At 38.1% G+C, this 72,089-nt stretch overlaps 1 long non-coding RNA gene across 3 annotated transcripts; it reads left to right on the top strand.

Moving 5' to 3' along the window:
• Nucleotides 1-21,988: 21,988 nt before the first annotated feature.
• Gm33073 lies at nucleotides 21,989-70,784 on the top strand. 3 transcript variants are annotated; one of them, XR_382688.2, is made up of 3 exons: nucleotides 21,989-22,052; nucleotides 63,638-63,896; nucleotides 70,553-70,784. It is a non-coding gene; the product is annotated as a predicted gene, 33073 (long non-coding RNA). The 3 variants fall into 3 exon arrangements; XR_382689.1 differs by lacking the exon at nucleotides 70,553-70,784 and adding an exon at nucleotides 65,475-65,900; XR_382690.3 differs by lacking the exon at nucleotides 21,989-22,052 and adding an exon at nucleotides 46,195-46,280.
• Nucleotides 70,785-72,089: the final 1,305 nt, after the last annotated feature.

Below are 72,089 nucleotides of genomic sequence, written 5' to 3'. Positions count from 1 at the left end.
GAATAAATGATCATTAGCAGTGAACACATGAATTCATAAATCCAGTTAGTGTATTGTGATCACTTATAGCTCTGTTATTGGCAGGGGGAGGAAGGACTGGTTTCTATTACTTATTTATGAGGAGAATATTTTATTATTCTCACTATGTGTAAGGATGGATTCTACACACACATATAAAACGGTTTCTACATGTATGGTATATGTATATTTATATATCTTATGTATATACATATAGTTAGCAGATCTTAGCTTGTATGGTACAAATATAGAGTAAATTAATTATGAATCTGCCTTATTCTCACTCTGAAATTGCTGGCATTGCTATTATAACTCTTTTAACTCTTCTTTTTCTTTTGACAAATGTTTTATTTTACCATGGCTCTTGTATAGTAATAAGATACATAGTCTAGTGTTGTTTCATAAGCAGAACATTTTATAGACTACCTATAAAAATATGAGAAGAAAAGATAAAACAGTGATGTCCAATTGTCATACCTTTCTTATTCCTCTGTCAAAGTGTTATTGGAAATGTTGCTTGGCTATGCTACTGTAGTAAGATATAATGTTGTATTGGGAGTCTTGGGAGAAACATAAAACCTGAAACAATCCATTCATTCTACTAACATGGTTACTTATGCCAAAGCAGTTCACATGTATAATAGTTCCTTCAATAACTGAAGTTGGAATCAATATTTCTCCAACAGTACACCTGGTCTGCGTTGATTAAGTTCTCATTCACGGGTTAAATGTCATATTCTTTTAAAAGCCTGCTTCATTTCCCAGATATTCCAACAGTGCTTGGAAGAAAGCAAAGAACTCAGTAAAGTTTGTACAGAGAGTTTTCAAAAATGTGTGAAGGTTTTAATTCTCCAAGAAAAGCAAAAATAAAGAAAATTGTTCATATTAACTCGTATGAAAAACGATATAGCAAACACGGGTATCTATGAGTAAATCATTATTTCTGGAGCTTAAAATACTTGAAAAATGCTACATGAAAAGAAATTAACAGTTGTGCAGGAACCCAGTTTTAAATGGCTATATGCCAACATGGAACTTTTAAAGCATGTGAAAGACTGAAGTAAACAGACCTGATTTATTCTGCAGTTAAACTCTTGATGAATTATGGACAAACAATTTGATTATGAAGGCAGGAGAACTTAAAACGTATCACTAACATTTCAGAAACATTCCATAGTGATAAGGTGAAAGGAGATTTGAGAGAGAAAAAAACAATTTAAGAGGAAATATATCAGGACAACTGCTTAAATAGCAGGGGAGCTTCTTGGGATGGGCTGAGTTAGTAAAACTGAGATCTATTTATTTCCCGTTAAGGGATCCTAATATTTAATATGGACAAAAAGAATAGACGTTGGAAAGATGGTTAGGTACAATGACAAGATTTCTAGGAATGGGAGTGGGGAATGATAGAAGAGACATACATTTGAGAACAGTTCTGAGGTGAAATTTTAAGAATGTAAATATTTAGAAGACTCTGCCTGCAGATCTATCTTGCTCAAATGCAGAGCCAGATGCATGGAAAGTGATAAATGATAAAATCCAACTTTTAATGAAATATGATAAAAAGTTATATGTGCAAAGGAACTGATACTATTTGAGTCTATATAGCAAGTCAACTAAGGCAGATAAGGAGGAGGATGGGTTCATGAGATGTTCCAAGGACTGTTTCATGTGGAAAAGGACGTATAGAGAAAGGTTCCTGGAGGCAGAAGAATATGATCAAACAGAGGGCCTAAATTTCTCATGTCCAGGGTGAGCTTTGTTTTCTGGGAATGCCATGAAGGAATTTGAAAGGTGACATGGAGTAAAGAATGGTGGGAAGCTTGCTGATACTGAAGTGTTCCTTGGTGGCTATGGAGGCATACAGGGAATTCATTCATAGGATGATAGCATTCAGGGAGATGACAAGCATTCAAGCAAGAGGAAGTGTGTGTGATCTAAGATCTGCTCATTGCTTATGAGCCATCACCTAGAGGCCAGCTATGCCAAACGAAAGGGGCCAGGGGTGGGGGTGAGGGAGGAGGTGGAGATGTGTTGTGAGAAACTGATTCATTTGCTACTATTGATTCTGGGCAAGTATCAGTATTTATATGTATATCAGTATTGGTTTTAAACGTGTGATCCTTTTGCTTGGGTCTCTTAAGTTATGGTCTTACCAGCATACATCATAGTTCCATAGATTTCTATAGAAAACACTGGAGTAGATCAAATTACAAAGAAGACAGGTTTATTAGCCCTCATAATTTGAGTCCATAGTAACTCATATCTGTGAGTTGGAATCTGTGATTGACAGAATAATATGATGTGGAGTATGTGGGAAAACAAAGCTATTTATCTTATAGGGTTGGGAAGCAGAGAAAGGGGATAGGGAGAACTGAAGGACCTGTAACACAATTAGAAATATTGGGGGAAAATGTAATTTAAATTATATTAAGTTCTGAAAGGGCCCTTTTGTGTCTTGTAATGATGATTGAGGTATTAGTATTTGTGCCCTGAGATTAAATTAAAAGGAAGGAGACAAAAGAAAAAAAAGACATATAACTCATCAAAACATTTCCTTGCCTCCTTTTGTGATGTTTTTAATATTTTTGTCCTCAAATGATTGTATTATTCATGGGTTCGATAGATTAAAGCACTAGCTAAGAATCTTGGTTGAGAATTGGGTATTTGGAAGAAGCTGGTCCTTGGGGTCAGGGTTGGTAAACTGCTCACCTTTAAGTTCTTTGTCTCAGGTATTCCATTGTGGTGACTAATACCTCTTAACATCAGACAAACTGTGGCACAATACTCAATTTCATACACTTTTAAGTTACTTTAAAATCGTCCCAGTAGTGTGGTTTCTGACTTTTAGATGGAAGATGACAAGAAAATCAATGGTGTCAGTATGAGGTGGGGTGAGAATATGTTCAGTGTACAATGTACACCCATAAAAAACGTTTGAGGTCAAAACAGTAAATACTTTATATATGCCGTATCATTGTATTAAAGTCTCATAATAAAAGGTAAGAAAAGCCCCAATCTTACAAAAGACCCCAAAAGAATATTTTTACCTTGGAGCTCTTTGACAGTAAGACTGCCAGTGGGGTTGATATCATCTCGACAGGCAAGTTCTCACCCTGAACTCTCCATGTCCTCCAGAAAAATCACAAATGCTTCCTACTGCTGGATAACTAGAAGGAAGGGAATGTGGTGGTAGGAGTTCTTCCCACTCTCTACATACGACTGCAGCCTGGTGTGTGTTTCTGAATCTTGGGGTCCTCCCATATGTCCTTAAAATGTTTCACAGCACAAGGTTGATAGAACAGAGAGTTTGAGAAATTTTTACCTTACTACCAATAGTAATTCTAGGACTGGGAGAAATGGATGTTGTTAACTCACCTAAAATTTAGAAACTTTAGAGCCCAGTAATTTTGGGACTATAGCCTGCCTCTCAGTAGGAAACATGACTAGAAATTGGTTGAAACTTCATACTAGCATGGCTATAAAATGTGAGCAACAGAGATAATTTAGTCAAGAAACAAGAATGACATCTGAGAAATGGCATTGTCTTTATTCTAGATCTAGTTTAAATAAAATTAAGGAGAAAAATATTGCTATAAGCATTGCTTCATCATATATTATAACTAAATTGATGCACTACTTCCCTATAAATTTATATGTGCAATCATCATTTGAATAATCAATTTATGTCAGTATTTGGGAAAACTATATTACTTTGGGGAATATATGACACTCTTTTAAAGAAGGAATTTTGTGTGCTTACTCATTTTTTAAATTCAAAACTCAGAGGTAAGTTTTAAGATAATTCATGAATTTAATTCCAGTAATACATAAATTTAGATTAATAAACAATTGGAGTTTTTGCCTGGCGTGGTGGTGCACACCTTTAATCCTAGCACTCGGGAGGCAGAGGCAGGCAGATTTCTGAGTTCAAGGCCAGCCAGGTCTACAAAAAGTGAGTTCTAGGACAACCAGGGCTATACAGAGAAACCCTGTTCCAAAACACACACACACACACACACACACACACCACCACCACCACACAAAAAAACCCACAAAAAAATTGGATTTTTATTTAAAGAATGTTTGTCAGTTTATCAGAGAGCACACTCTTTTCTAACTTCCAACATGTATAGTTTGAGTATATTTGGAACTAAACATTTCATCAAGATATATAATCAATGACGTCATTATATAGATGTATGGGTTGAATACACACTTACATGTATGTGTAGCCTCTATGACTGGATGGATTGTTAGTGTGTACTTGTACCATTTAAATGTATATTCAAAGAGAACCTAAAAATGTAGTTCTTGATCGCTTTACAATAAGAAGACATACAAGTCTTGTAGTTAGCAGGAGTTCTGATTCCATTCTGGGGCTGTGATGGATGTGTTCTTTAGATCTGAAATACATATTGGGTCCATAAAAAGCTATCCAATCAGCCATCAAGGATGGGTAAAGGAAGCCTGTATTCTGACAATAGTCACCAAGTTATTCATATTGACACGTGAGAGTTTGCAATGCTTATGCGTCTAGGGAGACACGGTGAAAAGCCACAGTTCAAGGTCAGGATGTGACCTAGAGCTTTATTGTGTTACATGCTTATTTGCTCACTTGACCTCAAATTAGAACACATAAACCCTAATATGTGATTATAAACCAAGTACTGATCATTTAAACCAAATCCATGTTACTTACAATTGCAAAATTCTACCCAGTTTGTAGATTTCTTTTGATAAAACAGCACGAGTTCATAAATCAAATTCTTTGCTTTGCTTTCAGTTGATACTTGTGGGGAGCGGGTGTGGCGGCAGTCCCAAAGGCGCCAGGGACTGCAGCTAAGTCATATGACTTGCACCTGACTTCCTCATATAAGACACAAACATCTTGAGTGCTGCGCAGGTGTACCAGGATACAGGTGAATCCAATTTGGTGGAGATTTGCCCCTGCTGCCCTGATTAGCTGAAGCTGCGTGCCTGGTGAGGTGGCGTGGCCTGCTGTGCGTGGATGGGAACTGAGAGTATATAAGAGTGAGAGGCCCGGGTTAGAGGGAGGATTATTATTCGAGAGAGGATTACTATTAGTGGGGGAGATATAAAAACAAGGGAGATATAAAAACAAGGGAGAGATATAAACGAGGGAGAGATACAAACAGGGGAAATATAAACAAGGGAGAGATATAAACAAGGGAGATATAAAAACAAGGGAGATATAAAAACGAGGGCGATATATAAACAAGGGAGATATAAAAACAAGAGAGATATAAAAACAAGGGAGATATAAACAAGGGAGATATAAACAAGGGAGATATAGAGAAAGAAGAAACAGGACTGAATAAACGTGTGCAGAAGGATCCTGCTGTGGCGTCGTTCTTGCTGGCGAGTTGGGGGCGCGCTCGAGAGTTGGTGCCGAAACCCGGGAAAAGAAACATCTTCAGGCAAGAGCGAAGACCCCCTGCTACAGGGAGGATTCAGAACTGCATAACGGGGAAGAAGGGGTTAATGAAGTGTTCCTGTAAAACAGACTGTTGAGAAGGATCCGGCGTGGATTCAGAACTCTTCAGCTGGGGAACGGTACTGATGAAGAGAAAGAAGAAAGATGAAGACAGAATAAACTGCTGTTAGAAGGACTGGTGGTTGCGTCGTTCTTGCTGGTCGAGAGCGGGCGCGACAATTGGTGGCCCGTACGGGGAACCGACTCCCCCACCGAGTTCAGAACTTTCAGCAGTCAGTGGTTGCCGGCAGGGTAAGTTCAAGGTGAGTGAAACTTGTGACCCCAGGAGTTTGGGAAGGACCTCGGATAAAATAGAGGTGAGCATAAAGTTGCCAGGAAGTAGGCACAAAGTAACCCAGGAGTTTGGGAAGGACCTCGGATAAAATAGAGGGGAATATAAAGTTGCCAGGAAGCAGGCACAAAGTAACGAAAGGTTCACGGTTTTGGGATAAGTTAAGGTTCCTGGCTTTGGGACAAGTTAAGGTTCCTGGTTTGGGGACAAGTTAAGGAACTATGATAACCTCAGTGTAGTGATCAATAGATCCTCGCTGTGTAGTTATGCTTTTTTCTCCCATTGACCCTTTGTGGGTAGGTCTGATAGTTTTGGTCTTGTTTGTTCTGATATATGGACTCTGTTACTGTTTGAAACTGTGTGTAGAGGCAGTCAAGACAGGTCAGAAAATCCTTACAGAGCAACAAGAAAGTATGTCGGAAAAGGAGAAGGGCTTAAAAAGAAAAAGGAAAAAGAAAGGAGACACAGTGTTATCAGGTGGACAGAAAGGACAAAATAAAAGAGCCGAGGCGGAGGAGGAAGGCGAATTAGCTTCTGTGCCTCCTCCCTATGCCTCCTCAGCAGCCACCTGTAGGTGGACCTTCTGTCCAGAGATTTGGAGAGGATCGACAGGATCAGGTGTTGACGTGGGCGAGAGGGTCTGTTTGTGTGTTTCCACAGGACCAGACGGAACCTCTTTGGGTGCCGGAGAGATTGGTGAGACACTGCAAGAATGAGGCTCCTGATCCAGTTGCCCCTGTGGATGTGGTGGATGATCCCACAAGCATAAAGGATGGAGCCGAGATGAGAGATCCTTTCGGTGTTCCAGAAGCCGATACCAGCTCGACATGACATTCAAGTTTTTCCACGCTTTTTGATCCCTGAATTCCCCTTAAAGAGATAGTCTCTCTGGCCATCTATCCCTTGCTTCAGGGAAGATGAGCGGGGATGAGAGCCCTGGGATGTATGCTTGTTATAGTGCGTGTGCGTTGTGTGTTTGGCACATGTGTTAGGTGCAGCGTGTGCAGGCCCGCACTTTTGCCATGGTAGCGTAGGCTTTTGCTGCAGTGGAGGCGGGACAATCTCCTCAGATTCGGTTTGCCGCTCTAAAAGAAATTATGCTGCGTTATGCCGTGGGGTGCGAGGCTAAGCACTGCACAGAGGATAGCTTGCTGTTGGCATCCTGTGGAAGGCATGTCTGATTGCATGAAGGTTCAGTGTCCTAGTTCCCTTCCCCCAGGAAAAACGACACGGGAGCTGGCCAAGACCTCTCTGGGTGATGAGCCTAAGGGATGGTTTTGTGTAGGGCCCCTATGCTTGCACACTGGGGATCAGACCACTACCTTCACCCATGAGGCTTGCTTGCAGCAATTAAGATCTGGCCATAGGTTAATTAACATCCTGGCCTTTTGATGCACCTGCCGCAAGCAAAACACAATCTCCCCAGGAGTGGCTTGGCATGATTAAGAGGTAGTCAGTGATAAGACTCCCTGGGCATGTCACCAACCTAAGACAGGGATCAAACCAATGCTGTTTGTCACCCAAGGACGGGTAAGGGGCATGGCTGCGGGGGGCTATCTACAGACATTCTCTCTGCCAAAAAAGAAAAAAGGGGGAATTGTGGGGAGCGGGTGTGGCGGCAGTCCCAAAGGCGCCAGGGACTGCAGCTAAGTCATATGACTTGCACCTGACTTCCTCATATAAGACACAAACATCTTGAGTGCTGCGCAGGTGTACCAGGATACAGGTGAATCCAATTTGGTGGAGATTTGCCCCTGCTGCCCTGATTAGCTGAAGCTGCGTGCCTGGTGAGGTGGCGTGGCCTGGATGGGAACTGAGAGTATATAAGAGTGAGAGGCCCGGGTTAGAGGGAGGATTATTATTCGAGAGAGGATTACTATTAGTGGGGGAGATATAAAAACAAGGGAGATATAAAAACAAGGGAGAGATATAAACGAGGGAGAGATACAAACAGGGGAAATATAAACAAGGGAGAGATATAAACAAGGGAGATATAAAAACAAGGGAGATATAAAAACGAGGGCGATATATAAACAAGGGAGATATAAAAACAAGAGAGATATAAAAACAAGGGAGATATAAACAAGGGAGATATAAACAAGGGAGATATAGAGAAAGAAGAAACAGGACTGAATAAACGTGTGCAGAAGGATCCTGCTGTGGCGTCGTTCTTGCTGGCGAGTTGGGGGCGCGCTCGAGAAAATGTGCTTGGACTGTGATGGTCTTTTACACTCCTAGAGTAATACTTTTCTTCATTTAATATAGATTTTTAAGTTAAGTTGGATTTATAATACAGAAAAAATTTGTTTCTTTTTCTTTTTTTCAAGAAAATATGTGACTAGGTCAACATGAAAGTTTCTGTCACATTTTTTTTTTTTGAAAGTTGTAATCCATTGTCAGTCACTCACTATTCTTCCTAAGAATAGAATACTAATAATTTCTGCCTGCAGAGAATCATGAAGACTTGGTAGTAAATGAAAATGAACTATGGAAAAGAAGTAAATCCAACATTTCCAGCTATCTAATTATCTCAGCATAATTAACTGTTTGCTAGATTTAGTGCCCAAATCCTTTTTTTCAAACTTAAATTTCATAGTCCTTTTGATTGCACAAATATGATAGTCTATCATGTATGTGAACTACAGAGAGCACATGAGGAATAATTAGATTCACCTGGATTTCTTTCTTCCTTTTTAACTTCATCTCCACCCCCTAAGCTTCAAATGCAAATTTAAAGTATTGCTTCTCCACATACAATCACACCGTCATTATTTCTTCCTTCTTACTAAATCACAACCTTGAAAATGTGTCTAAATAAAAACAAAGAAATCACACATTTGAAGATAATTAATGCTTTTGCTTGAGAAAGATGTATCTGTTCTCCAGACATGTTTCCATGTCCACAGCAATCAGTGTTAATCACTTAGGTACCTTCAAATTCTCCATCAGATTTCACAGTTTTCTCACAGAAGTAATAGTTTGTAATTCATTAACTCTTTTCAAAGTTCCAAGAAGGAGAGGAGCAAGTCACCTAGCGAGCTATCTTCTTGACCACTAACACAGGCATATGAGAAGCCGGAGAAATGGCCAGTGAAGGGGGGGAAATGCAAATAGTCATCACCCCCATTGCTGTTTTGACACAGCAATTAGATTTGTGCAGAACAGCTAGATTGTTCCAATTCTATTCTCCCAAACATAAGTCTTAAAAAAAGAGGTTACATTTGTGACTGTAGCTCGTGGAGCATCCAATCTGGCATCCTGAAAATCCATATGTAAGCCACACTTATATCTTAAACCTGTCAAACAAATAAATGTACAGAAGCAGTAAGTTATGTACTTTATAGACTGTTTTGCCCTTTTAGAGCAAAAGCCTAATTTTCAAGTGTTGCTATTTTAACTTCTGGCAGTGCCTGGGAGATAACTGAGGTTCAAAATGTGAATTTTACAAGTAAAATGTGATTCAAAAATTGATTTACCCTGTTCTCACTACATGTGAGACAGAGAGGAGAAAGGCTGGGTGCCTGTGAGCTTCAGGCAAGGGGAAACATATTGCTAAGTACAGAAGCCGCGCAAAACTTTGCGGGTTTTCAGTTTAGACGTGAACTTGAGCCTTTCTCAGTTCAAGTTCTGTTTAGGGCCGGCAAAACATGACTTTCTGATTCAAAGAAAAGGCTTAAAAAGGCTTATAAAACAGACTTGCAGGCTTCTTGTACATCAAATAGCTTTTACACAATGGCATTTAGATGATTTAAGTGTAAATGAATCAAAGACATATGGATTGCATTTCCCTTGAAATACGCATGGGCTTTAAAATGAGGGAAAACACACTTGCCAAAATCTTTTTGGGTTGTGCTGCATCAAAAACATTTGGAAAATGACTTTAAATGTTTGGAAGAACCCCAGACATTGGGTTCAGCCACCCCTGGAGATTAAATCAGTGTCCTTCATCCAATAATAACTAGGCCCCTGTTTTGCAAAGACATTTCTTTAAAAATGTCAAGTTCCAACCCTGACACTCCTGAAAACCAAATTTTTTGAAACTTGAATTGCTAATTCAATGCGAGGGTCTTATTACCAAGTCTTCCCTAGAGACCAGGAATCCATTTTGTGTTAGTCAAACTACCAGAAGCATATTTCAGTTTTTGCCCATTTTTTTTCAAGTGTGGTTAAAAATTTGAGCTCTCTCTGTCCTGGAGGTAAAAATTAATGCTTCTAGGAAGCCAAAGGGAATTGAGGTTTCAAGCTGAATGAAAAGACTGAATGATCAGGAGATAAAAATGGGAAACTTGTTTATTATAAATGTATTCAGGCAGGATTCTGACATCATATGGCTGTTAGCATAATTAAAAAAATAAAATAAAGTAAAATGAAATGAAGGAAGAAAGGGGGGAAAGAAAAGAAGAACAAAGGAAGAAAGTAAGGTGGTAAGATGTTCTTGAAAATGAACAAGATTTTAAATGAAATGCAGAGACAAGTTAGCAGAAGCAGGTGGTTCTTGAAAGCAACTAAACACCAGTGGGGACTAAAGGCAAACTGCATAGAATCTAAGTAGTCCGATGGATGCCCAGGAAGAGACCCTGCTGAATAAATGAAACAGTCTTGGCATAAGTGATTGACAAGGTATTGGAAAGGACTAGAAAAAGAGGAAATGTGCTGATAAAAGAAACCATGCTAGAAGACAAAACCAGGAAAAGACTGAAAACACAGGGAATATCAAAAACTGAGGGAAAAGCTACAAAGACCAAGAAAAGCACAGGAAGACCATAGGGAACGCGTGACGGGCTGTTATTTAAGTCTGTGCTGCTGACTGGCTTCTGATTCTGCATGCAGCTCTGATGAGAGAGGAAACAGCTTTCAAAATTGTTTAATGACCTCCTGATAGGAAGGTTAACAGGATTATCATGCAGTTCACTGGAGAACGGACAGAGGCTCTCAGCAGGCCGCCTAGCCAGTGTGCGATTCCTATATTCTCCTTTACAGAGAACTGTAAAATCATTGTGCCACTCAAAGGAAGGCATTAGTTAGAAAGTTAGGATGCTTTTAATGAGGGAAGTTCAACATGAAAAAGAAATGAGGAAGGGAAGAAATGGGCACTAAGACCCAGGCTCCTTTAACTTCCTTCTGCCCTCCTAATTGTGGGCATATCTGGCTCTGGCAGGCTGATTCCTCCTTTGCTTTGCTCTGGTCCTGTTGCACTTCCCACTGGGCTGCTGACAGCCCAGGTAACCAGGAAGTCCTGTGTAGGTGGCAGGTTACTGCTCCTCTCTTGGGCTCCCAAGCACTTCCCTATTAAGGCTGAATACTTTCCACAGTTCTCTTCTGTGATGCAGCCCTCCCTCTAAGCAACAGTTTTGTGTTGTCAGGACCCTGTGGAGAGTTTAATGGCAAGTGTCTTTGTAATTACCCTGCCCCAAGATTTAGCAGCATTAGCACCAGCTGGACAGGAGAAAGGGACAATGGAAAAGGGAAGGCAGAGGGCGAGGGCAGAGGACCCTCTGATTAAAGCTTATCAATTAGCATCATATGAGCACAAATTTTAACTTCTACTTGATGCCTGGTCACATCAGTTCTCACATTCCCTAAATCATGAAACACCTTACTAGTAGGTATTTGATACCAGTTTATATGAAAGAACGCTCTAAAATCTTGGTGACTTTACTTTTAAAAGATTTGTTATCTTCTGGTTATATCACTATTAGTGTGGTAGGCCAATTCCCATTCTGGAATCCCATTTCTAACATTTTGAAGTCGAATCTTTTAGGACCTCTTTTGGAGTTACTTTCGTGGATTGTTGTTTATATGGATGTTAACCAGAGTATAAATGATAGTGTATTGAACTTGTGTTCATGAGTAGAATCGATATGAATTCCTACAAATGGCTAAAATTGTAACTACAAAGCATGCTGGGAAATGTAGTCTACAGTTAAGCAGTTAGTCATCTGCCACATTCATCAAGACATTTTCACCTCTAAAGTGGATTAACCCTTAGCTGTTCTTCCTTTCCTGAGTTTTCCATGTGTTTAAATGTGACTAGATTCATGAACATTCTTTCATTTGGAAACTGAGACTGAATTTTGAGTATGCTTGGCTAATAGATGACAATACTAGGATTTAACACAAATTTGTCTGAATTTCAAGTTATACTCTCTCTTCAAATTTATTCTTTTGGCATGGCACCAGGAAAAAAAATCAGATAAGAGGGAGACTAACTACTCTTCCTTGTACCACTGTAGACATCAGAGATAGCAGAATCTCAATGGCATCTAACATTTGGTTTAGAAGATCCTGCACTTAAATTGGTGAAATATTTTTCCTGGGTTTATAGAGGAAAACCCAAGTTGGCACTCACACAGCAGGGAGAGGGGGAACACAGAGGAATGTCCCCTTGAACTGTATATATGGCTTGTCAGATGCTCTCAAAAATGTTTGCTTCTCTTTTGACCAGAGTGTTGAAGAAAAGTCAAAGAAAGACCACTAAGAAAGATTCAAACTTTTCTATTAATAAAAGAAAAAAATAACATTTCTTAACAGAACCTTTTAGCAGTAACTATTGGGTAGTGAAACTAAGTTTCTAATATGGCAAGAATATACAAACTTTTAAGACGATGAGAATATTTCATTTGCAGCCATGCTTGCAGTACATACATGCTGATTTTCTTAAACTGTCTATTACAAATTAATAAAAGAATATAATTTAAAATATTCCATTGGTTATATGTATAAAATCATAAAGAATCTAAAATTTCTTATAAATATTATTTCATTAAATTTCCTACTTTTATTCTAATTATGTTATTTGAAGTATTGTATCATCTGGATGGGCTGATGCCCTGACTACTCAGTAGATTAGGTATAGGTAATTTGTTTCTTATAGTTTGGAGGATACAAGCCTGAGGTCAGGTTGTTGGGTTTTGATGAGGACTCATTTACTGGGTCACCTCCTTGCATTCTCCTGTAGTGAAGAGAGGGTTCTGAGTTCTTATGAGGTCCCCGGGTTTATTAGATCAGTGTCTAATCTAATAACCTTATTCAATCTTGATCACCTCCTGAGGGACATTGACTCCCAAACCAGTTTCATGGAAGAGCAGCATTACTGGCTATATCAAGTAATTCTTCAGAGCTATCATAATTAAAATGAACAGGTAGTTAATTCTTATTTGATTTTTATGCATTTAAGCTGACATATATTTAAAATAGACTCCAATTGATTTTTTCCTTAAAGACATGAATATTCTCATAAAATGGAATTTATAAACATTATAATTATTCATTGCTATATTTTTAGAATTCATTCAGGTTTTTATTTTTAAATCTTCCAAACATTTTTACAGCTGTGTGGGTTTTATTTTTCCTTGCAGATAGTAGGTGTTTTTCATATGGTATATTTTAATCATGATTAATAGTATGTTTTTAAAAACTAACAAATGAGCAGCTTTGTAACAGTGAAATAGTCACTGTTTATTGACTAAGGACTGTGTTGGGGCAATCTACAGCTTTTTGGTAAGCCAAAATTGAAGCACCACATCTCCAATTACGTCACAGTGGCAAAAGTGCTGTCTGATCCATATGGAAAGGTTTCAAACTGTTTAGTTCATGTATCATAATAAAAATTACACCCAGTCTTCTCATTAAATTCTCATTGTATTTGTTTTGTTCTTAACCCAAGTATCTTGTAGTATAAAAAGGAAGCTTAGACAGGGTTATGTGTAGGTGTTACATTGTTCCTGTGTGCCCATAGAACCATCCCTCATAGAACCATCCCTAGGAGAAATGTTGACTTTGGAGAAATCACATGTGCTTTTTACCCATGTATTCTGGCATTGTCATGAAACAGCTGGTCGGTGGTAACTTGAGAAGGAAAAAAGAAGTCACAAATGGACCAAGTGAAACTTAAGTGTCATGCAGGAAAGCATAGCTGGACCGAGAAAGTTTTACTTTATATGAACAACAAAATAAACAAGTTTTACAGCTGATGGCAAGATCTCGGTAGAGTATACTGTTTGAAAAACAAAATGAAGGCAGAGTTTCAGCTTCCATGTGTCTAAGTTGACAACTACCTGCAATGATCTTGGGCAGGCCTCTGTTAGGATAACATCCAAAACATCTATGAGTAGCTAACTTGTAAATTTTTTCTATTGAATAAAACAAATGATAATTTTACAAACAGAGCACAAATCAATGTTATTTAGCAAATTTGTATTGGGGGCTTCATACATCTTTATGTGAAAGAGAATTATGTATTCCCTTTCTGAAATTAGACCAACAAGTCTTAGTGCAATGGTTCCAGAGCAAAGATTAGTATGAAGTCAAACCCAAAGCTAAGATCACACATACTACCTTCTTCTTGCCAATAGACATCTTCAACCTCTGCAAGGTCTGTTGTAATGTATGCCCAAAGGACACTGCAATGAATTTTCTCTTCAGATCCAAGACCAGCCCCTGATTTGCAGAAAAGCACCTGGGGCCAGACATGGTAGGAAACTCAATTTACCCTTCTCAGAAGTTGCTATCTAAGGATGAAATTACTCTTGTTGAAAGGGTAATTCTGCACAATTCATAGCCTCTATTGGTACAGTGTCAGTATCTGGCACCAGTCTAAGCAAGAGGCTCTGTTACCCAAGGAACCAGACATCCACCTATCTTTTCCTCTTGCTGCCATCAAGGCAGCTATAGCTACATTTAAGCTTATTCTAGAGGAATTTGAAAAGTTTTCACTTTGGCTTTAGATAATATCATTTTAACCATTCCAGAAGAGGCATATGAGCTATATAAGCAGAGATGCTGCCTAAGAGGAAAACACAGCAATCTTGTGTAGGAATTGTTACACAACAGTAAGCTCTGATGGTTTTTAAGTTGATGGTAGGGATGGCTTGACATTTTTAGAATGCCATCTCTTCGTTCAGAAAGCATGCTTAAATGTTGGCTAGGTCTCAGGCCAAGTGCTAAATGATATTATAATATAATACATATTATAATATATAATATATCATAATATACTATAATATATATTATAGTATATAAATGATATTGAACAAATTCAGATGTACTCTGGATGTTCTATGGATTTATCTGCTAATGAAGAAATGATGGTCTCTGAAGGTAATCTATAGTCAAGGGTTCTCTGGCAGCAAGAGACTAAGTTGTAAACATCTTTCTTTGTCATGTTCAAGTCTCACTAATTTTATTCCTGTATTTAAATTATTTCTTACCAGACAATTTATTTACTATTTTTTGGCTAGATATTTCTAATGCTAAGGAATATAAAATTTAAAACTTGTTTTAATACTTCATTCCATTCTTTATTAGTAGTGATAACGAGAGCAGGAATGTGTTACTGAGGACATGTTCTCCAAGACATCAGTTGTACTTGCTTAATTGGAATTGGAAGCTTATTACTCACTATTTAACCTTGCTCCTAGCCCAGGCATATATTCAGTCCATAGGAACCTATAGAGTAGGTCCCATCTAATACAACAACTACATGACAAAATGTTTCTTTGGAGTGACTCACTCAAAAAAATTCTGGGAAATTAAAAATTATTGACTTACTAGAAATAATCTTTGTATTGTATTTTGGTCACTTCCTATCACGTCCCAGGCCCATTCTATACAGTGAAGAATTGGAGCTAAGATTCATCCCATGGTGGGGAGGATGGATCCAAGTCTGGTTTTGACAGTCTCCATAACTGTAACCAGGGTAACGTTTGCATCATGTTTCTCTTTCTATGAATTTGGACCTGTATAGCATTTTTCCCCGGTGTTATTGGGAAGCTGGGTGGGATCATACAAAGCCTTTCATGTCTAACATATAGTCTGTGCTCAGTGTTGGGGTGGTAGATGAATGCGGAGAATTGTTATTAGAGAGCAGTTCTCGGCTTTAGGTGCAGGATTTAAGTCAGTCAGAGGCAGGACCGACCACACAACCCTTGTGAAATCTAAAGCAAAAAAAAAAAAAAAAAAGAAAGAAAGAAAAAGCTGTCTTTTTGAGAGTCTTCTTTAGCCATCTTGGATGGGTATGTGTGGCCCTAAGTCTGGCAGGGACTGAGCTGAGCAGAGCTGTTTGCAGCAAATCTGTGATGAGGATCTTCTGTCTTCTAAGCTGTGGGCGGCTCCTTCTTTGGGAAACAAGTTATAATCAGAACTTGGAACAAGCTACTCTCCAAACAATGCTCTCATTGCTTCTCCTGCCATTTAATTAATGCCAGTCTAATTATGTAGCAAGTATAGAAATAGGATTTATTCATATTTGCACCTATATTTGCCATGAGACTTGCCATGAGGTGTATAGTCATGCAAATTATATTCTTCTGATAATAACCATTGACCTGAATATCTGACCTTATTGTGATAGCTCCATTTCAGGGACACAGCAAACACATTGGTAAGACAATACTTACCCTAATCTTCATGTTCTCATTGAGGACTACTAAGGCTCGAACCACCTGTCTAGTCAAGATTGTGTTTTGCTGGAGGACTTAAATAGATTTTATCAGATAAGATTCAAAGGGCTTTTCCTGGTATTCCCATGCTTATCAATTTAACTAAAGAAGCTCTATGACCTATAGACTGTCACGTAAAAGTTATGCCAGCATGTGCTGAACATTCTGGTTTTGTTTTTATGTTTGTAAAATGAAATCAGGTCATGATTTAAGTGTACTCAAGTCCTGATTGGGTTGCTTTACAGGACCATTCGGATGCAGTAAGAAGGACCTGTTGTTTTCCAACATCATTTATGTTATGTCTGTGAGCATACCTGTCAACAAGCAGATTTTATTAGTAGAAACTTTGAAGAAAAGCCTGTTCTTTTGTTCTTTTACCAAAGATAGGCCTAAAAAAAAATACAAGGAAATTAACGCTGTCAAGGCACACAGAGTGCAATGCTAAGCGGGAGGTTGGAAACCCGGTTTTTGCTTCAGTCCTTTATCTGATTTAATAAACAATAGCAGTACATTGTTCTCCAAAACCTTTTTTGATTCCTTCGCAGCAGTGCTATTACAAGAGCCCAGACTACAGCATATTCCTATTTTTCCATTTGGGATCACATTTCCATAGGCTTCCCAGGTCAGCCAGAATCATGTTTATAAGGGCAGAGACAAAGAAAGGATCCATTTCTAGAGCCCAATTTTTGGATTATTAAGAAGTGATTATAATACAGACATTCACTTTTATTTTTTAAAATATTCTACAGAAATTACAGAATCTTAGACATTAACATGCAAAATTATAATCTTTAGCACATTTAACCCTAACATTCCTGTTGTTTCCTTCCTGGAAATTTCAGATAGATTTCTGTTTTTACCCTCGCTCTACTTTCACTCCAAATTTTAGCACTAAATGGTACCTAAAATGTGATACTCAGTAGGAATATAATGGTAATTGCAGGACCAGGAGTGAATGGGTATGCCTTGGGCTAAAATTTCTCTGTAAGAATAATTACTGAATGGCTGTGAATAGACTTGTATTTTTCTCCCTTATGTTACCATGTTACATAGGTGCAAGGCCTTTTTGATTCTTCATTATTTTGTCAAAGTTTTCCCCTAGAAGACATGACTTTAAATGTTTTTCAGATCTTTTATTTAACTAATTTAAATTCACAGTTAGAATCAGAATATATACTGTTTTAAAAATAACATTTTATGATTATTTTAAAAGTCATCTAAATAGTCAAGATAAGTGTACCAGTGGTAGTCTGTGCTGACATGGAAACACAGTAAGTCAAATGGCTTGCCCATACTTATATAATCAGTGCCACAGCATCAGGGATTCTGGTCTCCTGGTTGCTATGCACAAGACACTCTTTCCTACCCTGCACAAAAAGTAAACTGTTGAATGAGACAGAGCTCTAAGTAGGTGGTTGGCTGAAGTGATGAGGCAGCTATAGGGAGCAGACGATCCTCATGCTCTGCAGTTTATTATGGTGTTCCTGGACATCATGCTCCCTGGACACTCTCTGGAATTAGTCTGAAGTTATAATGGTGATTTCAAGCATGCTGGAATATAGCATCGGAGACCTGGGGAGGTCCAAGTAGTAGACTGGAATAGCTGCAGCTATTAAATATCTAGGTCATCCTTTATATAGGGTTGTAATTTATACTCTAGCTTCTGATTTCCGTGCTGACATAAGGAAAAAAAAATCCATCCTGCTAAAATGTAGTCAGATGGCTGTTTGTCTTTCCAAAACATTATTAGGTATTATTACAGAATGTGAACACCTTTCATTCCTGACAAACAGGAAATGTATGATGAACCATTGGTATGTCAATCAGAGTGATAGCATCAATTTTATGGTTTTTAATTCATCCCCACCTCCTGTGGAGCCTTTTGCTCATCCTAAATTATGAATCTTAAAAGGTACATGATTAAGAAGAAAAAAATACCTCTGCTTGTGTGAACTCCTGTGCAAACAGCTGAGCGGTAGATACTTAAGAAATTTGAAAGCATTCCCTAGGTGCTGAGATGCAAGTGAGTGTCCTGTAGTCAGGATTACCTCTATCTGCCTTCTCCATGATCTTTTGCTAATAACTTAAGTGTATATTTGTAATATATTGCCACTTTTGTATATTAAAAAATAATTAAACAAGACACAAGTAATGTAACAATTGTTATATTTTTCAGTTCAAAAAGCTTCTGAAATCTGTTTTAATTTATGTATTCTATGACTATTTCTTGAACTGGGATGTTTTCTTGCTTTTTGATATATTAAATGATGGGAATTTAGGCATTAATTAGATTGATAGTTCATGTAATCTTTTCTCTCCTTCTTTTAATCTTTTCTTTAAAGTATAATATTTAAGAACATTGTCAATTCAACATGAAGTGAAGCTTTGCAAAAATAAATAGTGTACACACACACACACACACACACACACAACTTCACAACAGGAGATTTGGGAGCCTGGGGCTTCTGAATCTGTCCTCTCCTGTTCCTCTCTTGTTTCTGGTGAGGAGCCATTTTTCTTGTTTTTCCTATGTAGCTCCACCTGGTCTCCATTTGTTGCCATGGACTCTGCAAATACAACCCACTTTTATGAGATCTGGGAGTGTGGCCTGATCATCCCTTGTTGGAAGGTGAAGCAGTAATTGGCAGTCATTGGAGGTCAGTTTTTGTCAGTGCTGACAAAAAACTGAAGGCTTCCTGGTTGGCAGACAAGTCTATTTGCTGATAGTACATGATAAGCTATTTTGGAGATATTTTATAAGAACTCTCACTATATAGTAGACTTTATGTTCAAATCACACTTGGTCATTTCCATCTGAGCTTTCCCAGTTTTGATGCTCAGCGTGGCAGCGTGAGTGCAGGAAGCCTTCAAGCAACCCATGTGCTATTCACTTGTACACAATTTCTCACTCTGCATTTGCTACAACTTCGTTATGATTCAGAATTGAACTATGCTGATTTTCATGAAGTCAGCGTTTCCTGGTGGAGACCCAGCATAAAACACCAGTGTGAAATAGTTGTGATAAATAGGTATGCAAAACTGCTTAATGCACTAAGGCTTCCCTTATAGGGAGGAAATGCTCTAGAGAAAAGTTGTCTTTTCTAGTGGGGAAGAAATAAAGGATTTTGGACTTGTCAGAGGAGTTTTATGAAAGGGCTCTTCCTCACCCATCGTTGTGTTTGTGGTGTTACCATATCCAAAGTATCCTCTCTTATCTTCTTTAACTCTTCTGTTATTTATAGCACAGTGCCTTGGCATATGAAGCCAAAAAGTTAGAGTGTTGAACAACTTGCCTTATCTTCACATAGATGGTGCATGGTAGAAGCCAATTTTGAACCTGTTTTCTGGTTCCTCCCTACCACTAGAACCTCTTATTTGATCCATTTTATTTGAATTTCTATGAAGCATATTTTATTATGAAATCCTTAAAGAAATGAATGTACTTATATAATAGGGACGTGCACATGGTACACTCTACCTGAGTAATTTTGATAATTGGAATTAATCTATTTTCTTCATCCAGTTCTCCTTCATGTGCAATTTAAGAATATGAATGTTTGTAATTATTTCAGACTTAACACAGGCAATGGGAACACTAGTTTATTAATATGGATGAAATTATAATATTCCCTCAAAATTCAAGTTTTGAAACCCCAAACTCTGGTGTGGCTGCATTTGAGATGGGGAATTTAAGGAAGTAATTAAGTTAATAAAATCCTTGTTTTGATAGGGCCATATCTTTGTAAAATGTGACATCACAGAAGGAGAAAGGGGTTTTGCCCAGTATGCAAACTCATGCAAGGATAAAGAGAAGACAAACCTTTACAAAACAACATTTTTATTGAAACTAAATATTTATAATCAAGAAACGTGAAATTAAATGATTCTTCAAATATATGGATTTTCATTGCTAAAACAGAAATTATGTTGTTTGTTTCTTAAGTTCTGTCCTTTACTTCAGTAAGCCAGAAATGCCAGCCTCACCTAATACAGTATTATGTGGAATCTTGAGGATGGATTCTCAGCCCTCTAGATGTGTAACAAAATATGTTCTCTGTTTTATGTGTGCATTCTAAGGTATTTTGTTACAGCAGGTTTGACAACTAAGTACCATAAATATGTATACTTTTGGAGTATGCATTGGTGTACCTTAGTCCCTTTGAGAATAAATTTCAGGGCTATTATATCAGTGAGATCAAAACACTGTCAACATAAAACAGCAAAATAAAGAAAATGATTGAATAGAATATAGGTTCTGTAATTTCAAGTAGCTGTAACTGTGTCTGCATACACAGACTTCAGAGAGATGAGCCCAAGTCTTGAAGAATAGACCGCAACTTTCTTGCAAGTATGGTACAAATATATGGCCCTTCTGCAGAGAGTGCAGTGACATGAGAAATGTGATAGAACCTGTATTCTGGAGACTGTCCAAACTGCTGAACTAAAGTCAATGCCCATAGAAGGACTGGGAAGATCAGGCTGGGAAAATAGGAGCCACTCTAAATTCTGAGCTTATAAATCAGACTTTGATCTAGAAGCAACAAGGAGGACATCCTCGGACACCCGAGTATCACCTGTGACTCAAGCTTTAGGGAATCCAATACCTTCTCATGAACTCCAAAGAGACAGCACTCAACTTTCACAATCTCTCTGTCTTTGTCTCTCTGTCTCTGCCCATCTCTCCCTCACACACACACATGTACACATATACATAGAATTAAAAAAATTAAAACATTTTATCTTTATAGTTATAGGATCTGGTTTACAATTTTGAAATTTAGTTTTGGTTCATGAGAAATTGTAGTAGAATCAGCCACAGGCACAGGTCTTCAGATGGTCCTTTAATGATGTTGAACTATAAATACCTTGCAAATGGTTACTGAACACTGCCTTTACTGTTACTATCTTACCTAAAAGATTCAGATCAAAATTCCACCTGCTTCAGAGTTCAATTAAGCCTCTTTTCTTCATTACAGTATTTCCCTTGTTTTTAAAAATAAATAAATGAGCACCCCATCTATATCCATGTTCTACTTTTGTGTGTTGATTTTACATCACATAAATAGTATCCACAGTCTGAATGTTATTAAAATTAGAGTGATCCCACATAGGTAAGCTAGTGGCCTGGTGGCAAGTCTAACACTGCCTACCATTTTTTAACATTTTGCCATGTTTTTAGCTAAACCTACTTGAATTTCCTTAGATTAATGTTTCAGAGGGCAGAGAACGGAACAAGTAAGTATATTCTCTGGCTAGTTATGAGTGCCAGTGTGAATTCAGTGTGATTACTAGCACATACAAAATCATCCTTTTCTGGCCAAAAGGTTTTAGATTGCAAATAATCAAACAATGGAAGAAAAGCTTATGTTTGTGCCGTATGCACTGGTTCTCGATTTTTGTTACGTGTGTGCCTAAAGTAACTTAAAACTACCCGAGACCATTAGCCATAAACTCTCCTGAGAATAATTCATGTTCAGAAAAGACAGAGAGTTTTGTCTTATAATCAGTGTGGCTTTCTCTATGATCTGTTCTTTCTTTCATGTTCAAGCAAAAGAAAATATAAGTACCGTGGAAAGGCCCTTTTGTGTAACGCGTGGAGCCCTGAAAGGGACTTTACGATGATGTGGTTATCATGACACCAGCAAGAGTCCTGAGTCTTGTGCACATATTATCAATCTGGGAATCTTGTTACCCTAGTTACCCCAGAATGTTTCCTTCTGACTGCATTCTTTCTATCTGTAAGTAACTCTTTTACTCAACAGGGAACAAGGGGCCAGATGGCAAGCAGACATGTGCTTAAGGCTGGGTGAGTCTCATTTGTTCTCTATTTCTTGATACTTTCTGTCACTCCATAACTAACCACACATAAGGGATGCACCCTGTGGGCTGCTGTTTGCTTTTTATCTGACATATGATTATACCAATGTGTATTTGTTAAAATTATTGTTATTATGAGTTTCTCTTTTGTTATACTTGTTGTTTTAATATGCTTGAATTTTCTGAAAGGTGAGATAAAAATAAGTTCAACAATATAAACAGGTCAGCCAGAAGACAGACGTGTAAATACAATGAATGTTGCCACTTCTAATTAAGAACCTTGAGCTTGTTCCAAGAGCAGCATTACAGTTCAAAAATAATTTTATTTAGGAAATTTGTTCTGGAAAGTTTCCTTTGAGCCCCTGCCTATCAATCATGGCAATCATCATCCTTAAAGGTTGGGTCAGAACTTTTTTAAACAACTCATTGAACAAATAATTGTTAGATGCTTAATAAGTGGCAGCCAATATACCAGAAACAAGGAGCAAGACAGACATGGTTTCTGCCTTCTTAGACATTTAAGATCAAATCTGAAATGTGTGTCTGAGAGTTGGATAACGCCTCTTCTGATAAGTGTAAGATGTGACTATACAGTGACAACCTTAACTACCTCAAATGACAATTTTAAAGAAGAGATTTTAAAACATTTTGAGTAATGTAAGCATCTCTGGAGTAACTCTCAAACCTACTACCCAGTAAGAAAATCCTAATTTTTTTCACATACTGTATGGTAATATACAGATCATACATTTATGTGCACTAATATAATTCTTCTCAGACCATAAAAATGGGACTGTTAAGAAATTGTGATGGCTATTCTTGATTGTTAACTTGACTAAATCTGGAATTAATTAAGAGCCAGTTGTCTGGATAGACTTGTGAGGATTTTTCTAAATCATTTCAAATGGGAATATCTACTTTTAATACTTACGTTTTGAGGTGGGAAGATATGCCTTTCACTCAGATGTTTTCTACTGGAAAGATCTACCATTAATCTGGGCCACACCTTCTGCTAGCACCCTATATAAGTGACACAGAAGAAGGAAGCTCCGTCTTTGTCTGCTTGTTCTCCCCTTGCTAGCAAATACATTGTCCATTTGTAGTTTTAGAAATCTGGCATATACAGATTTATGGACTGAACAATTACTAGGTTATTGGGCTTTCTATTGGTAGATATTGGATTAGCTGGACCATACCTGCAAGACATTTTAATAAATTTTATTTATATAAATGTGCACAGCAAAAGAATCTTCTTTCTAGCAGCCACAGAGCACAAGTTGCAGGAAATCAAGTCAAATCCCTCATTTTAAATTTGACTGAATTACAGCAAAAATTCAAGTCCCATCCTCATTCTTGTAGGTTGAGTCAATGGCCAAAATAGGGGCATTAATGGTAAAGAACTGATCCTGTAGCTTAGGATGTGTAGGAGGACTGTATCAAAGCTGAGAACTTTGAACCTGCAGATTCTCAAGGGTTTACCTCACCTGCTGATATAGTCTCTCCATCCTTAGTGTAAGATTTCTTTTATCCTCACTCTCTGAAATATTGCCTTTTCTGCTTTTTACTTTGGAAAATAATCCTTCATTGGCTGCTAAATCAGCAATGACTTTCTCTAGAAAATAGGTGACAATAGGCAAGATAATACTGATGTCCCTTAGTGCCCACCAATAGTTGCCTTTAGACTTATAACCAGACATAAGGCAAAGAAGGTTTCTACAGAGGACACGGAAAGGTCTATGAGGAGGTGTACCACACTACTAAAGACATTAATGACTTTGCTAATTCATTCACCAGAAATTTGGGTTACATGTGTGAGAATACATTTTATGAGTATGGGCTAGTGGTGGAAGGAACATAAAACTGGATCAGGCTCATTCTATTGATATAGGCCCTCTGAGTGGAGATTCTATATTTAATAAACAAATTTACACAGTTAAGAAAGGTGTCAACAGAATCAACTATGAGGTGTGGCAGAGGGGCTTCAGAGAGACTGAAACAACAATCAGGGAGCTTGTAAGTGTCTGATCTAGGTTGGCTGCATATATGTAGTGGTTGTATAGCTTGGTAATCTTGTGGGATTCCCAACAGTGGGAGTGAATGCTGTTTCTGACTCTTTTGCCTGCTTTTGGGACTCTTCTTCTCCTGCTAGGTTGTCGTGAACAGCCCTGATATGAGATATATTCCTAGGCTTATTGTAACTTGTGTCATGTTTGGTTGATGTATCAGGTGTCCAGGGGTGGTCTTTCTGAAGAGCAATGGAAGAAGAGTGGGTCTGGGGGAGAGGGGAAGTGAGAGGAAGGGATGGGAGAAGAGGGATGAAAAACTGTGGTAGGGATGTAATATAGGAGAGAAGAATAAATACATACATACATCCATCCATACATACATACATACATATGTCAAAAGCTTGTTTGAATGGTTGGGAGAAGTTTTCTTTATTTGTGTGGGTTTTGTGTGTGTGTGTGTGTGTGTGTGTGTGTGTGTGTGTGTGTGTAAAAGAGGTCTCTTGCTTTTTATTCACACAAGAAAACATTATTTTTCCAGAACCAACTGCCCTACTCCCAAGTCATGTTCTGTAATTTAGTCCTTTGTTCTTTTATGAAGTCTGTGAAGGTCAACTGAGGAATGGGCTTGCTTCAATCTTTTGAAGAGAGCCTTGATATTGCTTCAATAGGAATGCATCTTCCATTAAAAAGGGATAGTGAAGAGGTGCTCACAGGAGTCAGCTAGTACTATATGTGTATTTTTTATTAGATATTTTATTTATTTATATTTCAAATGTTATCCCCTTTCCCAGTTTCCCCTCCACAAACTCTCTATTCCCTCTCCCTCCCCTGCTTCTATGAAGGTGCTCCCCCACCTGTCCACACACTCCCGCCTCACTGCCCTAGCATTCCCTTACACTGGGGCACCAATCCTTCATATGTCCAAGGGGCTCCACTCCCATTGATGCTAGATAAGGCCATCCTCTGCTACATAAGCAGGTAGAGCCATGGTTTGCTCCATGTGTACTCTTTGATTGGAGGTTTAGTCCTTGGCAGCTGAGGGGACTGGTTAGTTAGTTCATGTTGTTGTTCTTCTGATGGGGTTGCAAACCCTTTCGACTCCTACAGTCCTTCCCCTAACTGCTCCAATGGGGTCTCCATGCTTAATCCGATGTTTGGCGGCAAGCATCTGTATCTGTATTGGTCAGGTTCTGACAGAGCCTCTCAGGAGATGGCTATATCAGGCTTCTATCAGCAAGCACTTCTTAGCATCAGTAGTATCAAAATTATTAGCATAACATCATCTGCTTTTGGTGGCTGCATATGGGATTGATCCCCAGGTGAGGCAGTCTCTGGATGGTCTTTCCTTAAGTCTCTGCTCTACTCTTTGTCCCTGTATTTTCTTTAGACAGGAGCAATTCTGGGTTAAAATTTTGGAGATGTGTTATTGGCCCCATCCATCAATCTGGGGTTGTGTATATGGTCTCTCCAGGTTTTCTCTCCCCTTTGTTGGGTATTTGAGCTAATATCATCCCTTTTGAGTCCTGGGAGCCTCTTGTCTTCCTGGCTTCTGGGACTTTCTGGTGGCTATCCCCAGCTTCCCATCCCCAATTACTACACAACTTTGTTCTCATTTGAATTAGGAAGACCCATTTTTAATCTGGCTCTTTTGAGGTAGGAAATGCTACCCTTAGACTGGGTCATACCTTCTTCTGGCATCCTATGTAAAGGACATAGAAGAAGGAAGCTTGCTCTTCTCCTGCTTACTCTTGGCTACAACTCCATTTCTTCACTGGTATTAAAGACTACTTCTTTGGGATTCTGATGTATACTGAAGACTAGCTGAGACATTCAGCCTTGTGAACAGCTCACCTACTGCACTCTTGGACCTTGTATTGGTAGACAGCTATTGTTGGACTAGCTGGGCCACAGCATGCATGCCATTCTTATAAATCCCTCTCTCTCTCTCTCTCTCTCTCTCTCTCTCTCTCTCTCTCTCTCTCTCTCTCTGTGTGTGTGTGTGTGTGTGTGTGTGTCTTTCTCATCTATCTATCTAATCTACCTATAAATCATGTATGTAGTATCTACCTATTATTGTCTATCTTATATTCATTGATATTTCATCTATAGATAGATGCTAGATTCAGTTTACAAGTTGTGTTCCTTTAGAGAACTTTGATTAATACAGTGGGTTTAAGTGTAACTTTTTTCCCCTAATAATGAATTATTTCTAGACATTTTTGTTACCTTTATGTTCATGATTCCATGCATTCACAGTGTAACATGACTTTCTCATTTTATAAAAGTTCCCTATGGCCTGAGTTCAATGTCATTTCCCCAGAGACATGTAGAGTAGAGGATCATGAGAAGGGATACACTGGAATCTTTCAATGTCTAACTGAGGAGCAGGGGAAACAGGGCGAGGTTATCCATGTTAAGAATGAGGGAGATTCTGAAATATCGAGTTAAATAAATCAAAAGAAAGGAGTGAGACCCATAGCAAAGGGTTGGTTAGGCAGAGGGATGGGTTAAGTGGCAGAACTTAAAAAGTTGCCTTAAAGAAATGTGGTTTCTTTTCATGGGGTGAGGGGTGAGTCAGAGACCAAAAACCACTAGACTGGTAAGCCTAAAGGGAATCTTTAAAAAACTGGCTTTCCCCTAATCTCATCAGTTAAACAACTGAAATAAAAATAAAGTCTAGCTTCACTTGAAAATTTTATGTTCTTTCCTTTTTCATCCTTGAGATTTCTTTTAAATGAAAATGTTGAATGTCCATCAAATGGAACATCTTGATAATCAGCCAACAGAAAATTATTGAGAAACTGAGGGTGACTTTCCTTTACAGCCCCACCCCCTGAGCTTTCTTTGTTTATATCCAAAATAGATATGATTCTAAGTCCAATATAAAAGTAGATTTACAAATCATTTTTCTGTCAAAATGTATACTCAGTAAAGATTCACAAGGAACCTGTATCAAGACTCTCTCAGCCAATACAAATAAGCACAGTACGGGATTATGACATTTTAACTCTCAGCTTGCTCTCCAGCACCATGTCTTTTTGTGTGGCACCAAGCTTCCTTCCATAACTATAATTGGCTGAACTCCTGAAACTATAAGACAGGACCAATTAAATATTTTCCTGTGTAAGAGTTGCTATGTTCATAGTCTCTTAATGTAGTAAAGAAGTAGAAACATAGACGCCAGTGGTGCTGAGGGTAATTTGAACTCTAGAAGCTTGGATCAAGAGGTTTCAGGGAAGAATAATATTAGTATATGTCCTAGAGACCAATCTTGTGTTATTTTAGCAAAGAATGGGGCTGCTTTTTTGCTCTTGTCCAAAAAAAAAATCTGTCTGGTGCTAAATTAAAGAGTTTTACATTAAGGACATTGACAGAGGAGATTTCAAAACAGCCTAATATTGACCACATCGCCTGGTTATTAGTGGCCAGTCTCAGTCAGATCTATAATGAAAGGAGCAAACTGATCAAAAAGCAATACAAAATGTACAAAGGTGACATAAGAAAGTGTACTAGAGCTAAGTCCTGAGCTCAAAGAGATAAACAGACTAAAGAAAACCTGGATATTAAATGGAATAAAGGGAGTAGTAACCTCAGAGCAAGTCTTCAACCAGCTAAGCTTCCAATCTATGAAAAAGAATCAGGGCAAGTTTAGGGCTTTCACACACATTTAGTCACAGCATTCAACACTTTGGGGGCAGAGGAAGGCAGATTTCATAATTCATGGCCAACCTGGTATAGCAGAACAAGTTTCAGGACAACCAACTTTAGGCGGTAAAGGAAAAAATCAAAAGCAGAAAGCTGGTGAGAATGTATTTGAATGAGGGGCCATGTTGCAACCTCAGTAAGCAGCAGAACTTTGCAACTTCACTGATACAAGAAAAGGGTTACAAAATGCCCCTCTGTGACTAAGGAAAGTTGCTGACGTCAGGAGTGTGGCAGAAATGTTTCTGCATGGAGATCAAGAAGAGCTACTTCATGAAGCTACAAAAGTGAAGTCTGGACTGCCTTGGAGATGTCCATGAAGCCAGAGCCATGGAGAACCTGTTGAAAGAAGCTGTTAAAAGGGAGTAGAAACAACTAAAGAGGAAGATGTATTTTGTAGTCAACAAAGCTAAAAGGACTTCGAGATCTGAAACATACTTTGAAGATGTAGAGCTTGGAGTTTTCTCAGCTGTTTTTAGCCATGGTCCAGTGTTTCTTCATGGTGTTCCCTTTTCTCCCTTTGGGACTTGCAATGTCTATTCTATACCACTGTTTGTTGGAAAGTATGGTGAATCTTTTAAATTAAATTTCTTTTAATTTTGATTTTATAGAAAATTAGGGTAAAAAGAATGCCACCAGTCCTCAAAAGGAGTGTGAACTTTATGCTTTTAAACAATGTTGAGACTGTGCTAAACTATGGGGATATTCTAAGTTGAACTGAATACATATTTGCATTATGATATGGCTATAAGCCTATGGAGGCCAGGGAGTGGAATGTGGAGGTTTAAATAAGAATGACCTCAAATATATAAGCTTATATATTTAACTGTTTGTTAGCCAAGGAGTGGCACTTGTAGCCTTGTTGAAGAAAGTGTGTCACTGTGGGTTAGGTATGAGGTTTCAAATATTCAAGCCTGCTCCAGTGATTGTCTCTTTCTGCAGCCTGCTGATCCTGACGAAGCATCTGCCTGCATGTCAACATGCTTCTACATGACAAGTGACTAAACCTCTGAAAGTACAAGGTGGCTCCAACTTAATGTGTTCCTTTATAAGAATTGCCATGCTCATAGTGCGTCTTCACGGCAACAGAATACAGACTAAGACACAAAGTGTGCATTGATTGCTTAAACACACACACACACACACACACACACACACACACACACACACACACACACACGAGACAGAGACACTTGAAAAAGCACTTCTATTTGTTGAAGATGTGGCAGACCGCTTGCAATGTTTTGCTTCAGGCCTAGTGTTTTCTGGGATTTCATCTCCAGGTTCTACATTTATGGCTTTGCCCTCTCACAGATGACAGGTTTGCTCAAGTGAGAGGAAAATAACTTAGGTGAATCCATATATTAATGAAGGGTAAAGGGATAAAGCTAGTAGTCTATGTTCAAAGTACTATGGTTTTAATTTTAAGTGTCTTTGCTCTCAGACACAGGCATAATTAATCCAAAAATTGATGCCCCTGAACTCCTTTGGAAAGTTTTCTCTGTATCTAGGCATTTTTTCAGTCAGCAAATTTCTGGAAGTTTGACATCAGTGAGTTCTCACAGGCCTTCCATACTTTGTTGTTGTTTATTCCACTTGACGAATTTATAACATGAGGTCACACTCTATCCATGAAGCTTTGCTTTCCATCTGTTCTCCATCTTTACTCTATTATTAGTCCAGGCTTCTGGGATTTTGATCCTGCTTCATTTCCAGGACCCTTGTTGACGTCAGTGAGCACCCTAGGCAGAGGACTGCATGGTAATCAGCATGGCTCCACAGACTGTCTACAGAAGAACGCTTGGTCTCTGTGATACTGTGCGTTCGTTGGATGAACTCCTGCTTACTTCCTATGAGCAGTGGAGCTCACACCGAATGTTTAATGCAACCTCCAGTACAGGATGATATACTTGCTTCACCACCTATGTGTATTGACTTTCTGCTAAAAGGCTTTTATCATAAATTTAAAGAATTACCCAAATACATCTCAGGCTGTTGCTGAGAATGCAAGGTTTTTAACTATGTTTCTCCTACATTGATTTCAGTTAATATATTTTAACCACCCCCTTATTTTACTATGCCTTTTAATTTGTTATTCATTTGTTTCAAACCAGAACTTTACAGAAGCACTCTAGACCCACAGGAACTGAAATAGTTTGCTTTCATTATCTGGTAGACCTTCTCGAGTCAGTAGCCCTGGCAGAAACCACAAAACTGTACAAACTGGCAACTGTGGGTTTGTCTGTTCTCTATTGATTCTATTTCTAGAAACACACACACACACACACACACACATCAATGAATAAGCTATGTGATGGTACTCTTTAAGCTACCATCAGAAGGGGAATAGGGACATTTTGCAAGCAGGTCAGGATGGGACCTAAGGTTTTTAATTTGCATTTATGCATGGATTTTGATAGCAGTTCTACAACCTGATTTGCCGAAGTCTATTATTTCTAAATATGCTATTAAAATTGTGGAGCACCATGAATCAAATTGTTTAAAATCTAATAAGCTTCATAATAAAATGCTCATATTGACTAGTTTGAATACTTACTTTTTTTTTTCTTCTGAGAACTGCAAAGCAACTCCACCATAATTTTTTAAGGGAAAAATGCACTTATATATTTTTAAAGACTGAGAAGCTGTGACCCTTGAATTGTTCTCCTCTGTGATCTATCACTATGTAGAGTGTTATTTACTTAATAATTTTATTAATTAATTTTGTTATATTGCATGCCCTAGTGAAAAAATTCTGAGTTTGGCTTTAATAGCTGTGTGCCCTTGGACCTTTCTTTTCTCATCCATTAAATACTAAATGATCAAAAAACCTCTAGTGACTGTCCTAATATGCAAATTCAAAACCAGTCTTTGACAGCACAGGAGAAATATCTATAGTGGAAAAGATCATAGGTAGTGGAGAACAGAATACTGTGAAGTACACACATGCCTTCATACACATATACACGTTCAACAGAAAAACCAAAATAGCTCCTCTCTCCTCCTCCCCCAACAATGACAATGCAGCCATCTGTTGGATGTTCCACTTCACTTAGCAGCTGCTCTCAGATACAGAAATCTGCATTCCTGCAGCTTGTGTGGTATGCGGGCAGCATGTGTGGGTACTAGAATTTGACACTCCCACCCAAAGGAATGGCTTTCATTGAATAAAAATGATCACAGGGGCTTCTTATTCTCCCACCTCACAAATGCCTGTTTCCTGACCATTGGTATTTGGGCTATCTCTACTCTTTTGTCTATTAAAATGACTGTCTTAGACATTTCACATCAAGCAAGGATCTAAAATTGAAGAGGGCACTAGGGAAGGGGTTTAGTAAAACTCGTGGCCTGCCAGAAACTCACTCATGAAGAAGAGGGAGCACAGCAGCTGGAACATAAACTTCCATATGACTTTTATTTTGCCCATACCCCCAGCAATGTACTTAAGTACTGAAGAATAACCATTGTTGAAGTGGAATGTAGGAGGCTTGAAAAGCAGCATTAATCTTAACATCAAACTTGGAGAAAATATACACAATGAACCTAAAATAAAGCATAAAATGAACTTTTCTGAATAGTCCCCTCCACAGACCATCTTTCCCATGCTGACATTTGTCTTATGCATATATGTTATATAAAGGCATGTCGTTTTATTTTTTTGTACTTATAGAGGTTGTGAGGAACAGCAGTTACAATCACAAACAAGAAAGTGTTCTGCAGTCTCTCGAAGAGAACCTTGTATAAAATTGGATCCTCTTTTGAGTGCATAATTTAGGACATTTGTTACAAGATTACTGTGGTTTTCTATAAATGTTAGTTTGCTGTATTATTTTCCATGAACTAGTTTTCCAAAACGCAGAATATTTTGCCCCCAAAACATGGAAGCACTAAAGCTCGATGAGACTCTGATTCATGGGGTGTCACCCAGAAACAGCTGGTCAGCCATCTGCAGCCCCAGAGTCCTCTTATTCTTACTATATTCAGCTAATTCTTTATGGAGAGGGGAGGAAGACACATAAATCCTGGGAGAAAAGGCATGGCTTGTGTGAGAAATGAGGACTGACTTGTGCCAACGAAGGGCTGGTGGCCTGATGTGCTAATTGGGAAGGCCTCCTCTCATGCACACTAGACTCACAACTCTTCACTACGTTTGCACTATTTTCTTTGCATCCTTTTCTTTGGAGAAGGGAAAGAAATGATGATATGCCATTGATTGTTTTGTGGGAATTGGTCCAGATGAAACCTCCCTCTGGAGACATAACCAAACATTTCAAAGCAGTCCTGAGTGTGCAAGACCAAGGACAAGCCTGGTATTCTGACCTGTGTGCTTGTCCTCTCATCTCTCAAGTGCACTAAACTAGACCTTTTTAAAGCAATAGATCTTGTGGTAAAGCATGTTGGGCATAACAAATAATACAAGATTAGGAGTTGTTTTTTTTTTTTTTATTTTTGTCAGAAACATTATGGTAAAAAAGTAAAATTTTAGGCAACATTCCTTTACTTTAAAATTGGTAATCCTGTATTAAAGTTGTGTGCACCCAGAATTACCTTTTTGTTTTGCTTTATTATTATTATTATTATTGAATTGGCAAGGGACCCTATTGGCAGAGGAAAGGATGGCTGCTGATGTTATCCTCTTCAGCCAGATGAGTATCCTTGAAGCAACTCATTCAGATATCCAAGACAGATGACGGTTGACTGTGTGGAATGGAAGCTGTTGGTAGGTGCCCTGGTGTGTGCTGCTCTCAGATGAGTGTAATGATAGTTTAACCTGATCCTGTGTGTCTCTGGAGAACATTTTGGCCATGGGGATATTTTTTCTTGAATCATCAAGCCCTTTACCCATTCTTCCTATAAGCATGGATATGCAATATTTCTCTCACACACACACACACACACACACACACACACACACACACACACAAACACACACACACACATACACGGACTATTCTTACTGGACTGAGGAGGAACCTTACAGTAGTTTTAATTTTTATTTCTCTGATAGCTAAGAAGGTTGAACTTTTTCTATTGAGAAATGTCTCTTCAATTCATTTGACCAATTACTATTTTTTGAATAATATTTATTTATGGATTTGTTTCTTTCTTCAGTTGTTTATATATCTTAGGTATTAACTACCTGGCGAGATTGTTTTCCCCATTCTTTTGTGTTCATTTTGCTGATTCTTTTCTTTTTTTCTGCAAAAGTGTGTGTGTGTGTGTATGTGTGTGTGTGTGTGTGTGTGTGTGTGTGTGTGTGTGTGTGTGTGTGTGAGTGATACATGTGTTCCTGAATGTGTGCATGAGTGTGGTTATGTGAGTTCCACAGAACATGAATGGAGGACAGAGTCCAATATTATGGGTAAGTCTTCACCTTTCAGCTTTTCTGAGACAGGATCTCTTTGTTGCTTGATAGTGCTTACTCCAGGCATATTGCCATCTCTCTCATTTGTAGACTCTATCTTGAATTCCCACCTCACTGAAGGACCACTAGCATTACAGAAGTAGTCTATCACACCTGACTTCACATAGGTTCTCTAGATTCAAACTCAGGTTCTTACCCTTGCATCTCACCCATTGTGTCACCTCTGCAAACTCACTGAGAAGCTTTTTAATTTCACGTGGTCTCATCTATGCATATGTGGCATTGCATTCGCTTCTAGACATTTCTTCACTGTTCCTATCACAGAAAGTATTTTAGTTATGATTTATCCTAGTAATTTCAGAGGTCTGTGCAAGTAAGTCATGAAAGGGTAACATATTTAACCTCTGTCCTTTGTGTGTGACATCCCCACAGACTTTTTGTTTCCAGGCTTTTGGCAATATTTTGGAACAGTGTAGGCACTTTAGAGGATGAAGTTCATTTGGTAGTAGCCATCACTAAGAGCAAGTCTTTGTGGATTATAACCCACAATTCTGTGCACCTGACCAACTGTGGCATGAGACTATAACATTCTGTTCTAATGTGAACACTATACCTTCTGGCTCATGATGGACAGACACTTCTAAATATGAACCAACATGAGCCCTCCTATCTAAGCTGTTTCTCTTAGGTATTATTGCCATAGCAACACAAAAGTGACTGATAAACCCAGTTGCTTGTCCTGTGTTTTACCCATGTACCACACAGCTGACACTCAGCTTCAGGAAGGTACAGACCTCCCACATCTGAATGCTTATATTTGCTCATATGCCAGGTTCCCAGCCTAAAAGATAGAGATGGGCAGAGAAGACTTTCCTATGTCTGCTTGTGCCAATGGCTCAGGGTAGAGCAAGAGGAGTAGATTTGGAGTAAAACTGCATGCACACTGAGAGTTGGGTCCCATGTCTCCACCAGCTGCCTGCATAAAATTCAGTCATGTGCCACAAGAATGTGTAAAGATTCGGATTCAGACTTAGAGCCTACAAGAATTACGTGACGCAGAGCAAGACATTATTTTTTCTTCTAGCTCCAGGGTTACTGTATAAATCTTCATATATCTTATATTAACATGGAGACTGAGTTCATAAATATAGTTGAATAAATGCTTCTTTGGTCCATCAACTGTCATTAATACCCTTTGAGCCTCCTCTTGGAAGCCTTCTGGACTCATCATGGGGTCTGTGCCTCTTTCTATCCCAATACATTCCGTGACAGAATTCTTTTATCTTCCTTCCTTCCTTCCTTCCTTCCTTCCTTCCTTCCTTCCTTCCTTCCTTCCTTCCTTCTTTCCTTCCTTCCTTCCTCCCTTCCTTTCTTCCTCCCTCCTCCCTCTCTCTCTCTCTCTCTCTCTCTCTCTCTCTCTCTCTCTCTCTCTCTCTCTCTCTCTCTCTCTCTCTCTCTCTTTCTTTGAACTTCACTAGCTTTAATAGCATTATATAAAGCTCTAAACAAGCAAGTTGTGAAAGAAGGAACATTCCCAGTAAGTAAATATGTCTTTGATGGATTATTTTAAATGGAAGGCTGCAAACTGAAGCTGACCATTCATCTCTGCCTGCTCCATAACAGACATGCAATGTGCTCCACCACCTCAAGCTCACAATGCCAGGATTCCCTTGCCATGGAGGACTATGCCCTTACACTGTGGGGTAAAATAACTCTTTATTCCTTAAGTTGTGTTTATTCTGTATTTTGTCCCAACAATAAGACAAATAACACAGTTGCCTGAATAGATGGACCAGAAAACAGGCCTTCATATCATATTTCTTTAACATTTTGCAGGTTTGATTTCTGATTCACTCTGACACTTACATACTTATTTTGAGTCAGAAGCCTACAAGAGCTGATTAGTCATTCTCTTTTCTTCATCATTGCGACTTGAAGAACCAACTTATTGGAGAAAGGAATTATTCTGCTTCTTAGTTTCAGAAGCTTTTATACATGGTCATTGGGTTCCACATTGAGTTATTTTATTTTTATACATTTTCTTACTAATATTGCATTCATTTCTTTTTTTCTATTAGTTTATTTATTCACTTTACATCACTATCTCATGCTTCTTTCCACCGAGTTCCCCTCACACTGTCCCTGCTATATACATATTGTGACAGGCATAGGTCCAGCCCATGCTCTGTATTTCATTGGTGGTTCAGCCTCTGGGAGTCTACAAGACTCCAGGTCAGTTGATTCTGTTGGAACTCTTATGGAGTCTGTATAAATCATCTTCATATATCTTATATTAGATATATGCCTAATGTCTATCAATCTTTCCCCAACTCTTCCATAAGTCTTCCTGAGCTTTGTCTAATGTTTGGCTGTGGGTCTCTGCATCTGTTTTGGTCAACTGTTGGGTGGAGCCTCTCAGAGGATAGTTATGCTAGGCTCCAACTTGCAATCATAACAGAGTATCATTAATAGTGTCAGGGATTGGTTCTTGCCCAGGTATGCTTCCCAAATTGAGTCACTCAGTGATGGGCTATTCCTTCCATCCACGCTCCATTTTTGTCCCTGTACTTCTTGTAGGTAGGACAATTTTTGGGTCCAAGGTTTTATAGGTTCCACTGTTTTTGCACTGTTTTATGTTGATGTACTTTCACCAGTGCAGGAACATGGCAGAGATCATTGATGGAACAAAGCAGCTCATAGGACATGGCCAGGAAATAGAACAAGAAAAGAATTTGATAACCTTTATTGTCATGCCTCTAGTGACCTATTTCCTCCAGCAAGGCCAGTCATTCTAGTTTCTACAAGCCTTTCTATGCCACTGACCCCGTGATTCTATGAATGAAGCTGGCACTGTCGTGACCCAACCACTTCCCAAAGCTCACAATTTGCCAGTTAATCCTTTAATATCTGAGTCTTCAAAGCTTTTCACAAAGAGTCTTCAAATTCACACAGGAATTATGTCTAGGCTAAAATGATAGCAAGCCGATATAGCAAGTGGTATGGTAGTTAAAACCATAAATGTTCAAATGAGATGTCCTAGTGTTCAAATAACAATCCACATACACATCTTACTTCACCTCCTGAGAGTTCACTTGACTTCTTTTATGTGACATTACTAAGTGTAACAGGGTATGCTATATAAAAATGTTATGAGGATTAATTAATTCATACATAAACACATATAGATATGATTGAGAAACATATATGCATCATGGCACGTCTCACTTGTATGACTTGCTACTTTTCACATTAGTAGTTGTATTTCTAGAAATTCACATTAGCAAGGCAAGTTCCATCAGTCAGCAGGAAATGGAATTTCATGAGTGCTCCAAAGGACATTGGGAGTAACTACTTCTTCTGCAATCACCTCAGTATTCTCTCTTTGGAGACTTCAGTACCACTATTTGGTCCTTTCAGACGAGAATTGTAGCCTCCCCTCCCCCAGTCTTAATGGTTCCACTGTTTACACCTGGATGGAGCTTGCAGCTCAATCGTTCTGCCACGCCCACTGCTGGAACCTGCCGCTTTCCTGTTCGGAGCTGTACACGTGGTCACCCTGCTATTGGAACCCAAGATTAATTGGCAGGAATCGGGTCCCTCCCCCTTCCTTTATAAATGAGTGCCTTAATAGTAAAAAATGAACCTTGAGCAGAGACCTTTGTCTTGGTTCGTTCCTTATCTCGGGCAGCCCAGCCCCTTCTCTTCCAGGTTTCCAAAATGCCTTTCCAGGCTAGAACCCAAACCTGTGATCTGCTGGCCGGACACAACAGAGAATCACAGTGGCAAGAATGAAGGCAGGACACAGCATTGTGCAAAGGGAGTTTGTCTTAAACAAATAGTTTGAGAAAATGGATACTAGTGATAGTGACGAGCAATGATTTCTTTAAAAGAAAAAAACTGCTGGACTTGATATAGTGTTTGGGGAAACTATGGACAGTTGTCTCATTGTCTTTTGACCTTAGAGTAATCTTGTCCTAGGAAAAGAAACATTTTTCCTCTCTGTAAGCTTCCTCTTACTTTTTAACTAGTTCTCTTATCAACGTGTGTAGCTACTATTGTGATAGCTGCTATATAAATACAAGAATAGAGAACGAGAGAGGAGGGGGAGGCAATTAGCTCAATTGTATGAGGCTTTTTTAAGAAGCATGAACAAAGATCTCTATAAAATTATTCATATACCTAAAGAGGCATGAAAATGTTTCAAGAGATGCCCTCACCACCAGCTCTTGTGCACAGTGCTGACGTGAAACCAAAGTCCACTCAGTTTTTTTTCTACCTGATTTTTCAAATCAATTCACTCTTCTACTGTGTTCCACTTCCATGTAAATAACCTCTTTATAAATGAGAAAATGGAGAAAGAGCCTTTCAAACAGTTGCCATAAATTAGAATAAATTGCATTAATTCAAGATGTAAAACTAGGAGAGCCAGGAGAACATGCAACATATTTTCCCCAAATAACACTGAACAAGCACAAGTGTATACTCTGGGCATATGTATATCTTTTCTGTGACTGACAGCCTGAAGGATAGTCCACGTGATATGTGTGTTCCTGGGGAAAAACAATCTTTATTTGAAATAAGGAAAGAAGTACAAAAAAATGAATAAAATACTCAAAATTTTTAGTACAGATGGTTTTACAATACTTTTATGAAATGTTCTGTCTTACCAACTAAATGTGTACTTATCTCTTATTCTAGGACATTAGTGTACATTTGTCACATCAATACATATCAGAAAAACTACAGATGATAAGTAATTTATGGCTGAGCCTCATTAATATCACAACACTTATGAGCAGCAATGTTTCTCTCTCTTGCTTAATTTTTATAGGGATGAAGATTGATCTTGTTCTTGTTCTTGGTGATAAACGAATAATACACAATAAATGAATTTTAAAACCTTAATGCTAATAAACCAAGAAAAAGAAATAAAATTAGAAAGCTCTCTCTCTCTCTCTCTCTCTCTCTCTCTCTCTCTCTCTGTGTGTGTGTGTGTGTGTGTAACAATAATAATCAAAGAAAAAGGAATTATCATCTTGAGAGTGAGGGTCACAGGCATGGTTTGAGAAAGAGTATCTAAGAGGGAGGGAAGTGATGCAATTCTATTTCAAATAAAATGCATTAAAATAAAATTATCTAATGATGTGGGGAAAAAATGACCCTTTACAATTGGTATGACACTGTAAAAGAAAATCACCACTGTGGTAGTTCCTCAAAAAAGATAAGTAAAAGAAAGAAAGAAAGAAAGAAAGAAAGAGAGAGAGAGAGAGAGAGAGAGAGGGAGGGAGGGAGGGAGGGAGGGAGGGAGGGAGGGAGGGAAGGAGGGAGGAAGGAAGGAAGGAAGGAAGGAAGGAAGGAAGGAAGGAAGGAAGGAAGGAAGGGGGAGGAAGGAAGAGGGAGGAAGGAAGAGGAATGAAGGAAGGAAGGAAGAAAAAAATCAGAACTTCCATATGATCAAACTATAGTCACTTCTGGGTATAACTAAAGAAATTTAAGTCAGTACATCAGAGAGATGTTTGAATATCTATGATTATTGCCACATCATTCCTAGTAGCCAAGAAGTGGAGTCAGCATAGATGCTCATCAATAGAAGAATGGATGGCTGAGATACGTTACACATGCACAATGGAGATTTATTCAGATATTAAGAAGAGTTCATTCATAACATTTGCATGAAAATTGATGGTAGACTATAGAATTGCAGTATCTGTATACACACATACACCAACACAGAGATATGTATTGAAACTTTTTGAGATACCATGTGGAAAAAGGAAAAATCTAACAGGAATAGGGAAATTAGATGGTACAATTTATTTTATTTTAATTTTTTATTTTCAATATAAATATGTATCATGCAGATAGAAGGAGGATTATTCATAAGTAGGCAGTTATGGGAAAAGAAGAAATGGGTGGGAATGAGTAGGAGAAAAACACAATGGAACACACATATATCTTGAAGTGAAATAAGGAAAGGAAGCCAAGAAAACTGCAACAGTAGTGTTAAATGCAAATATGATAGTCTCCAAAAGTCAGACAAATCATCTGTCCAGGATACTTGCTTCAAGCAAGATACAACTTAACAATGTTGAGTATCTTGCTCCAAATCTTAGAACAAGTGATAGCTGGTTTAGTTTGCTGTCAGTCAGACCCCAACCCTAATCCCTATATTTTCTGCTATAACACATGGCCAATTTCAAAGTCTTTGAAAATAAAATGGAAGGTTATACTCAGCTTCTTACTTAGAATCACTCAAAATGCTCATGATGCACTGCTGAGGATGAGCTGAGTCTTCCGGTCATCTGTGTGTAGCCTCTCGTGCTGCATGCCCACTTTCACTTGGTAATGTTTCTCAACATTCTCTCCAGCACTCTGCTTTTGGCCTTTTCTTCATATCCATTTCTTACTTAATGGACCTGATCTCAAGAAGAATGATTCATTCTAATTGAATCATGGACAATTCAGGAATGTGGAACTCATTGTTTTTATTTCCATGATTATGAATATTGTAAGGTTTTTTCAATGTCTTTTTTCTTTCTTAAAGTATATTTCATCAGGTCTTTTGTTGCAGGTATAGCAAATAAGATCATTACTTCATTTTTACACTTTTTTCCCATTAATCAGCCTTTCTTTGCTGTGACAAAATACCCAGGATGATTAAGATATCAGTTGTCAAGTTGAGTTCTAGAACCCCTTGGGAAATGAGGCTCTGGGCATGCCTGGGAGATTAACTTGATCAGTTTAACTGAGATGGGAAAACTCACCTATTATGAGTGGCATTGCGCTTTGCTTTGGAATACTGAACTGTATAAAAATAAGAATGCGAGCTTATACAAATACACTGTCTCTGCTTCATAATTTGGATACTTGAGAAAAGCTGCCCCAATTTCTGCTGTTATGGTATCCTCTATGACAGACTACAACATTTAAAAGTAAGTGCAAACAAACACCCCCTTTTTTATGTCGCTGTTGTTAGAGTATATTATCAGAACAAATGGAAGAACAACTAAGGTAATATTTAGCACATAGATGGAGAAAATATTCATTTTGCTCATGTTTCCAGAGGTGTCAGTCATAGTAGCTTGCTCCATTTTTCCAGGGCCTAGAGTGCTATGGTGGATACATAGTGGAAATTATAGTGAACAAGCCTGGAGGAGAGAGGGAGGAAGGAAGGGAGGAAGGGAGGGAAGGAGAGAGGGTGAGAGAGACAGACAGAGAGAGAGAGAGAGAGAGAGAGAGAGAGAGAGAGAGAGAGAGGAACAAGAGAAACAAAAGAAGAGGAGCAGGAAGAAGAAGAGAAACAGGAAGAACGAGAACAAGATAAGATGAGAGGAGAGGAGAAGAGAAGAGAGGAAAAAAGAGAGAGAAACATACCAAACATACCTACAAAGTTACAGGCATAGTACACGGTAGCCCACAGCTACCAATAAGGACCTACATTCTAGTAGCCCCTTTGATTTTGACTACATGATTGAGTAAACCTCTTGGTAACTCGGTGACTTCATGGATCAATTACTTCTCAGAGGTATCATGAGCTAGAGACTAGAGCTTCAACACCAATGCCAGTGAAGGATATCTTATAGCCACACCATAACAGTACTATATAAAGATTTTGACTAATTGTCCATCAGATGAATACTTTTTATCATTCCCTTTCCTGTTTAGAAGTTTTGATAGAGTCTGTGAAATGATTCCATGATAATGTGTTTAACCTACACATTTGAAAGAATAAGAGGTATATGCACGATATTTTCTTCCAGTTTTATTATCCTAATCGAAATATAGTGATACTCAAAATATTCATGAAGTCAAACATTAATACTGAACAGTCAGATTGTGTGTGTGTGGGGGGGGTATGAGCCATCTTGTCACGCACACCATTGACCATGTCTGAACTTTTATTTGTCAGGTAGGTTTGCTTTAGCAGAAAATCTGCTGAGGTGCAGACAAAACTGATTCTTCACATAATTATCTCACACTGGACTCTGACCTAAAAGCCCACTCAAGGTCCAGTGAGTTTTGTCTTGATACAGAAGAATGAAGGAAGGTTCCAATAGGAGCCTAGAGCTTGAAAAGGTAGAAGGACCAGCTTTTCTGTGAATAGAATTTAGAATAGCACCTTTGACATCTGCTCATACTTCAAGATCCCATAGAAAGACCCCTAGCAGACATAGAGGGCATAAAATGTCCCTCCTTCTGAGGACTTAGCTTTCCAGTTGTTGGTTAGATGGTCAATTTCTACCCCCTTTCTAACCCTCTAATCTCTCTCTCTCTGTCTCTCTGTCTCTCTCTCTCTCTCTGATTCTCTGTCTCTGTCTCTCTCTTTTTCTTTATCTTTCTGTCTCTGTCTCTCTCTCTCTGTGTCTTACTACTTCCCTTTCCCTATGTTCTCTTTTTCTCTGTTTTTTTATGATTGTTCCTACACTTCCAATTGCTTTCCACTGTTTCCCTCTCTCTAAATACCATCTCTATTCCTTAACTGAATAAAATAATGATCTGCTCCACATATAAAGCATATTCATTAAGGGAATTTTCATACCCAATACTCAAGTTAGTATTGCTTTGTTATTTATTTTCTAATAAGAAAAAAAACTATATCAAGACAAAAATATGTTATTGCATGAGCTGGGGGAAGCTTAAATGCTCATTTTCATTTTCTAAAGTGAAGAGCAGCTGAAATAACTGAAAGAAAGATGCCACTGTGGTCTGAGAACATAAATCAGTTTCTAGAAGGGCAACAGAAAGAAGAACTTGCTAGTAAAAAAGAGAGAGCAGGAACTCAGGGACTAAAGGTATAAATAAAAATATTTTACAATAGCAATAAAAATACCTAGAAACTTAAGTGAGTATCCAGACCCCTGTTTCTGGCCATGGTCTTTTCCTTCTAGACAGACCTAGACTGAGGCATGATTGCAATACAGTTCAAAGAAATACTGAAGTACACACACTGCCACTTTATACTATGTCTAATTTCAGTCACTTGAGGATGATATAAATGCTGATGTTGGTGTTATCCTGCCTGTGCTTCTTTTCCTGTACAAGAAAAAAAAATCTTCTTTTGGGGCAACATTCTTTTATCACGTTCCCTCTTTGTAGTTAGAGAGTGGCACTGGAAAGCAAAAGCAAAAGGGAGCAAAGAAGCAAGAATGAACCTGTGCACATGCAGCTTCAGAAAGGTCTGGATTTAGTTTGGTACGGAAAGTACACTTAGCTCTTCTCCTGGATTTGCATCTGCATGTCTTTTCCCCAGCAGCACAGCAGAAACAGCCCCAGCTTCTGTGGTGGAGGTAATGCACAGCATCAACCTCCTTTGTGCTGCTGGATGTGAATGCTAATGTTCTAGAGTTAAATATAGCACAAAGCAAGTATGTCAGAGGGAAAAAATACTGAAGCAACCAGCTTTACACTGCAAGGGGTTAGGTAGAATAGGCAAGGTGTTATTATTGAACACTAGAACAAACTGCAAAAATGGGAGGCTATCAAAAGAAGATGGGGTGGAGAGATGTGACTCAGTTACACTAACCTAATGTCCTCAGTACCAATGTAAACACAAGAATGTCATGTGCTAGGGTTTGGATGAGGTGTCTTGAATAAAGGTACAAACCTGCCATTATTATGTATAATCATTAAATGATATTAAAATGCTGATTAATAAGATGGGTCAATAGGAAATATGCCCTACTCCCCTTAATTCTCTAGTAAATTCATTAAGTCATAATACATACAAATTATTATATTATTCTGCCCGTTTCCCATTGCCTAGTTATGAAACACAATTTTGAAGAATTCTAGAAAAAAAAATGCTTTATGGGTGCATTAGTTATTTTTATGATTACAGTGACAAACACCTGGTAAAAGCACTCAGGTGGAAGGCTGTATGCTTTGGCAAATGGTTTGAATAAGTATATCTCATCTTGGTGGAGAAGGCATAGTGGGCTGTCATTCTTCACTTGCAGTCAGAAATCAGTGAAAGATAAAAGCCGAGGTTCATGTGTCTCCCACCTTTATGTTTAGTCTGAAGCTTCAGCAATGGGAGGGAATCTCTCATATTTTTTACTACTACAGGTCATTCACACAGTTATGAATTGTGGTAAATGACTGGCTGTACACCATATTCACCTATGCCCTGGAGCTATGGAGAACCCTTGCTGTTTCTCCATAAACTAGAGCAGCTGACTGAATCCATGCCTATTCGTAGCTTTATCTCAGTAGCCAGTACATCTTTACAATAGATGCATCCCTGGGGCTTAGGATGATCATTGTACTCAGTGAATGCTCAGGAAATCTTTGGAAAATCAACATGGATATCATGTCCATCTAAATGGATACTTACACAAGTCATTAAATGCTACAACAGATAATGAGAATTCTTTCAGGTTTTGCAATACTGAATGTTAGCTAAAACCAAAAGGCTACATACAGTCTCTCACTTACTACCTGGGAAACATATACAAGTCAGTGGATATCTTTATCTTTTTTGAGCTCAGTGTTCCTTTAAAAAAGAATTCGGAGTTAGCATTCTCTCTCTTTCATCTGTACATGGTGACATTTAAGGTTCACACTTGGATAGGCATGGTTATGCTCAACCCTAATCCCAGCTTTCCAGGTGCCGGGACATGAATGAATTCAAAGTTAGCTTGGACTCCATAGAGAAATTCTGTCTCAAAAGTAAAGAGAAGCAAAACCAGGCAGTGCAGTATTATAACAGTAAGGGGAAAATAGCAATAACCAACAGATACTAAATATACAGAAATTTGGTTTGAATTCTGTGCACAAAACAAAAGGTGAGAGCTTTTCCCCAGTCATATCAGATGCCAGGATAGTTAACTGAAGTGTAGTTTGAAGCTATTTACTCAACAGAAGTGAAGTACTTCTGCAATCTCTCCCATTGAGCCAAATTGTGTTAGATAATGAGGATAACTGAGGAGAGGATATTCATTTAAAAAGGAAATCAACACGTAAGCAACTACTGTTTAAGGAAAAGAAAACTCCATGAAGAAAAATTCTGGATCAAGGTTGTGATTTGACAAGGTTATTGAGTCAAGACACCAAGACAAAGATATCTAAGAGAATAAGACAGATTGTCTGGAAAGGTGGCTGCCTACTGCTCAGAATAAGCTGTACATCATAGTGATTCCTAGAAACAAGAGAGCCAAATATCAGTGACAAACAGAATGCACAGGGATATGCTGTTGGGTGCTTGAAGATGATTCTCAAATTCAAGATAGAAAGAGTGCTTAAAGGAATAACAAAAAGGGCTTACATGGACACATAAAGTTAAAATATACAGGTGGTATAATTATTAGAAGAATGACAGACCACAAGCCTGAAAAAAAGTAGAAGTAGAAAGTATGCCTACTTTAAATCAAACCAATTTCTGGTTGAAGTGAAATAGGATGGGATAGAACATTATGGAAAGAACACTTCAATTCATCAAGTCTTTACAGTCACAATTTTATTTTGCTCTTAAGCTAACAGTGTAAGTAATTAATTTCAATCACTATGATGTGAAATCTACAGTACCCCTATGCATTCTGCTTTGACACTACTGGCTCAGGAAGTTAAGCTAACTTCAGAAACAGGCAACAAAGAAACTTTGCAGCAGCTGACAAGCACACTGTATAGAAGAAGTAAAAGCAAGAGAAGATGGAGAAAAAGTTAAAGAATAAGAGGAGGAGTAGGAGAAGGAAAAGGAAAAGGAGGAGGAGGAGAAGGAGAAGGAGAGGAGAAGAAGGAGAAGGGAGAAGGGAGAGAAGTAAGGGAGAAGAGGGAGAAGGGAGAAGGAAGGAGGGAGAAGGGAGAAGGAAGGGAGAAGGGAGAAGGGAGAGAGAGGGGAGAAGGGAGAAAAGGGAGAAAAGGGAGAAAAGGGAGAGAGAGGGGAGAAGGGAGAAAAGGGAGAAAAGGGAGAAAAGGGAGAAAAGGGAGAAAAGGGAGAAAAGGGAGAAAAGGGAGAAAAAAGGGAGAAAAAAGGGAGAAAAGGGAGAAGGGAGAAGGGAGAAGAAGAAGAAGAAGAAGAAGAAGAAGAAGAAGAAGAAGAAGAAGAAGAAGAAGAAGAAGAAGAAGAAGAAGAAGAAGAGGAGGAGGAGGAAGAAGAAGAAGAAGAAGAAGAAGAAGAAGAAGAAGAAGAAGAAGAAGAAGAAGAAGAAGAAGAAGAAGAAGAAGAAGAAGAAGAAGAAGAAGTAAACCAACATGGACCACAGAAAAGAAAACTCAACTGAAATGAACCATGAATAAATGACATCTTCAGATTCAAGAAAGATTAACTACTTGATTCAGTGATGTTAATAGAGGTTGGACAAGTGTGGTGGTTTAAATAGCTTTGGCTTCCACATATTCATGTGTTTGAATGCTTGGTCATAAGGAGTGGTACTATTAGAAAATATAACCTTATTGGAGGAGATGTATCATTGTTGGAGGAAGTGTGTTACTGTGGAAGTAGACTTTGAGGCCTTCTGTGCTCAGGTTTTGCCTAACTTAGTAAGTAGTCTTCTTCTGGCTGCCTTTGGATCAAGATGTAGAACTCTTGACTCCTCTAACATCATGCCTGCCTGTATGCTGGCTGCCATGCTTCTTGCCATGCAGATAATGGACTGAATCTGTGAAACTGTAAACTAGCCCTAATTAAATGTTTGCTGTTCTAAGAGTTGCCTTGGTCATGGTGTCTCTTCATAGGAATACAACCCTCACTAAGACAACCTACAAAAGGTGTGGAAAACAAGTCACTCCCTTTCCCCAACTAAGAGTCTGGGTAATGACCTAAGAGGTTAAAAGGTATCCTCATTAGAGCAAGGTTTCTGAAACTCCCTCTGTGAGGCCATAAAGCAGTGGTTTTCAACCTTCTTAATGCTGCAAGCTTTTAATACAGTTCATGTGTGGCAAGCCTGATCATAAAATTATTTCACTGCTATTTCACAACTGTATTTTCATCATTATTAATTATAATGTATTGTTATAAACTATAATGTTATAAAATGTAATGAAGGATATCTGATAGATGACCCCCAAAGGGGTTGTTTCCCACAGGTTGAGAACTGCTACTTAAAAGGATGTTGAAAATGAAACTGACTCTAAAACCTACTTGAAGCAAACTTCTGGAAGAGAGAGATCAGAAGCAAGCACCAAAAGGAAGAGGAATACCACTTAAGTTAATAAACACAGCCAAATGGCTGAGTGCATCCCCCTATAAGCTAACAGGCTTCTACTGAGTAATTGGCACAGGAGAGATTCTGATCTTACAGTAGTAGCTCAGGACAGCATTGAAGACAATGCCTCAGTAGAAGTATGATAACAGGAAAGATTTTGAGTCTAGGGTGTGTGCAAAGAGATCAAAACTTCACAAAATGCTATAAAAGGCTTTGAGCAGCCAGGTTCTTTTATGTTTGCAATGTTTCATCACCAACTTTATACAGATGTGCTGTTGCTTGTCTCAATTCTTTAACTGAATCTTTAGTCTTTTTCATGTTGAAATGATGCAAATATAGATACCAATTTAAATTGCTTACAGTCATAGGTAAGCTCCCCATCACATGGTCTTACCTTTCTGCATGGCTTTAGGAATTCTCAGATGCCAGGCAACTGCTGTGATCTGAAAGATGTCAAAACCACAACTCATGTTACCTCCATGTGGTGCCACTGAATGGGAATTAATATTTTTGATGTCAGTTTTGCCAAATGTTTGAAATCTAGGAACCCATGAATTTGTGGCCAGGCTATGGGCTCATGTTTGAATGACAGGTATAAAAATCTTAGAAAGCATATAGAATAGTTCTAAAAATGTCAGTGAAATTTTAACAAAAATAAGATTAAAATTATAACATAATCACTCAAAATCAGTCTTGAATTTTGTTAATTTTTGCTACACTAAAGATTCATAATCATTCTTAAATTTAGCAATTTCTTTTTACTACAGTAAAGAGTAAACCCATAAGAAGACACATTAAAAACTAGCCTAGGGAAGAAAAATAAGTGACTAAGAAATACCTTAAAAATGTTCATTGTTGCCAGGTGTGATGGCGCACGCCTTTAATCCCAGCACTCTGGAGGCAGAGGCAGGCAGATTTCTGAGTTCGAGGCCAGCCTGGTCTACAGAGTGAGTTCCAGGACAGCCAGGGCTATACAGAGAAACCCTGTCTTGAAAAACCAAAAAACCAAAAAAAAAAAAAAAAAAAAAGTTCATTGGCCCTATCATTAGAGAAATGAAAATCAAAATAACTTTGAGCATCATAAATATTAACAAAGTAATGGTCAAGGAATGCAAGGAATGCAAGAGAAGATAATAGGGTAAAGGTAACCCTCATTTACTGTTGGTGGGATTACAAACTGGCCCAGCCACTCTAGAAATTAATGTGAAGAACTCTGAAGAAGCTAAAACTGAATCTCACGAGTGATCCAGTTATAACACAACTCGGCATTTGCCCAGATAACTTGGCATCCTATTTTGTTGATACTTGTTCAGCCATGTTCACTGTCACTCTCTAGGTAGGGAACAGAAACATCCTCACTAATAAATGGAGAAGGAAAACTTTACAATGAAGTACTACAAAGACAAGTGACATCATACAATTTACTGGCAAATGAATAGAACTAGAAAATCATAGATTAAGTAAGGTAGCACAAACCTAGAAAGACAAACATCACACGTTATTTCTCCTGTGTGAATCCCAATGCCAAATCTTCAGATAGGTTTATATAATCTGGAGTGACCATAGGAAGGAGGACTAGGCAATTTGGATCACTACAATGGGCATTAGTAAAAGTAAACTGAACAGGAAAGAGAAAAATGGGAGGAGAGGTACTTCACCTAGAAGAGGGGAGGGACATCATTACAGAAGGAGAGGGAGGGAGGGGGTAAATAAGAGTAAGCATGTCTCAAAATTTCATAAGAAAACATGTTATTATCTATTATCTGTTTTACCAAAGTTATATATACATATACAAAGTTTCCTTAAAATTTTTCCTTTATTGAAACTAGATAGTGTGTATGTCATCTATCATGATTCGAATCTCACCTTGTTCTACTCCTACCAATTTCTCCTCATCCCCATCCCTTCCAGATATACAACATTTCTGTCTCTCATTAAAAACAAAGCTGCAGGTAGAAGAATGGGAATTGATCCATTTTTATCTCCTTGTACAAAGCTCATGTCTAAGTGGATCAAAGAACTCCACATAGAACCAGAGACACTAAAACTTATACAGTAGAAAGTAGGAAAGAACCTTGAACATATGGGCACAGGGGAAAAAATTCCAGAAGAGAACACCAATGGTTTGTACTGTAAGATCAAGAATTAACAAATGGAACCTCATAAAACTGCAAAGCTTCTGTAAGGCAAAGGATAGTGTCAATAAGATAAAAAGGCAACCAACAGATTGGGAAAAGATCTTTACCAATCCTAAATCTGATAGAGAACTAATATCCAATATATACAAAGAACTCAAGAAGTTAGACTCCAGAAAACCAAATAACCCTATTAAAAATTGGGTACATAGCAAAACAAATAATTCTCAACTGAGGAATACCAAATGGCTGATAAGCACCTAAAAAAATATTCAACATCCTTAATCATCAAGGAAATGCAAATCAAAACAACCTTGAGATCCCATCTCACACTAGTCAGATTGGCTAAGACCAAAAACTCAGGTAACAGAAGATGCTGGTTAGGATGTGGAGAAAGAGGAACACTCCTCCATTGTTGGTGAGATCACAAGCTGGTACAACCACTCTGGAAATCATTTTGGCGGTTCCTCAGAAAATTGGACATAGTATTACTGGAGGATTCAGCAACATCACTCCTGGACATATACTCAGAAGATGCTCCAACATGTAATAAGGACACATGCTCCACTATGTTCATAGCAGCCTTATTTATAATAGCCAGAAGCTGAAAAGAACCCAGATGCCCCTCAACAGAGGAATGGATACAGAAAATGTGGTACATTTACACAATGGAGTACTACACAGCTACTAAAAAAATGAAGTTATGAAATTCTTAGACAAATAGATGGATCTGGAGGATATCATACTATGTAAGGTTATCCAATCCCAAAAGAACACACATGATATGCACTCACTGATAAGTGGATATTAGCCCAGAAGCTCAGAATACCTAAGATGCAATTTGCAAAACACATGAAATTCAAGAAGAAGGAAGAACAAAATATGGATACTTCAGTCATTCTTACAAAGGGGAACAAAATACCCATGGAAGGAGTTACAGAGACCAAGTTCTGAGTAGAGACTGAAGGAATGACCATCCAGAGACTGCCCCACCTGGAGATCCATCCCGTAAACAACCACCAAACCCAGACACTATTGCAGTTGCCAACAAGAGCTTGTTGACAGGAGTCTGATATAGCTGTCTCCTGAGAGGCTCTGCCAGTGCCTGACAAATAACAGAAGTGGATGTTCACAGCCATCCATTGGATGGAGCAATGTCACCAATGAAGGAGCTAGAGAATGTACCCAAGGAGCTGAAGGGGTTTACAGACCCATAGAGGAACAACAGTGAGAACTAACCAGTATCTCCACAGCTCCCTGAAACTAAACCACCAACCAAAGAAAACACATGGTGGGACTCATGGCTCGAGTTGCATATGTGGTCAGTCATCAATGAGAGGTGAGGCCCTTAGTCCTGTGAAGGTTGTATTCCCCAGTATAAGGGAATACCAGGCCCAGGAAGTTGGAGTGGGTGGGTTGGTAAGCAGGGGGAGGGGGGAGAAGATAGGAGCTTTTTCAGAGGGGAAACTAGGAGAGGGAATAACATTTGAAATGCAAATAAAGAAAATATCTAATTAAAAAAATCAAAGCAAAATAACAAATAAACAAAAAAACAGATGAGATTTTGCCAGTACAGAGTCCACACTCACCCAGGGCCCACCTATCCTACCTACAACTGCCCCTCTTCCCCTAGTAAATAACATCCAGACCTTAAACTCCCCTGATCCACTAGAAGTCATGCTGGCCACCAGATCCCCAAGTAGACTGGTTGCCAGCAGATCACTTCTGCTATCTCAGTCCTTGCCCAGCCCACCTGCAACTTATCCCTCCCTTCCTTGTTCCCCAACTCCAGCAGAGGCACACTGCAGGACCACTGCCTAGCCCAGTTGTCCTTAGAGGGATATCAATCAGCTACTAATGGAAGTAGATTCAGAGATCCACACACAAACACTAGGCAGAGCTGAGGAAATTCTTCCACCCACTTTAAGAGAAACAAAGGAGGAGTGGATACTGGGAAGAGAGAAGGCAGGGCGGGGGAGTGTTTCAGATTGGTCTTGTTCACTGTGTATTCAGATGCTGATTTCTGGGCCCCAAGAATTAGGCATTGGCATGGATATTGAAGAATCTCCTATATCAATGTGGTATAAAGAATGCTCCCAAATTATCTCTGATATTTTGCTCATCAATACCTTATTTTATTAGTTTTGACTTACTGGTGAAGAAAAAGCTGAACAACCAATTATTGGGAAGAGAAGAGAGAAAAGCTGGACTTCTCTTCTCAGCCAGGTGTCTCAGAGAGAAGAGCCAGAAGAAGGAGTTTGCCACGAGGCATGTAAGGGTTCAGGAGAAGAAGAACAAGCAAGGCCTTGAAGGTAGAAGAAGATGATTGCTATGAGATCAGGCATAAGAAGAGTCATCAATGGAGCTCTTCATGAGGACAAACATCTACAGAAGAGTGAGCCCAAGAGAGACCAGATGCAAGTAACTTGGGGTTTGTGTCTGGGAAGTTGGTAAATAGCATAAAAAGTTAGGAATATCTGCTCAGTTATTGTCCTAAATTCTTACTGAATAAATCAATAGGTCTCAGACTCAATTACTTGTGAGCTAGCTGGGATAAAAAAAAAATGCCACTTTTAAATTTTATCCTATAAGGGAGGGACTGGAAGGAGTGGAAGAATGGGAAACTACAGTTGAGATATAATATAAAATAATAAAAGAAAAATCTAATAATATTAGAAATAAAAAGTAAACAGGCATCAAAGAGATAATCATTATAAATAAAGTAAAATAAAATATAAAATAAAACAAAACATTGGTACAAACATTGGACAAAGCAAACAGAAAGAAAAGAGTCCAAGACAAGGCAAAGTCCAAAGACAAAGACACAGAGAGAGGCACAGACCTACTCATTCCCATACTAAGGAATTCCATAAAACCACTAAACTGGAAATTATAGTCAAAGTACATCAAGGAACAAAGAAATCATAGTTTTATAATTGAAACAGTTTTTAAATTTAAATATATTTGGTCATATTATTCTCCTCAAGTCCTTTGATAGCCTCCCAAACAAACATTAAGTTCTTTCTCCAAAAACAAAAACTCAATTCAATAAACACCCAAACAAGAAAACAAAACAAAATTCCACCCAAAAAGACATAAAAACTATCAACCTGTAACTGAATAAAAAACTAACAAGTCCATTATTTGTTGGTCAACTACTCCTGTCTGTCCTGAAGTAGTTTATATAACATTGTTATTCCACAGGAGAAAAGTGATTATTTTTTTCTTTCCCAACCTTTCCAAACAGGTATAAAGGACAATTCAGTTTAGTGCCTAGGCTAGGTTTTTATTCATTTATTCATTCATTCATTCATTCATTCATTCATTCCTCTTTTTACAGACAGGTTTTCACTGTGTAACAGAGCCCTAGCTGTCTTGAAACTTGCTTTGTAGGAGAGGTTGGCCTTGAACTCTCTGCCTCCTAGTGCTTGGGAAAAGGGTGTGTGCCATATCACCTGACCATTCACTCAGTTATTAACATATGTAACAAAATAAAATATAAGATAAAACAAATTATATCATATCAAATTTGGACAAGACAAACCAACAGAAGATAAAAAGTCAGAGAGAAGACAGAAGAATATTAAAGACCCACTTATTCACACTCTCAGGAATCCTGTCAAATCCCATAAAACTGGATGCTATAAAATATATTCAGAGGACCTGGTAGAGACCCACACAGGTTCTGTGCTTGCTGCTTTAGTCTCTAGTTCATTTGGGCCTTGCTCATGTTGATTTATAGAGCCTATCTTTTTTAGTGCTGTCTATTCCCTCTGGCTGTTATAGTCTTTCTGCCTCCTCTTTCAAGTGGTTCCCTGAGCTCTGAGAGGATGGATATGATGGAGACATCTCATTTAGGGCTGAGTATTACAAGATCTCTCACTTTGCATTAACATCTGTCTGTGGGTCTCTGTATTTCTTCACATGTACTGTAGGATGAATCTTCTCTGATGTTGGCTGAACAAGGCACTGATCTATCAGTATAGCATAATATAGTTAGGAGTCATTTTACTACTAAATTGCCCCCCTCCAGTTTTAAATTCATTTTATTTATTTGTATTCCAAATGTTGCCCCCTTTTCCTAGTGTCCCCTCTGTGAGTTCTTCACCCCATTCACCCACTTTGCTTCTGAAATGGAGCTCCCCCACTGTCCTGGCTAGTTTTATGTCAACTTGACACAGGCTGGAGTTATCACAGAGAAAGGAGCTTCAGTTGGGGAAATGCCTCCATGAGATCCAGCTGTAAGGCATTTTGTCAATTAGTGATCAAGGTGGGAGGTCCCCTTGTGGGTGGTGCCATCTCTGAGCTGGTAGTCTTGGTTCTATAAGAGAGCAAGCTGAGCAAGCCAGAGCAAGCAAACCAGTAAATAATATCCCTCCATGGCCTCTACATCAGCTCCTGCTTCTGGAGTTCCAGTCCTGACATCCTTTGGTGATTAACAGCAATGTGGAAAGTGTAAGCTGAATAAACCCTTTCCTCCCCAACTGCTTCTTGGTCATGATGTTTGTGCAGGAATAGAAACCCTGACTAAGACACCCACCCACTCCCACCTCACCCCTCTATCACCCTTCTTCCTGGGCCATCAAGTTTCTACAGGATTAAGCATACCCTTTTCCACTGAGCTCAGACAAGGCAGTCCTCTGCTACATATATGGCTCGGCCCATGTACACTCTTTGGTTGATATCTTAGCCTCTGGAATCTCTGAGGGATCCTGGCTATTTGATACTGTTATTCTTCCTAGAGGATTGTAATCCTTCAGACCTTCCCCTAACTCTTGATCTGGGGTTCCAGACCAGTGGTTGGTTGTAAGTATCTGCATCTGCCTAAGTCACTTGCTGGTAGAGCTATCAGAGGACAGCCATGCTAGGCTCCTGTCTAGAAGCACACCAGTAATAGTGTCAGGGGGATTGGTACCTGCACATGGAATGGATGACAAGTTGGATAGGTCTCTGGATGGTCATTCCTTCAGTCTGCTCCATTTTTGTCTCTGCATTCCTTTAGACAGGAACAATTCTGGGTCAAGAATTTTGAAGATGGCTTGGTAGCCCCATGCCTCAAATAGGAGTCTTGTCTATCTACAGGTGATGATCTCTTTAGGTTCCATCTCCTCATTTCTGCTTATTTAGGCTAAGGTCATCCCCATTAGGTCCTGGGAGCCTCTTAACATCCGTGGTATCTGGGACTATCTAGAGGTTTCCCCCATCCTCCATTCCACACTGCTACATATTACTATTCATTCAGCTGGCCCTCTTGGCTTCTCTTCTGTCTCTGATACTGTCCCCACTTTTCCCTCTTCCTCCCTGCTCCCAACCAAATTATTCTCTTCCTCTGACTCTTGTATTATTTAGTTCCCCCTTCTAAGTGGGGTTGAAGTATCCACATTTGGGCCTTCCTTCGTCTTAAGCTGCTTATGGTCTGTGAGTTGTATCATGGGTATTCTGAACATTTTAGCTAATATTCACTTTTCAGCGAGTACATACCACTTATGTCCTTTTGGATCTGGGATACCTCATCTAGTATGGTATTTTCTCAGTCCATCTATTTTACAGTGAAATTCATGATATCCTTGTTTTTTTTTTTTTTTTAATTTTTTTATTAGGTATCTTCCTCATTTACATTTCCAATGCTATCCCAAAAGTGCCCCATACCCACCCTGCCACTCCTCTACCCACCCACTCCCCCTTTTTGGCCCCGGCTTTCCCCTGTACTGGGGCATATAAAGTTTGCAAGTCCAATGGGCCTCTCTTTCCAGTGATGGCCGACTAGGCCATCTTTTGATACATATGCAGCTAGAGACATGAGCTCTGGGGTACTGGTTAGTTCATATTGTTGTTACACCTATAGGGTTGCAGTTCCCTTTAGCTCCTTGGGTACTTTCTCTAGCTCCTCCATTGGGGGCCCTGAGATCCATCCAATAGCTGACTGTGAGCATCCACTTCTGTGTTTGCTAGGCCCCGGCATAGTCTCACAAAAGACAGCTATATCTGGGTCCTTTCAGCAAAATCTTGCTAGGGTATGCAATGGTGTCAGCGTTTGGAAGCTGATTATGGGGTGGATCCCTGGATATGGCAGTCTCTAGATGGTCCATCCTTTCGTCATAGCTCCAAACTTTGTCTCTGTAACTCCTTCCATAGGTGTTTTGTTCCCAATTCCAAGAAGGGGCAAAGTGTCCACACTTTGGTCTTCGTTCTTGAGTTTCATGCGTTCATGGTGTCCTTGTTTTTAATAGCTGAGTGGTGTCCCATTGTGTAAATGAGGCACATTTTCTGTATCTATTCTTCAATTGAGGGACATCTGGGTTGTTTCTAGTTTCTGACTATAACAAATAAGATTGCTATGAACATAGTGGAGTAGCACATGTCCTTGTGATATGGTGAAGCATCTTTTGGGTATATGCCCAGTAGTTTTATAGTAAGAGTTTTTAGGTAGAACTATTTCCAATTTTCTAAGAAATGGCCAGCTTAATTTCCAGAGTGGTTGTACCAGATTGCAATCCCACCAGGAATCGAACATCCTTGCCACCATGTGCTGTTGCTTGAGTTTTTGATCTTTGCCATTCTGATTGGTATAATGTGGAATCTCGGGGTAGTTTTGATTTGCATTTCTCTGAACACTAAGGATGTTGAACATTTCTTTAAGTGCTTCTTGGCCATTTGAAATTCCAGTATTGAGAATTCATTCTTTCTTTCTTTCTTTCTTTCTTTCTTTCTTTCTTTCTTTCTTTCTTTCTTTCTTTCTTTCTTTCTTTTTTTCTTTCTTTCTTTCTTTTAGTTCTGTATCACATTCTTTAATTCAATTATTTGATTTTCTAAAGTCTAATTTCTGGAATTCCTTTTATCTTTTGGATACTAGTGCTCTGCTGGACATAAGGTTAGTGGAGACCTTTTTTCCAACCTGTAGGTTGCCGTTTTGTCCTACTGACAGTGTCCTTTGTGTTACAGAAGCTTTAAAGTTTCATGAGGTCCCATTTGTCAATTGTTGATCTTAGATTCTGAGCCACTGGTGATTTGTTCAGGAAATCTTCTTCTGTGCCAGTGTATACATGGGTCTTTCCCACTTTCTCTTCTATTAGATTCAGTGTGTCTGATTTTATGTGGAGGCCCTTGATCCACTTGGACTTGAACATTGTACAAGGTGATAAATATGGATCAATTTGCATTCTTCTACACGCAGACTACCAGTTAGACCAGCACCATTTGTTGAATATACTTTCTTTTATCCACTATATGGTTTTGGCTTTACCTTAGGTCCCTGGACTATATAGTGTCAGCTTCCTGGTCACCCGAGAAGTCTTCAGCATACATCTCAGATGTACCTACAAGTTTATCTCCTAGGTTTTTCTAGTTCTTGATAAGAGTCAGTATTTACTATCCCACTGCTTATCCTGTTAGTGGGAATGACCAACAAGCTCTCTGTGACCTCTCTCTCACATAGTTACAGTCACAAAAAAAGACATTCATCGGCTGGTATTGAACACATCTTCAGGCAGGTAAATTGTCTTCAATACAGGAAATTTAAAAATTGACTAAGCCTTATTTCTATCATAGTCTTTTATTTTGCACAGATTCATAATTTTATTTTAATCACTAAATAATGTAAACACTTTTATATTATTGTGTGACTACAATAAGATTGAAACATTTTAAGCACATGGGTTGTTCTCTTGATGTTTACTGTATCTTACAGTACAGAAGGACTACTTCTTCCAAAAGTTTTTCCCTTGCCATATATCCACTATGATTATCCACTATGCTACTGACCTCCTTAAACAGCATGGCTCTCTATTTCCCTCTTTAACGCTCATCTATAGATCTATAATAATATTCTTTAAAACTCAGGAAAAATAGAAAAAGATAAGAGTAAAAGAGAAACATTTTCTAAATACCACTGAAAACTTGTGTAGTTGCAAGGCATTCTTTGACCACTGAAAGGACTCATGAGTTTGAAGGGACAGTAGTGAATTTATTTGACTTAATTCAAGTAAGTGGACAAAAGTTGTGCAATATCAATACAAAAGAAAGCAAAATGAAACTACAGTCCTCCAACCCTATACCGAGTTACCTTGTCAGTGCTGCAGGACTGAGCTATTTGTCAATACCACCTTTAGCTAGCCTAATTTAGCATGCCAGGAGTAAAAACTACTTTTAGTTTCTTTTAGTTCTGGAAGCTGGATTCAAGCAGCCATTCTGCTTTTTCTCACACTGTTGGGGAAATATAAAAATAATTAAAAGTCTCTCTGATTGCTTTTCACTTTTTGAAAAGTGATTATTCATTGTACAAAATAATGAATTTCATTATATTTTCATGTATGTATGTACTATTGGCCATATATTGGCCATATCAACTCCTGTTCTAGCTTGATTTCTTTTTTTTCCATTTTTTATTAGGTATTTAGCTCATTTACATTTCCAATGCTATACCAAAAGTCCCCCATACCCCCTAGCTTGATTTCTATTGATATAAGAACAAATCTTCTATTGCAATAGAAGCAATTTGAAGAAGAAATAATTTACTTAATTTATACATCCTGATTACAGTTAATCATTGAGGGCATACAGAGCAGGGGTTCAAACAAGAGCAGAAGCTGGGAGCATGGATGAATGCCACTTAGTGGGTTGCTTCTTTTGGTTTGCACAGATTGCTTTTTTATACAACCAGGACAGAGTGGGCAGAGCCCTCTCATACCAATCATTAATTGAAAAAATACCCCATAGATTTGCAACAAGACTGTCTGCTGGAGGCATCTTCTCAGTTGAAGTTCCCTCTTTCAATGTTATTTCAAGTTGACAAAAAACAAGTGTCTTAGTTAGGCTTTTACGGCTGTGAACAGACTCCATGAATAAGGCAACTCTTGTGATGACGACATTTAATTAGGGATGGCATACAGGTTCAAGGGTTCAGTCCATTATCATCAAGGCAGGAGCTTGGAAGTGTCCAGTCAAGCATGATGCAGGAGGAACTGAGAGTTTATCTTTATCTGAAGGTTTGTAGAAGACTAACTCTTTCACACAGGATGTAGCTTCACAGCCTATGCCCATAGTGACACACTTTGTGCAACAAGGCCACTCCCTGGACGAAACATATTCAAACCACCACAACAAGCAAGGAAGCAAATAAATAAACAAAAAACAAACTACCTCAACAAATGTAATCTACTCACACCCCCTTTTAATTATCTTCTTTTCTCCTCCCTCTCCTTCTTTCAAGTGACCCTCTTGCTCTTCTCAAAGAGTTCTCCTCCAACATTCATATTTTATTTTATTTTACTTTAAATATAGATTTTACAAATAAAAGACAGTATGCATTTGTCTTTCTGAATAATTTAATTTGGTCAAGATTATGATCACTAGTTACATCTATTTTCAGCAAGTTACATAACTGAGTTCTTATTTAAGGATGAATAAAATTTGTTTTGGTGTGTCATAATATTTTCCTAGTTTGTGCTTCTAACTTTTGTTGTGATAAGTAGACTTACAGAACAAGCAACCAAATTCATTCTTATTATCATTGAGGACAAATTCTCTTTCAGATGAAGTGAGGTAATAAAAGTGAATAAGAAGAACAAAGTTTATTAAGGAGCCTATAAGTCAGGGCTCTCAACCTTCCTAACATTATGCACATTTAATAGAGTTCCTGGTGTTGTGTTGACTCTCAACCATAAAATTATTTTCATTGCTATGTCAAAATTGTAATTTTGCTATTGTTATGAATTTAAAATATCAATATCTATGTTTTCCTATGGCCTGAGGTGACCACTGTGAAAGGACTGTCAACTCCCAAAGTAGTCACAAACCAAAGGTTGAGAGCTACTGCTGTAGTTGTAGAGGATGTTTTGGTTGTATAGCCACAGTTGTAAGGCTATAGTAAGGTTGTTCTAGCTGATTGTTTACTTCTGCAACCAAGACTCTGGACATTTTATGATGCTGTTGTGATAGATGCTTATGTTTCACCTGGAGCGCTCTTACCAATCGGGTCTCTGGAGAATAAGGAATGAAGAGAGGAGTAATAGAGGATAATTAGACCAGAATAAATAGCCTTGATAAGGCAGCAGAGGGGAGCAACTTTTGATTTCTGTTAGAACAGACTTCAATTCAGCCAGAAATCATTTTAATCCCTTTAAATTTAAAGAATCACCCATTCCCCTCTCCTCTGATTCCTAAGTTGCTCTTTTTTGTCTCTCCCCAGTTCTAAAGCATTGTCTTATTTAAACATTTTTTAATATCATATTTGTTTTCTGGGTCTCTCCCCCTCTCCCTTTACCCCCCCATACTCCCTTCCACCCCACATAACATGTATGACTGGTATTGATGCAAGGTTTCTAAACTTTCTTTCATGGTGTGTTAATTTGATTTTAAAACAACAATAGCAGCAACAACGCAAAAGTCATTTTTTTAATAGCACCCTGTTACTTAATGGGCAAGTCCAATTAGAACCTTCTAGTAAGGTCACATGTTTGTCCCTATCTAACAGATGAGGCTTAGTGTTCTCCAAAGAATCATTCTACAACCACATGCTTCTCTGCAACAGTAGCCAGAAGCAAACAAAAGCCATTTCAGTTCTCTGAACCTGCTATTTATCTACAGCTTTATGTAAAAATGTCCTCTCTTTTATACCTTTGCAAACTCATTCTTAGGTTTCTACTTGCTCAAATGTCACATTTCCATAAAGCCTTTCCTGCAACATCTTTGCTTCTCAGATGAGTTTAAGTGGTCTCTACTCTGGGTACTCAAATCCCATGGCATACTCTCTTTTATATAATAGCTCACATTGCACTGATCATAATACCGTTCCTCATCATCAGGCATTAGAGACCATGAGCCTTGGTCCTATTTTTCTTGTCATCAGAAGCTGACATAGTGTCTTGTATTGCCATTGCCAAGTACGATTAATGAATACATGGACATCTACTAATACTTGCTCCATTTTCCAATTAAAACAAATAAACAAACATAGTGGAAATGAGTTTTAAGTGATCTAGTATTCTATAAAAGTTGTCCGTCATCTTCCTGGATAAGAGATAAGGTGGGAGGCTCAGTGAAAAAGGCACTGGTTTTCCAACACCTCCTCTTCTACGTTTCACCTGTCACTCAAATATTAGGAGTTGACACAAAAGTTTATGCTGAGAAGTTTCTATTGCCAAAAATGTTAGAAAACTAATATGGATGATGTGAGCATGTCCTCTCATTGCAAAGCAACAAAAATTAGGTATTTCTAGTTGAATATGAAAATGCAATTAAAGAGGAAGGAAGTTGGTGTCAAGAGCTGATTTGGCTTTCAAGTCAAGCTACAGCAAAGGTCTTACGATTTTCCACTAATCATCTTCTTCCCAAGTTGTGGCAGTGAGAACATTTAAATGTCAAAACCAGAGACTGGAGGTTGCTCTCTTCTTAAGCAACTGGGGCCATCGGTTCTAGTACTTTATGCACAACCCGTGAATCTCACCTTCATCATCTGCCCAATTAAAAAAGGGGAGATTTATATCTAGCTGACAGCTAGAAATAACATCTATAAAAGCAGTGTCTAAATTGTGTGGGACAAAGATCACAAGTTCACCAATATTAATTCTTTTCTTTCTATACTATACTTCTTGCCTCCTGCTCAATGAGTACATTGAGTACTATTTACCAAAGTCTATGGACTGGAGAAGCATGCATCATTTTTGACCAAGATTCTAAAATGGAAATAGTCTTCATTTCTCTTTAAAAGGGGAATAGTCTTTATTTCTTTCTTAATCAATCTATTTAAAATAAAAATGCAGGTGACTCTAATGATGGAGTAATGTGATCAAAGAGTTCCAGATTCCTGAATCACCATGTGAAAGCAAAACTGTTTACCAATTAAGAACAACCTGTTATTCTGTTGGCGAGAAAAAAAAAGTTTATATTTAAGCCAATACATAGCTGTTTAAAAACTCTGAGCTACTGTTTCATGTCTTACCCTACTTAATTCAGTTACTTATATCCATGAGGTACAGTTGTGTGCATGTTATATCAGATTCTTGTTAATAGCCTCTATCTCATCTGCTCCTCATGGGCAAAGGACAGTGTAATAAACAAGCAATAATCTGTAAGCTTTGAGTGTTCTAACATAGTCTCATTTACATCTTTCAGGTATAAGATCATAGTAATACATATTCTTTTCATTAAATTTAAGATTTATTGGCATTAATGGTCATTAAATGGTAATCAAATCTTTTACTTTGTAAGAGTTAGAAAATAGACATGACTTTCATAAAGGATATAGAAGAATGAGGCATTTCTCTTGTAAGACTCTTGATATATATGGATATGTATGTCAGGATATACTCTGCTTTTGGTAGAAAATAAGAAAGGGATAGGAAGACTTTGATATTTACAGAAGAAAGTATAAAATATTCTATTTTAATTGAAAGTATGTGGAAAATATTAATATAGAAACATATAACACTAGTTATTTCTTTTAGTTTAAATCCATGCACACAGATGAGAACAAAAAGGTAGATCAGAATATTATGTAATACTTAACATTTCAATTGGGTATCTAAATACATTGCACAGGGAAGATCCAAAATAGAGGTTACCTGATAATGTGCTATGAGTAGTATAGTTTTGATAGGAAGAATCTAGACATTCATATCTATTAGTAACATTGCTACAATTATTTGGGAAAGGAATGAAGAGATATTGAATTAGGAAATTAACACCAGGAAGAGAAAGAAGGTTTTAGATGTGCAGAAGAACAAAAAGAAAGAAAGAATTAGGACTAATACTTAGAGCATGCTTGCATAGAAGAGAATGAATACAAAGAGACCAGAATGTCATGAATATCTTATGCTATTGCTGTTTGTTGAGACAGGGTCTATCAGTCTCCATGTAACTCATTGTCCTCTTACCTCAGGATCTCAAGTGTTCTTGCATCATACCCTCTTAGACATGTGTAGATAATGATGTGCTTGTTTAAACTCCTTGAGTTTCATTACATTTATATCTAATAAAACTGACAGGATTTACATCTTACATCTATCTTTTGGATGTAACCAGAAGACACTTAAAGAGTTCTTCCTATATGACAGATATGTCTTTAGATCATTTTAAATATTTTAGCTCAATAAATGCTTAAGTATCTGTGAAGAAATTTCTAAATCATCTTTGTTTTACAGAAAGTTAATTTAAAAAATAATCACACAACTATTAACAAGGTAAAAACCAGGATTTCAATTCAGGTAGTGTGGCATAAAAATATCCATGCTTCTAATTGTTAAAGAACTTCTCTTCTTCTACACTCATATAGGGAGATACTTTCAGAAAAATAAAAATCTGTACATTGTTGTGTTTAGGAATAGTCATAACTATTATGAGCCCAATCTTTTGGTGATTTCATTTCTCTTTAATTGAGCTTCCATAATCTTTGTAATATTCCTCACAAGTAAGCTAGCACTGAGTGGGTAGCATTGTCATGACCTGAATGACTCCTATAAGACTCATTGAAATGCAATTGCCCCTGTGAAATTTCAGGGTGGTACCTTTAAAAGTCAATGTGTTTGTACCATTATCATGGATTTGGTAAAGCCATTGCAAGAGTAAGTTTTCCTGTATTCTGTCTCACTGATCTTCTCTATCATATTTAAGTGTAAAAAGACACGCACTATTGTATTGGTTCCTTGCTTCCACGGTGTGATGAATTCATACTTTTCTTTCTAAATTACCCATTCTATCATGTTTTGTTACAGATGTACAAAAGGAACTTGATCGTAATTTTTCGAGACAGAAATATTTTTAGAAAAATTTAAGAAACTTTGAAGGGAATGGAGAAAAAGGTGGGCTGTGGTGTGAGGTTATGTCACAGGAGAGGAGATTTTAAAGCATAACAACATGTTAGTGTCTCACAAAGAAGCCAAAACAGTTTGTCAGCTTGGGCTTTCACACACAGTCTTTTTCTTTATGGCTGGTCTTCAGCCAGAACAAATCCTCACAACTGACAGCTGTCAACTGTCACAGGTTACAGACTAAAGTGATAAAGTACTCAGAATAGTGGATAAAAATACTACAAAGTCAGAGAGACTAGGCAGAATTTTCATATCTAGATTCTGAGCATTTGGAGTAACTTTGACCTCTCTAACCAAATCTCAGAACAGTTTTGGCTCCATAGTAATGCAAATAGCTTGATATAGCTCATTAATCTTCCTTTCTAGTTTAACCAGAGCAGTTGACCCTCTCTCTTCTTTTTGATGCTAATCTAGAGTCATAAAGTGGTTATGGTTTGAATACCAGTGTTTCTCCTAAATTTTTATGTTGAAATCTTAACTCCAAATCAGTTGGTATTAAAAACTAAGGTCTTTTATTATTATTATTATTATATAAGCCTGTTTCTTCCTTTGCTTTCTAACACGTGAGACAGCATAGAAGTTAACATATACAAACAAGGAGCTTTTCCAGCCTGAGTCTGCTGGTGCCTTGATCTCAAATTTACCTGTATCCAGAATGGTGAAAAGTAGAAATTTACTGGTTATAAATTACCCAGGCTGTGGTAATTTGTCACTGAAGCATAAAGCATTAGAGAACCAAGACTAATGTATAGAAGATTATAGTCCAAGTCTATCATATTTTATTCATGTCCTAACACATTACACTGAAAAATAATCAGGAAGTTACTATGAGTAACTCACTTCCTCTATTTCACTATGAGGATTGAACAGGGTGATGCCAAACTCTACTTTTTCTGATGAATCCTCATTTTTTTTGATTATTTGACTTTATTATCAACAACTCCTCCAGTCACACACATTCAGATTTGTGGTTTACATCATAAACAATGTGACCACTCTCTTGTTAGAGAAACGTTAGGAATCTTCAGTCACCAGATTCCAGACTTGGATTCATCTTCATTTTTGTAAAGTGGTATGGTTTATGATCTGAGAGGACATAGAGATCCTCTGCTACACAGGCTGGCATTAACAATCTGGTTACAAACAGCCCGTGACTTTTCTTCCCACTTTATTATTGTTGTCTCATTTTCATTATTAAAAGATGGAATATTTAACTAATGAAAGACACTTAGAAATATTTGAACAAATAGTATGGTAGAATAAAGTAAAACAGACTTTGGGGTTTTGATCAAACATCTGATCTCACCTTCTTCACATAGAAGGTCTATATTTATTTAGGTGGTAATGTATCAAGTTCAAGACTACATTTCTCAGAGTTATTCGCATCAAGATTTGCAGTAAAACAAATTTCTGTTACAGGAATGTGATGCAAAGCAAGTGGGTCTTTCCAAAACTTTTATCCTGAAACGAAGAAGCAGATATCGGAATGTACTGGAAAAAAATAGAAAAGGAAGATCCCTCACCATCCATAACATGACACATGGAAGAGAAAGGGTTCCTAAGCTTCCAGGTGACCCTGCAACCCCTACTTCATTCTGGAGTGTCTGGCTCTAGATAACTTTAAAGAAAAATCAACCCTTCCTTGGTTGTATGGCTGTTGTCTTGTTTTTATTGACATGTAAGTACACTGTTTTTCATCGTTATTGTTGTTGTTTTTAATTCTGAAACACTTACTTCTTAACTGACTTAGAAAGAAAACATAAAAACATCCATATAGTTACCTCCTGGTATCTGTGGGTAAACATGACCCACATACTGCTTTGGATAACTAAATCTTGTGCTGACCAAATCCCTAATTGTCTTAGTTAGGGTTTTACTGCTGTGAACAGACAGCATGACCAAGGCAACTCTTATGAGGAAAACATTTAATTGGAGCTGGCTTACAGGTTCAGAGGTTCAGTCATCAAGGCTCCCACAGTGTCCAGGCAGGCATGATTCAGGAAAAGCTGAGAGTTCTACATCTCATTACAAAGGCAAACAGAAGACTGACTCCCAGGAAGCTAGGACAAAGTTCTTAAATCCCATGCTCATAGTAATGCACTTCCTACAAGACCACACTTGTAATAGTGCCACTCTCTGGGTTAAACATATTCAAACCACCACACTAATATGCAAATGTGACTGAGCATATTCTTCATGTCTAACCATTGCATCTGATATGATGTAAATAGATAGTTGCCTGTATCTTTCAGATAGTGAAAAAAAAATCTGTACAGATGCATTCTTAAAAATATTTTAACCCAAGGTTGATTGACTGCATGTATATAGATAGTAAACTATGAAGAATTCAGAATGGAATTTACTTAATGCTAGGAAACGGAAGATGTGCTAGACAGGAAGGGAAGGGGAGAATTTCTTTTAAATGGTCTGTAGAATTTTTCCATGAACTCTTTGTCGTTGAGAAGAATTTTGTTATTCAAAAATATCAGATGTAACTTCTGAGTAGCAGAGATGATACTTCACGTGTGAACAATGAAACAGAGAGTATGGTCAAAATAATGCTTAGCTTTCTGAGCTGACTCCAAAACAATATGAACCCAAGTGCCAACACGTTAGCTTGGATGTCTGGACAACTTACTTTAAGGAAAGGCTTATTATAAAGTAGTGTGGTATCAATTGACTACAAAATGCTTTCACAACTTCCCGGAAGAGCTTTAGCTCATTTCAGCACAATATGACCGGGTAAGACTACCCATTACAATATGCTAGCACATGCATTCATTATGTGTAGCGTCTAAACCATCAATGTTGATCTAAGCATTTTGAATTTTGATGAGTGGGGCTCCTAGATCTATCTTAATCCAAAGTCTGAAGTTGGGGCTTTTAGGAATACATCATGGGTACTTGGTTCCATTACCTTTTGTAGAATCAGAGGGCTTATGCTTGGGTATCTAAGGGCTTGCTAGGAGTGGGAGCAGATGGTAGTTTTTATATGTTCTTTTTATAAATGCATTTTGAGCAGGTTTTTTGCATGAATATTTCATTTATGACAGGGTGCTGCTTAGTTATATAAAAAGTAAATACATAACGAGTGAGGTGTAAGTATAGCATCAGTGTGTAGTGTTGAGGCTAATGGGTGGAGAGGGTTTTAAAAATATGAAGGATTCTCATTTTCAAAAGTGCTTTGCAAACTTTAAAAGATAAGGAGCTTGTTTTCTGCCTGCTTCTGTTTTCTACATTTCTCCCTGTGTTTTAGGTGATTAACCGGGAAAAAAAGAAAGGTTTGTATTCAAGAAGTCAAGCATCTGATTTCCAATTTTTATTATGAACAATATTTTTATTACGTGAGAAAAGAGAAGACAGTCCACATCATGTAAAAATAGCAAGGGCAAGTGCCACAAATAGCAACTTGAGGCCAGGAGACCTGGATGGAGGGACACACAACCACCAGGAGGAAAACAAGAGGCATGGAAAACAACAGCTGCCAGAAGCTAAAAGAAGGGTCCTTGATCTTCACAGGGGACAGGTGGCCAAGACATGCCACTCGTCACTGTGTGACATGGTATAGTCACAATGTTCTAGGCTTTGGAAATTATTGCTAAACTTTTTCAGCCTAGAAAAATATTTAAGTCAACTTGAAAAAATGTACTAAATCTACTTCCCTATGGGATTGTTTTGTCCTAGGTCCATACTATACACTATCCAAATAATTGAAGTGTTTTTTTTTCCTTCAGATTTATTGTGTTTCAGTGCGTTAAACAATATACAAATAAACACATGAAAAATAAATGGCCTATAGCTTGATCTAGTATTTCAAATCCTGTATAGTAGAAGTTTACATTCTGTAGTGATATTGTGTATCACATTTAGCAAAATATAGTTAAATAAATTCCTGATCTTAAAAGGAAATTTGAAATGACATTCACATCTGTGCTGATCTAGAGATGATAAGAGTTATAAGAAGCTAACTATTATAAAGCTACAGTGTTCTCTAGATGCTCATGGAGATAAGAGCTTTATTTTCCCCAAATATTCACAAGTGACAACCCAGTTCAAAGTCTGTGACTATTTGCTCAGCATGTAAGTGCCTCCGTAAAGCTTTTCTTTAATTTGACTGGGTTTTGTTTTGTTTTGTTTGCTTTTTTTCTTGAGTCACTTTGTGGCTATTTCACTTTCATCACCAGAACTAGTAGCTAACTTCATTTGTAGAGATTTTTTTCCTTACAAAGAAAGTAGCTTTTTAACATGTCATGAGAATAACTATGAAGTAACTTGACCACAAGCAAAGAATATATAAACCACTGTGAGAAGATATGCGGACCAGTCATCTAGGCACACTCCAGCTAAGAGATTCTTGCAAAAAACTGGTTGCTCACCAGATGTAATTCAATTTCATGCCTCAGCAAAATTACAAATTGCTACATGTCATGAACTCCTGACTATTGCTCGAGAGTAATCAAAGCAGTACATCCTCTTTCCGTGACATATTTCTTTGTATTTTCTGAAAGTGTCAACTAGAACCAGTTGCATAGAGTAGCTTATGCTTTTAGGTTGGTTGATGGTCTGATTGAGTGTTGGATTTGACAAGTGCGGAGGGGGTAGCTGATGGGTAGGCTGAGGTAGCACCCCACGTTGATTTGCACTCGGGCCCCCTCTAGTGCTTCTCTAAGAGGAAACTTCTCTAAAAGGGAAGTATTAGTTGTGAATAGCATTAGACGAATGGGCGCTAAGAGGTGTCACAGCTGTTGTGAAGAGGGGAAAGGATTACACAGGACACAAGTGTGGTCTGCATAGAAGGGATGGATGAAAATGTTAGAATTCCTTCTAAACTGTACTAACCTTCTGTTAAAATTCTTTTTTTAGACATTTCCAGGGAGTTGGCATAAGCAATAAATGAGTAAGTCAACTAGCCAATTTCTCTGGAAGCTGGAGATTCATGTTGTTAAACCTTAAGGAAATACATGGAGATTATTTTGCTTTGCTCATAGATTTTGGGTTATATGTAGACCACTTTTGTTTTATTCACGGAATGATGCAAGATGTGTATACAATACTTGAGATAAAAGACCCAAATCTTGTTATCCAAAGGAAAGACATATCTGCTGTTCTTGAAAAAGGTTTAATTAACCATCTGATAATAAAATCTTTAAAATTTTTAAATGTTTTTAACAAAAGTTCTAACTTTTTATTAATTTACTTATAAGATTTGCAAAACAGAAACTGGATTAGATAGATATAATTCATGTGGTCATTTAGCTGTGTGCAGATCAGTTTCAATAAAGTCAAGGAGAAGTAGGCCTTCTCAGGAAGGCACAGATGTAAGAGCAGGTACTGGGCACCTAAGGCATTGCTGCCTTCTATAGCTTATGAAGATATTAGAAATAACTAATCATAAATATCAATGGCAGTGAAGTTCAATACCTTGAGAGGTGACAGAACATTCCGGGTGAGAGACTTAAGCATAAGCGAGAATGGTGAGCGGGACTCAGACACAAGGCAACAAGAAGTGCAGGCTTGACTGAAAAGTGGCAGATGTGATAGTGGAGGAAAAAGAAAGTAAAATCAGGGTTAGGCAGTGAAGGAACTTGAAACTGAGGGTGAAAAAGATAGCTTTCATGCCGTGGACAAACCAAAAGCTTAATTAAAATACTCTTCTGTATAATTATAAAACACACCAAAGTAAGTGCATTTAAAGTGTGGGTATGAGATGATTTTTCTGGAGCATGCATTTCTGATAGTGTTTGCACAGTGATTTCAGTGCCACACAAAACTACTGAGCTCTCCTCATCAATTGTCACTATTTCAACATCTGCATGAATAATGCATATGAGAGATAGCATAGGAAGCAGGATTCAGATTTGCAAAAGAGGAACAGCAGACCCTGGAAACCCTAATTGTGGTTATTGGGCAATGTTGTCTAGTCCACAGCTCAAGACTTTGACACTTACTGACTTTAACAGGGTTGTGCAATCCTTGGACGTAAGCATTTAGCTTGGCTGAAAATGAGTGCATTTTACCTGATAGTTTTCTCAAGGAGATGATGGCTCTCAATGTCTAAATTCATATTTCGACTGAAGTCAACTCCAGATGCCTCCTCTTTCCCCTGTACAATTGAAGGCTTGTGTTTGGGGTTGGTGAATAGGGGACCCAGGATTAGCCCATAGTAGACTAAATTGTAAATGACTGAAAATAAGCTCATTTGTGTCTATTTATTCATCCTTATTAATAGATTTGGGCATTTAGAAACGCCTCAAGGAAAGGCAGAAGTGCAAGTAAATAAGCCTGTGAATGATCTCATTAAACTCTGGGATATTCGAAATACACAAAACCATGGGAAATTAAGGCTGCTAAAGTCACAAGAAATCAGATTTTTCTAAAATATATTTATTACTCCAAGTTAAATTATTGCCTCTTGAATAGCAAATGTTTACAAGTAAGCATGAATGTCCTGTATAGGTCCAATTAATTATTTGTTTCAGTGTTGATTTGAAAATCTATCAAGAGAATTTTATTTAAATTGTTATTAGTGAACTCCTACCTCATTTCAAGCCACATAATTTAGAAGGTCGTTACTGAGTCCTTCCTTTTCTTTCAACAAGCTTTATGTTCGAATAACTGGGTAAAGAAAGCAGCAATCAGATAAATAAAACAGCCATTAGGGTGAGTCAGACCACCAAGGTTTAGTTATGAGAGATGACAAATCCTCTTACACTTCTTCCATGGGAAAATACCACAAAAGAAAACAAGAGATAAATGAACAGAGAAAAGGATGCATAACCATATTCTGATATCGCATTGTCACCACATTCTTATATAATTGGGAAACTCATTCAAATTGTCTGTGCCTCATTTTTCTAATACTATGAGATCAAAGTATTAGAATAAATGACATGAAAATACTGTTCTGTGTCTTAAATGCTCTGATATGATTATTCTGCTGTGTAAGGTAGATGCTTGCAGACTTTTAAAAAACAAAACAAAAAACCAAAAACTGCCTTTGTTTTTTTGAACCATAGTATTTTGTTTTATGTCTAAAATTAAAATAGCCACAATTTACTAGAAAAGTAGATACTTATTTTTCTTTATCACTGGTTTCTTAAGTATTTTAAGGGATGGTAGGTGCCATTACTTCCTTTTATAAGATAAAGTACAAACAATAGTTGATGTAGCACAACACATTTTTTGTTAGGCATTTGTAGTTTAACTCGTTATGGTGGCTCTATGACTTTCGTGTTGGAAAGTCTGCTCTCAAGTCTGGTCTCTCCATCTCTGTCTGAGCTCAGCAAATCTCAGAGCCTCTCAAGGACTCATGTCTTTATGATCAATTGGTCCCACCTAACAATAACATAGCAAGCAGCTCAACTACTACTATATACTCAGTGGGTCACTTGGCAATTAGACCTCGGATGTCAAGAAAGTGGAGAAGACCCAAATCAATTGCAAGTCTAAAAATAAGAGGAAACAAGGAAGTCCTTGTAGTTCTTTTGAGCATATAAGTAAGTTTGTGGATGATAATCTCTATACTTATTAAAGGATATAATTCAGGCACTATTTTGTATTCTATGTGTAGAAAGAGTAAGCTACATGAACCAATAGCTAAGTCTTCTCTAAAAGCATATAATCAAATGTTATATGTTATATGTGTATTTGAGAAAAAAAAAGTATATTTGGTAATTTGTTGTACAAAGTTAAATTTCTTCTGACAATCATATTCTTTTTTATCTTACATGATTGTTCAACTCAGATAAAGTATTGCAAAATTTAGAGAATAAATACTGTCCTTATTATCATAACTGATTAAGTTCCCATGTTAATGGGAGTGTGTAATTTTACAAGGAATTTCTTGTACAATAGAAGACAAAGCAAAAAAGATTATGGACACATTTAATTTTTCCTTGTGTAAACAACTTAGAACCATTTAAATGATAATTGAAATATTTTACTGATGACAGATTTATGCATTTGTCGTGTAGGGGAAGAAGAGAGGGAAGCTTTCCAAAGGAAAGTGTGGCTGCAAAGATAAAACAAAGAGCTCACCATACAGACAATCCCAAAGAGGAACTGACACAGTGAAAAGTGTCGAATGTTGCCAGGGTACAGTGGAAGCTGTCTTAGTATTTTCCAGCGAGTTAAAACAATGAAGTCAAATTTTCAATGGATAAGGGGTATGCCAGGACTAGGAAGTATCATAAAGTGATGTGATGACCTTGATCATTTTGAGGCTGAAAGGAAGAAAGCTCGATCAAATTGCAAAATGGCATGGTTTCACTATCTCACAAAGTTTATTTCTATTTATAGTATGTCCACTTATCAAATAATTTCTTTTTCATTTAGGACATCTTCTTTTCTTACTGTTAAGAGCTTTGAATGTCCCAGTTGTCCAATGTGACTTAAATTTGATGATGCCTGCCATGATGTCATGTGGTCTAGACTGTACTGCCATATAAAGGCAGAAAAGGTAAGCCTACCTATGGCATCATAGTTTCTCTTTGGTGTGGATAAACTGAGACCCAAAGTTACCATTGCTCATATATTAACGACAGCCTTCTTTTAAATATATTGCTGTGGAAGCAATGGGTTCATTCTCACTCTGTTATCCCAATATGTTGATTCGTGACAAAGACAAACTTGCCTCAAGCTGTCTACTGAGCTCATTGTGGTCTTTTGGTGGCAATTCTATAAATGCAAAGCAAATAATCTAGTGTCTGTCCTTGTTCCTTGAGTGTATATTCCGAATATTTACTATTGGTAAACCTGCAGCTGTTTTCTTATCTGAGGTGGTAGTGCTATAATTATTTCACTCCTTGTACCTTTAAGAATAGCCTTTGCTTTCAAGAGATATTGCTTTTGTGGGGATTCCTTTTAGATACCTAAAGTAATAGAGAGGATTATTGCACATTGATCGCAAAACAAGATTCCTTTAAAAACTCATCACAAGATATTTCCCTTTATTTCTTTATAAAGAAGTATACCATTTCTTTAACAACCATGTAAAAATAAGTGATCGATGTCTGTTTTAAAAAAGAATCTATGGAACAACCACTGTGGAAATCAATCTGGAGGTTCCTCAGAACATTGGAAATTGAGCTACCTGAAGAACCAGCTATACCAGTCTTGGGAATATGCCCAAAAGATGGCCCACCATGCCACAGGAGCACGTGTTCCACTATGTTCATAGTGGCCTTATTTGTGATATCCAAAATCTGGAAACAACCTATACATCCCATGACAGAAGAATGGATACAGAAAATGTGGTTCATTTACACAATGGAATTAGCTATTAACACTTCCTAAGTTTTGCAGTCAAATGGATGGAACTAGAAAATGTCAACCTGAGTGAGGTAACTCAGACCCAAAAGGATGTGCATGGTATGTACTCACTAATAAGTGGATATTAACCAAAAAACAAAAAACAACAAAAAATAAACAAAAACAAAGCATATAGAATACACAAGATATAATCCACAGAATTCAAAAGGCTCAACAAGCTGAAGTGCCCAAGTGAGGATGCCTCAGTCTCACTTGGCAGAGAGAAGGAAGCAATCACAAGTGGGGAGGGAGGGATTTGGGAGGGAAAGTGGATGGGGTGGGGTAGCAGTGGGGTGTAGAAGGGAACCTGATCAGGTATTGGGGGAGGGAAAATGACTGAAGCCCTGTGGGCCAGCAGAAAGAATGTAAACAGGCAACCTCAAGAAATAGGAGGCTCAGAGGTTCCCCCAGAGTGTGCTAGAGACCTGGGAGGTGAGACTCCCAGGACTCACAGGGAGGGACATTTGATGAACAGAAGGGAGAGGGAACTTATAGAGCTCACCTCCAGCAGGAAGACAGGCCATCAAGTGAGAGATGGGGTTGCCATCCCACAGTCACACCT

Source organism: Mus musculus, chromosome 13 (genome assembly GCF_000001635.26).
Source record: "Mus musculus strain C57BL/6J chromosome 13, GRCm38.p6 C57BL/6J".
In the NCBI taxonomy this organism is placed as follows: Eukaryota; Metazoa; Chordata; class Mammalia; order Rodentia; family Muridae; genus Mus; species Mus musculus.
The sequence above is the reverse complement of the archived record's forward strand: the minus strand, read 5'-3'. Positions and strand labels throughout refer to the sequence as shown.